The 72,089-nt window shown below is 43.4% G+C and overlaps 2 protein-coding genes across 6 annotated transcripts in view; both read right to left on the bottom strand.

Moving 5' to 3' along the window:
• The window catches only part of SLC1A2 (solute carrier family 1 member 2), an 89,852-nt gene extending 81,646 nt beyond the window's left edge, over nucleotides 1-8,206 (bottom strand). Inside the window, exons 1-2 of one of the 4 annotated variants that reach the window (XM_083750822.1) lie at nucleotides 8,087-8,206; nucleotides 6,848-7,143 (exon numbers count right to left, since the gene is read on the bottom strand). In XM_083750822.1, coding sequence (XP_083606948.1) covers nucleotides 6,848-6,864 — 17 coding nt within the window. In that variant the 5' untranslated portion in view covers nucleotides 6,865-7,143; nucleotides 8,087-8,206. Of the gene's footprint in view, nucleotides 1-6,847; nucleotides 7,625-7,816; nucleotides 7,978-8,086 lie in introns of those variants that run through there. The other 3 variants (XM_083750821.1, XM_083750820.1, XM_083750823.1) reach the window with 3 other exon arrangements.
• A 7,818-nt stretch (nucleotides 8,207-16,024) lies between these two features.
• Nucleotides 16,025-60,531, bottom strand: PAMR1 (peptidase domain containing associated with muscle regeneration 1). Of its 2 annotated transcripts, none has more exons than XM_083750258.1 (12): nucleotides 60,123-60,531; nucleotides 49,406-49,582; nucleotides 47,524-47,652; nucleotides 42,152-42,266; nucleotides 40,829-41,046; nucleotides 37,930-38,037; nucleotides 25,373-25,543; nucleotides 22,919-23,131; nucleotides 21,123-21,189; nucleotides 20,027-20,259; nucleotides 19,649-19,941; nucleotides 16,025-17,449 (listed from the first exon to the last, which is right to left on the bottom strand). In XM_083750258.1, exons 1-12 carry the CDS (start codon nucleotides 60,196-60,198, stop codon nucleotides 16,913-16,915), a joined length of 2,337 nt encoding a protein of 778 aa, XP_083606384.1. In that variant the 5' UTR covers nucleotides 60,199-60,531; the 3' UTR covers nucleotides 16,025-16,912. The 2 variants fall into 2 exon arrangements, with proteins under 2 accessions (XP_083606384.1, XP_083606385.1); XM_083750259.1 differs by having other exon boundaries at nucleotides 60,118-60,530.
• Nucleotides 60,532-72,089: the final 11,558 nt, after the last annotated feature.

Below are 72,089 nucleotides of genomic sequence, written 5' to 3'. Positions count from 1 at the left end.
GGGGAGGTTTTGCTGGGCAAGTGGAAATCCTTGCATTGATGGAACAAGTTAATTGGATACTGCCATGTGCGTGGTGCTGAAGTAGTCGCTCCTCTGCCTGCAACATTCTCCTGACAACATCTGTTGTTAAGGGCATTGGGTCCCACTTTCTCTTGCAGGGATGCTGAGCAATGGAAGCTGGTGGGCCACCAGCAGACTACCATGTGAACCATTACTGGTGTGGTACTCTAAGTATTACGTGACAGGTTTTGCCAATAGCCAAACAGAGAGAGTTTATTGGTCCACTGTTTATTCATGCCATGGGCTCCATTGCATTGACCAGCTCAAGTACAAAGATTAGAAGGGGGTGGGAAGAAAGAAATCACAGTGGAATCCTGAAACTTCTTTATCCTTATGGCAATTTTATAGTGTTTCAATGTAAATGACTGAGGAGTTACATACTGCTGTTCTTCCCTCCCCTTTTTGGCCCCTTTTATACTTTACAGATCCTGGACTTAAATCCTAAATTTAGTACAGAAGAGTTTGGCTGGTATAAAGAGCTTGTACACAGTATCCAGAGGGAATAAATCAATGAAACCAAGTAGCAAAGCAGTTTGGGTAGAGATGCTTAAGACTTTGGAGACATTCATTGTGTAGTATAAGGATGTGGAGCTTCTATCATCCCTGACTATTAGTCATGCTTGCTGGGGCTAATGAGACTTGGAATTCAACATCAGGTGGAGAATCTCAGGTTCCCCAACAAAAGGTTGTATCCAAGCAAGTCAGTGCATTTATTTGTTTATTTTTAAATACGGAAGTAAAATAAGTAAAATAACTCAGCATGGAGACATTGAAATCGATAGACCTGAGCTGGTCATGTTGATGGATTTCAATGGATCTGTTCCAAGTATGACTTAGACTCAATCCACATACGTAAGATGGCATTTGCAAAGATGCCCTGTTGTTGCCAAAGGTCAGTATCACCGCTCTGTAACAGCAACCTGCTACTTCATGAACCCATGAACTGTGACCCCTGTAAACACAGTCAGTTTAGAAGCTTACTAAGAAGCTAGAAATGGGATACAGACATGACACTGCAATGGGTGTGTAATGACACCTACTCAGTAGACAGTACCCCTCTTCTTCAGACGTTACGCCTTGCTTTCAGAGGATGTGTGGAGGGAGGTGCAGGGCTGTTTAACCTCAGATGTGAACATCTCAGAACTCCACTGCCATACCTTCACATGTTGAGTGCAATGTCTGAAGAGGGAACTTAGCTGAATGTCCACAGGCTCAGCATGCTTTGAAGTGTTGTGTGGTTGGAGGCCCCCATTGCTTGGAGAAACCTGCTCCCATCAGGGTCCAAATAAAAGGGAAGCAGGGCTATTTTATCACCTCTGAAGATATACCAGCTGCCTTTGGACATATCTCAAGAAGCCATTCCACCAGACAACCCATGACAGCTGTTATAAATACTGTTACATTAATAGCTGGTGCCTGAGCTTGCTTTTTTCCCCTTTACCCTTACCCTCTCTTTTTCTTTGTGTGTCATATTGCCTTACTTACATTCATGCCTTACTAATGATTTTTGTATCCCACTCCAGGATTCCTTTGCAGCAGAAGAGCAGGACAAAAATGCTTCAAATAAAAAAATCTGAAAGTGCTTCAGAGTGCTTTCTTATTATCACAGTTGCATCTGCACACAGGAGCTCACCTTCCTGCTTAGCATTTTCAAACATGATTAACATTTTAAGAGAGGGTGTGGATTTGACATTCCACTGAATATTTTATTGTTTACAGCTAGAAGCAACAGCACAGGTAAGTCCAATGCCTCAAATGACCACCCAGAGTGCGGCAAATGATGAAGGCTGTGCAAACAGGTCTCTATTGTACATAGTGGGATTTATGTCTTAAGTAAATATGCACTGGACTATGCTGCACACAGATAAGCAATGCAATGTGTATACTTGAGGACATCAATCTCACTATATGGCATAGTCATTAAGCCATGCACCCTCCCTCTTTTGCGCTCAAGGTCCCATTTCTAACTATCTAAACGTGCTTCTCCATGTATCACAACATTGCTCAAGATCTCCAGTGGATAATCTCACTCTTGTCTCTGTACTAATATCCAAAGCATTTGGATGTTGCCAGTTTTAGATGTCAGTTTATAGAGGTTCAGACTCCCACTTCCCATATCAGGTTTGCTATCATGAGTTAAACTTTGGAATATAGAAAGCTACCTTTCACAAGGTCAGACTTTAGACCAGGGATGTGGGTGGCGTTGTAGTCTAAACCACTGAGCCCTGGGCTTGCCATTCAAAAGGCTGGCGGTTCAAATCCCTGCGACGGGGTGAGCTCCCATTGCTCGGTCCCTGCTTCTGCCCACCTAGCAGTTCGAAAGCACATCAAAGTGCAAGTAGATAAATAGGTACCGCTCCGGCGGGAAGGTAAACGGCATTTCCGTGTGCTGCTCTGTTTTGCCAGAAGCGGCTTAGTCATGCTGGCCACATGACCCAGAAAAACTCTCTGCGGACAAATGTTGGCTCCCTTGGCCAGTAAAGCGAGATGAGCGCCACAACCCCAGAGTCGTTTGCGACTGGACTTCACTGTCAGAGGTCCTTTACCTTTACCTTTTTAGCTCAGTATTGTCTCCAGTGCTCCAGACATTCAGTTTAGACCTTCTACATATAGAGCATGTGCTCAGCCACTGAGAAATAGTCCTTTCCCTTGCTCATGCCAGAAGAACAAATCCAAAACAATGGCTTTCCAGTGCCAAGATGTTCTGTTTTCATCAATACTGCTTTGTGAAGGGGGTCGCTATAATTATTTTACATGCTAAAAGCTTTAAAGTTAGCACAGTCAGTATTTCTTGCACTCTATTTCTCTCTCACTTTACTTGCTAACATTCTCTCTCTTTCTCTTGGTAAAAAGGTAAAGGACCCCTGGATGGTTACGTCCAGTGAAAGGCAACTATGGGGTTGCTGCCCTCATCTCGCTTTTCTGGCCAAGGGAGCCTGTGTTTGTCCACACACAGATGAGCTTTCCGGCTCATCTGGCCAGCATGACTAAACCGCTTCTGGCACAACGGAACACCATGATGGAAACCAGAGTGCATGGAAACACCATTTACCTTCCTGCTGCAGCAGTACCTATTTTTCTACTTGCACTGGTGTGCTTTCAAACTGCTAGATTGGCAGAAGCTGGGACAGAGCAACGGGAGCTCACCCCATCATGCAGATTCAAACCGCTGACCTTCCAATTGGCAAGCCCAAGAGGCTCAGCGATTGAGACCACAGTGCCACCCGCTCCCCCCCCCAACATCAGATATATCATTCCCTGCTTCTAATGAAGTCAACTCTAGCCCATCAACACTTTTGTCAAATCAATGTTACTCTTTGAGCTGCCACAAAACTCGTGGCAGCCAACCTAAACATATGTATTAGGCTGTACACCCCATTATACACAATAATACTTACTGGTACTTCTGGGTAAGCATGCATAGGATGACAATGTGGCTACCACTCTGGAAATTGCTCAAAAAGTATAGATTACAGCTTATGGCACAGAAATATTAATATTTCTTCATCAGTGACTTTAAAGTAATACTAATATTTCCAGAGCAGTACTTATGTTAGTCTGCATTCCAAAGTCACGGACTTTGAATTCCCTTGAATAAGTGAGCTGGTTTACACTTTCGAATCACACCATTTGATGACTGCAGCATCAAATGATGACTTGAAGATGCAAAGAGCCATTACAGATCAAAACACAACAGGTAGAAATTGCATGTCAGCCTCATACCACTTCAAACAGAATGATTTTCAGTTTACATGTTCAACCAAGTCATCAACTATTGAGAACTCCAGGAAGGTTCATTAATGTTTATGTATAAACTGGCCCAATGTCTACATTACTTTTACTATTAAAACAGAATGAACATATGCACGTCTCTGAAGAAACTGAGAAATATAGATGGGGGGGGACAGAAATGAGTACTACATACTATCTATATGCAAGTATGAGTTGATTTGTTGTTGTTTAACCATTTAGTCGTGTCCGACTCTTTGTGACCCCATGGACCAAAGCATGCCAGGCACTCCTGTCTTCCACTGCCTCCCGTAGTTTGGTCAAACTCATGCTGGTAGCTTCGAGAACACTGTCCAACCATCTCATCCTCTGTCGTCCCCTTCTCCTTGTGCCCTCAATCTTTCCCAACATCAGGGTCTTTTCCAGGGAGTCTTCTCTTCTCATGAGGTGGCCAAAGTAAAACCCCAATGGTTGTATTGTAAGGGGTCTCAGGCAAAAGACATGTTAATATATTGGTCGTTCCAGTAGTTTAGGGTTTTAAAAATTGATGTATGTTTATGGTATGACCTGAGGAACGTCTAATCAGAACAGCCAATGGCCAAGGAGGATGGGAACTGTAGCTGACCCAACAGCTGGAGAGTTATAGGTTCACCATCCCTGAATAGTGTTTATGAGCCAGGAGCTAGATAACCTTACTTCAAATGTCAGGTGAGCAATGAAGGGAATTATATTCATGTTCTCCATCCAGTACATACGTGGATGATGATATAACTGTACCTTTACAGAACTGTTATAAGAACTACTGAGATACAGAGATGAAATGCTAGACAAATTGTAGTAAAACAACAACAACAACAACATGTAGCTATTATTATTAAACATTCACTAGAGGAAATGCAAACCTTTGGAAAAGCATTTCACAATGGAAGCAATCTAGCCAACATAAGGCACTCTGAACTAGGATGTCACCCAGTTCAAGAAATGGAAGTTTAGTATATTCATTGGTTAATCAATTTGTTAAATCTGCATACAAAATCAATAGTGTTGAAGAAAATATACATTGTTGGGAGATGATGCGCATATGCTTCACAGTGGACATAATCTTAGGAGAAGCATCACCCCTCACCTTCCTCCTCTCATGCATAGGTGGGCTTTGCTCTTTTAATATGACACTTGCCACCTGCTGTTTGTATAATTAATCTCAGGGGTTAAACGATACAGCCCTACGTTCAGACCTCAAAAGGAAAGAGTTCAGCAGAAGCTTAAATATCTAACTGAAGTCAATGGGTACTATAGCATTTAGTGCTGTAGCCATCCTAAAACAAGAAGTATCTATACTGATAGGTTGCACAGAGCAAACTAGCAAATGGGCAGTTCCTCTTCCGATGAGATCTAGGTCAATGTCCACTTGCATCCCCCAACCACTACCTTTCCTTTAATCCTTCTTCATTTACCTTTGAGCAGGACGGCTGCAAAGAGGAAAATGCCAGCAGTGCTAACACAGGACTGTGCCAACATGAGATTCGTATTCGCTGGAGTTACATCATTAAGTGTGCAATTTAGTGGGGCTTACTTTTGAGTAGACACGAATAGATAGGGTGGCGCTAAAAGAGCTTCACCTTATTAATACTGGGCGGATTTCTCGGTCTGCAGAGATTTCCTATGGACCAGGGTCCCTGCACCCAGAAAAGCAGAGAGCTTGCAGCTGCTGAGTGCTTGCAGTTTTTGAACAAACTCCTGCTGGGTAACCTGTCTTGGTCCAGGTACTGCGCATATATTTTCCTTCCCACCAGGAGGGCGAACAATTGGGTGAGCGCGCGCCTCCCAGCAATGTGCAGCTGAAGCAGCAGCAGGTTGATTTAAATCCCCTTTTCGCGTTGGAAGCGCGCGCACGCCCACACCTGCAACCGACAGAAAGAGAGCTGCTTCTTTTTTACACCCTGTCCTCACAAGGTCCCGTCCAGAGCAGATCACGCTGATCCAAGCTGACAAGCAGCCCCGTGCGGATCAAGAGGAGATCGCCCTCCCCAGACGCCGGAGAACGCGAGACAAACCCGCGGGAGCCCCAGACATTAACTTGCAAACAAACGCGAGCAAGGCGGCCAATCGCCAGCGCCGCCCGCCGCCTGACTTGGGCCCCGGGGAAACGTTTCGCAAGAGGCGCGCTTCCAACAAGATTCCCGCGCGGCAGGAATACTACCCAGAAACTTGTGTTTGCTTGCTTGCTCCACAATGCATAACTCTTGAGTAACCCGCAAAAACCCCTCCAGCGTAATATTCCGGGTTGTTTTCCCTTGTGGGCATTGCAAACGGCATTTGACACGAGTCTCTCTCTCTCTTGCAAAACCCCTTAAGAATTTGGAAGCAGCAGCGTGCTCTTGCTGCTGTTTTACAAATGTTTGGTCGGCAGGAAGTCCCACTCGGTTCAGCGGGACTTGCATCCTGAATATGTTTAGGATTGCAGCCGGGTTCGTGTCTATTCAGAAGTAAGTTTCAAGTGCACCTAGGAGAGCAGCCTCGCAGTGCAATGCCTGCTCAGGAGTAAGTCCCATTAAGTGCAATGGGGCTTACTCTCAGGCAAGCGGATATAGGATTGCAGCCCGATCCTATGATACGCCCACTCTGAACTAAGCCCCGCTGATTTTTAATGAGGTTTATGATGCACACAACTGCAGGCTTGAGTTTATTTATATTATTATTATTAATAATAATAATAATAATAATAATAATAATAAAGCGGTTTGCTAGCGCTCAGCCCTTGCAAGGGTTAAAGCCGGTAGGGAAGAGGAAAAGCTCTTTCCTTCTCCCAAGGGAGACTCATATTTGAAATGCCATTCTCCAGCCTTGAGCTGCAGCTGGATGCTTCTTTCATCCTGTAGAGTCGGCAGGAAGGACGCGGAGAATCCCGCCGCCTGATAAGCCCACACGCAACAACGGAACGGAACAGCCACGCGCGAGCAAAGCAACCCACTCGAGACCCAGCCCGATCTTCTCACCCCACCCCTGCCGGCAAACCAAGGAAGGGGGGAAAGAACAGAAAAGCCGGTTTCCTCCTCACCCTTCTGTCGATGCCATGGTCCCGCGGAAGCCCCCCTGTCTTGCCTTCCCAAGAAATCCAAGGGTTTAAACCACGCGCGGCCGCTTTCCGGGTGGGGAAACTTCTTCTTCTTCTTTTATCTTTGGGTGTCGCAGAACCCCTTTAGTTCCTGCCCTGTATAATCCTCCCGGCTCCGAAAGGCGATCATCCAAGAAGCTTGGCTGGTCTCGAGATCTAAGCCCCGCCGCCGCCACCTCCTCTTGCTCCTGCTACTCGGAGGGAGGTTTCTCAATGTCTCCTTCCAGAGGCTTGAATGTCTTCAGGAGAGAAGGGTAGTAGTAGAAAGAGAGAGAGAGAGAGAGAAGATGAAATAGGGGAAGGAGGGAGGGGGGCGAAAAGAGAAGATGGTCAATGGCAAACGATAGGCAAGGGCTCCGAGGCTGTGTGCTGGTGGGCACCTGCGCTACGATCCTTTGCTTTCTGCGCTTATTCGGAGGGCTGCCTGGCGAGGGAGTGCGGTGTGTGTTTGTTTGTTTGTTTGTGTGTGTGAGAGAGAGCGAGCGAGGGAGGGAGGCAGGCAGGCGACGGGGGTTGTGTGTATGTGGAAGAGGCGGTGGGTGACTTCACATTGCCATGGTGTTTGTTGGCTGAGGCTGGATTGGAAGGCTTTAACGGTGGATTTGCAGTCTATCCCTCTCTATTTTAGGCGAGAGCTGACATCACCCGGTGTGGTTGCAAATCCCCCTCCCCGAGTCTCTTTATAAAGGGAGGGGGCAGCCCTGGGGGGGGGGAGACGCGTGGATCTATAGGAATGAAGGCGATCCCGGGCTGAGATCGGCAGCTGGGGAACTCCGAGGCCGAGCACAACTCTACGCCCCCTCCCTCGCTCCCTCCTCATGCTCGCTCGCTTGCATTGCTATTATTATTTCGACGCTTTTCCTCGATGGCTTGGATTAGCTGACGGGGAGGGAGGCGTCTCCACTGTCTCACCAGCCTGCACAGACGATCGATTCCTTTTGTGCTCGTTGTCTGATCCCAGTGGCAACAGCAGCAGCAGCAGCAGCAGCAAGCCTCTGTCGGTTCCCCCACCACCCTGCTAACGAGGGAATATATTGCCCCCTCGTCCCTATTAGCAGCTCCGCGCCGGGCTTGCAATGCGTGTGTGGCTCTCTCCTCTCCCTCCCACACCCTTTCCGCCGTTTACCGTGGAGGTGCGGGGCCACATGGCGCGCGCGCACCCCTCCCCACCCGGCCACTCACTCGCTATCAGCTCCGGAGCCTCCCGGCGGCCTGGAAGAGCTAATTGGGAAGTCGGACTAATTAGTAGTGCAAGCGCTCGCATTGCTGGAATTCTGTCGGCAAGTGACGCTTGTGATCATATGTGTAGAAAGAGCACACAGATAGAGAGCATCCTCTGGGCCGGCAGAGAAGGAGTTAACCTCCCCCCCCCCCGCTCCGCACTCCAACGCTGTCACATTTATTGTCCTTTAAAACCTGCCTGGATATCCGATTGGAACTCGCGCGGGAGGGGGCGGGGCTACTGTACACTAATGAATTAATACTCGCGACACGAGACAAAGGGCGGCTTTACCGAACGCTGCGCAGACAGAGGAGGACAGGAAGCCAAATAAGCTTCTCAGCCAGTCAGACCGCTCTCTTTCTCTAAGTTGCCTTATAGAATTAACATGGCTCGATACGATTCCCTATCGTTGAGGGCTGCTCTTAACCGCTAGCGTTAGGGAGATTTCCAAAGAACCAGGGAGGTTTCTGGAAACTCCAAACGGGGAGAAACTATGGGACTCTGATGCAATCCTATCATTTCTTTAAAAAGAAATCCTTCTGGAGAGATGAGGGTGATTTGTGTGGGATGGATGTTGGGTAATATAAGCTTTTGGGAGAAGGGCAATGACAGGCCTAGACAGCATCTTGAGAAGTAGAGACATCACCTTGCCAACAAAGGTTCGTATAGTTAAAGCTATGGTTTTCCCAGTAGTGATGTATGGAAGTGAGAGCTGGACCATAAAGAAGGCTGATCGCCGAAGAATTGATGCTTTTGAATTATGGTGCTGGAGGAGACTCTTGAGAGTCCCATGGACTGCAAGAAGATCCAACCTCTCCATTCTGAAGGAAATCAGCCCTGAGTGCTCACTGGAAGGACAGATCGTGAAGCTGAGGCTCCAGTACTTTGGCCACCTCATGAGAAGAGAAGACTCCCTGGAGAAGACCCTCATGTTGGGAAAGATGGAGGGCACAAGGAGAAGGGGACGGCAGAGGACGAGATGGTTGGATAGTGTTTTCGAGGTTACCAGCATGAGTTTGACCAAACTGCGGGAGGCAGTGGAGGACAGAGGTGCCTGGCGTTCTCTGGTCCATGGGGTCACGAAGAGTCGGACACGACTAAACGACTAAACAACAACAACAACAAATATAAGCTTGCCTGCTTTCTTCAGTGGCTGAGCCATTATTTCTTCTTTCCACTACCACATATCTGTTGGAAAGTCCCAAGAGGCATCTTTGGCCTGCAGCTCAATACCTCCTTACCTGGGAGTAAGCCTAAATGGACTCAATGAAACTTACTTCTCAGTAGTTATGTGTTGGGTTGCACATGTTCCTGCAGGCAGTTCTATGAAAGTGTTGGTGTAAGCAAGGAAGGAGAACAGACCAACTCTATTTCCCATCTCCCTGTAGTTTTTCCTAGAGAAAAGGAAAGGCAGCAGTATAATTCTACTGTATTTTGTATTTAAGGGATGCAATAGTAGCAAACTTGACACCTCTTATTGGGTCTAATGTCCAATTTATATGTATGCAATCTTTTGAGGAACGGAATGATGAAATGAACAAAAGAAGGCAGGCTCACTAGATAGGATGAGATCCAACCACCACTACCTCAACAAATCCCCCCACCTGTACCCTTGGCAACTAAACTTCTGTAAATCTCATTTACTCCCAGAAACCAGCTATGAAGATACACCATGTGTTAGCATCGTTTTAGCCCATTAAGAAATATGAGCGGCTTCTCTGCATCTATAAACTTCAATGACTGATAAAGAGTCGGTCCTCCAAGGCTCTGCTGACCTCTGTTGGAGATGTGGTAAATCAGTGCTACTTGAAAAAGGCAGGGGAAAGAGCTGGGGAAGAGAGGGCTTTCCTGGGAAATTGAGAGCATTTTGTGAACTTGCTTTTCTCTTCCTCAAAACAATTTCTTCTTAGTTGGCATCCTTAGTAGTCAGTAGATTTTAACTTCCTTAGAAGACAGCAAAGGAGAATATAAACTGGTATTTTTCTGAAGTGGAACACTGGCTGCTGGAGTACTCGGAATCATTGTTGTAGGGCAGGGTTGTCCAACTCCCAGTAGACTGCAATCTACTCACAGTATAAAAAAACTGCAATGATCTACCCATTGTTGTTGAGCTTCGTTAGGAAAGGCAGAGTTATTGAGCTTTTTTTTAGGAAGCCACTGTTGTTGTTTTCACCCTTTTTTGGGGGGGGGGAGATCACCGAGGGGCAAGAGATCTACCAGGAACTCCCTGCGATCTACCAGTAGACCACGATCTACCTGTTGGACATGCCTGTTCTAGGGGAATAGTCAAGTTGCAGTTGTACATTTGCTTTCCTTGCAGGATGAAAAGAGACGGCTGTGCTGTAATTCAAGGAAGGAGTGCAGAAGCAAAGAAGCAGTTTGGCAATATTGACCTCCTCTGTTGCTTGCTAGTGAAATGCCTCCTTTATCTCTAGCGACTTCATCTTTGCAGACTGGGTTATTTGACAAATAGTACTTAACCTAGGAATATGCAAACAGCATGTGCTGTGTGGACCCAGGTCAACTCTTACCAACATTACTGCAGTGATCTCCTTCTTCTCTTTACTTCCTGTTTTTCTGTCCTCTCCACATCACACATGTCTAAACAGAGGTGGGAATTTGGGGGTCCTGCAGATGTTGCTGGACATACCATCATCTCTGACTCTTGGCTTTGCTGGTTGGTGCTGTTGAGAGATGCCTCCAGCCAGCTTCCTCGCCTCTTATCGTTCCTAAGCCACTTCCTGACTCTAAATATTTTTGCAGGCTTCATCTGATTCCTTATCAAACAGAACCTTTCCCCTTAATCTTTTCCCTTAGTTCTAAGCTTCTAATCATGAGAGGACTCCTGCACCTTCTAGACAGGAAAATTCCACTAGCTGTGGTTTCTCAACGTTTTGTAATAAAAAAAGGCACACAGGCGAAAATATTTCTCCTTCTGATCAACTCTTAAAGGTACAGAATGTCAAGCAATTTTATTTCTGTCCAGCCTGTTACATATGTGTGTGTATGCAGTCTTCAAAAACAGGAGCATCAAAGTAATGCTAACACAATCAAACAACAGAAAATACTTCATTTGAGCCAGTCCACGTGTTCAGTTCCCAGAATTCCAGTCCAGGAATCAGGTAAAAGCATGGGTGGATCATGCACTCAGTGGAGTGTCCCTTCAGTATCTTCAAAGGATGCAATCATATGGAGAACATTTCACATCAGTTCTCATGGACAAGTTACTTTGGAAAGGTGTGCTATGGTTGTAGAAATTACTGCAGAGAAGTGATAGCTGTATCTCTAGACCTCCACGTTTTTGAGATATTTTCTTACTGGGAAGGGTAGCAATGATACAAGGGTGACCATATAAATGAGCCAGTATATGGAGGTGTGACCTGACCTTTAGGTTTTAAGCTCTCCAAAGGCCCTTCATCCCTTCTGTACAATGTTTAGGTCCCAAGATGCAATATAAATATTATGTTCTAGGACTAATGATCAACATAGTCCTAAGGGGTGGTCAGAATATATAAATCTGTTGTTGGCAATACATAAAGTTGCTGTTGCAGCTGGGTGAGATGAAGGCCTCTGGTTGTGCTGCTGCAGATGCACCAAGGCATTTCTTCTCTCTGAGCTCCTCCCAGCGGTCATCCCTCCTCTGGCCACTGCTATGGATGCACAACCTGTCTCCAGGCATTATGGTTGTCTGCAAGGAATGATCACATGGCAGGGTTGATGTTGCCAACCTTCATGTCATGTTTGCAGACAACTTTATAATGCAGAATACCTGAAGCCAGCTCCCTGTTGAGCATGTCCCTGGGGACCCTGCCATCTTCTATTCTGTGGACATGACCAACTCCGTGTAGACAGAAATGGTCCTTATTTTTAGCCTTGGTCATGGTACTGGCCACAAAATTTAACCAGTCATCAGTGCACTTACACGAAAATATCAGTTTTATCTTTCATTTACATGTGCTATTCTATGCATGTCCTCTCAAAATATATGGTGCTCACCTATACTAAGGTTAAGGAGGCATAAGGTTGCAGTCTTGATATTTTCATTAGGAAGTGCTGCAGCTCATCAATCTCCAAAAAAGGAAGTGTGAAACAAGATCAAATAGAGAGATCCAAGTGTTAGTTTTAGATGTTTGGGAGCTGTGCATTCATTCAGTGATAAAGAAATGGCACTCTGCTCTTGCTCAGAAGCATCACTTTGTTATGACTTCTGCTGTCTCAGGGCGAGAATTACCAGTTCACAGATTCTATTCAGAGTGACTATAACTATAAACAATCGAGCCTGGGAACATATGAAGGTGCTTATGGCTTATTCTGAGTCAGACTGTTGGTCTATGTATCTCAATACTATCCCATTCTAAAGCAAATCTTCTTAAATTTTACAGGGTTTTTCCTTTTAGTTTAACATAAATGCAAGATGGGACCTTTCAGCTTTTCTCAGAACCGTATTGTATAGCTTGCATAGCAAGCTGAAATTGCATCTTCTACCCAACTATTAAAGATACAGGAGTCATGTCGTCTTTTCTACTGAGCCAGCCCTCCTCACCCTTCCTCTGGCAGAGGCCAACTTAAGAAAACCCTGAAAACTTTTTTTAAAAAAATGAGCAGGAACTCGGAGAGGGGACACAATTTGGAATGGACAAGGGAGCTTTTGGAAATTTATTGATGGAAACACAGTTTGGGAAATAATTTAGAGTAGGACAGCTGTACATAGAGAAGAGATGAAGCGTCTCATTTCTCTACTCCAAGCCATGCTCCTCTTGAAACCTCCCAAATTTTTATAATGACAATTTAGATTCTGTTTCATTCATATTTGTATAACAGAGAATCATAGAATTGTAGAGATGGGAGGGACCCCAAAGGTTATCTAGTAGTAAGGCCCCAAGTCCTATCTTAAAAGGTACGGTTAAATGTAAGATATAGATATAGACACACACACACACACACACACACACACACACACACAAATGAATAGTGAGGTGCTAGATTTGCAGCAGGAATAACCTTAGCATGCCTTTTAGACACTTCAGGTGCACTCTCTGTGGAATACTAGGTTCTACACCAAAGCCTGCTTTCATTGAAAGATTTTGTTTTATGAGCCAGCAAAAGACTCTCAAGAATCAAATCAAATTGTGCAGATCAGCAAAGGGTATGAAGCTGCTCTCTCTACACTTTCTTCAAATGGCACAATTCTTTTTCCCTTGTCAAACGCCGTTATCAATCTCAGCACTTCTCTTAAGAGGATCTAGACTTCTATCAGGGTTTTTGTAATACAAACTGGCTTTTCCCTTGCTTTGGGTTTAACTTGAACCCTGTGTCGAAATACACCCTGACCCAGCACTAAGTTAATCAGGTGCATTTGACACAGCCCCTGTACTGCTAACAGCTGCATGGCAGCTTACATTGCAATTATTGAAGATAATTAAATCCTATTCTCTTTTTTCAGGGTTGGGTAATCTGTGAGCCTCTAGTTATTGTTGCTGGACTCTGACTCCCATCAGCCCCAGCCAGCATGGCCAGTGGTCAAGCATGATGAGACTTGTAGCCCAACATCTGGTGAAATGCCCATGCACTTCAGTTTCCATTGAACAAGATGAGAGGTGGGAAACTCACGAAAGGAGCCTTAAGTTAGGTGACTACGGTAATTCATCTACAATGAACAGCAAATCATCTAATCCATTAGTCCATCTACCCAGGATAGCCGCCATAATTCAAGGACTCAGGGAGGGCTGGAGTTTGCCTGTGCCTGCTCTAAGCAATATTATCTAGTCTTTACTTTCATGAGTTGGGTTATTATACTAGTACAGTAGAGTATTTGACATAGCCATCAAGGAGATTGTTCAGCACTAAACTGTGTTAAGTAAGCGAGAGTTTCTCATCTGCTTGAAGACATACGTGCAAGTGATGCTATTTCTTTTGCAATATATATACTTTTGGAATATATATACATATTTGCACATTATTTATGATTGGGATAACACTCCTCTGTTTCTTGTGCCCTCTGTATCAGCCTGCCCACCTCCCAGTCCACTGATATGCCTTAAAATAAAAGTGATTCCTACAGAAAGCAGTCCATTTTTATTGCTTGATAATTGCTGTAATAATGACAAGTGACAGCAAAATAAAACAATAACTCACTAACACCCTTTTAAAGGGGAAACCAGGAAGAGGGAAAGGAAACATACTACCAGATTCTGTACAATTTTACTTGTCAGTAAGTCCCACAAGTTCAATAGGACTTTCTCCCAAGTAAGTGCACATGGGATTGCTGGCCAAAGTTTCAACACTGAACATGCTTATTTGGACACAATTCCTATTGAAACCAATGAGACTTGCTTTTGAGTAAACATAGAGCAAATGAGGCCATCAGAATGCAGTGGACCATTTAGAATCACTTGAGAGGTAGATTTCTTCGGGTACTGGAAAGAACCTATTCTGTGCAGAAGCCTTGCCACGTTATTATTATTATTTATTGAATTTATACAGCAAAGGTCATCTGTCTCTCAGTTTTTCCTCTTGGGGAGTCACTTGCTTGAAGGCAATACAATCACTATGGTGAAAAGTATGTGAAGGAGACAAAGACATATCCCCCCCCTTTATTTTATAAATGGAGGAGACTCCTGGATAAGCAAAGGAGTGCCATAGCAAACAATTAAATTCCTTTCTCAAGCTGCTCTTCACTTCTGTGCCACTAAGGACCCACAAACACATTCTGATGAATTTCAAACGTCTAAAAAATCATGTAAATGTAATATCTAACTAGAAAAGAGAACTTCTGATGTTCACTAGCAGTTAATTCCTAGCATATATGTTCTTTTTAAATTGTCAATAAGAACATTTTTCAGGAGTAATTTTCTGTTTGAAAGTGCAGTAAATTGAAATATGAACAACATGTAATTGATGAGGGGAAATTAAGTAATTAAAAGCTAAAAATGGTCATGATTCTGAAAATGCTTTTGTCTATGGAAATTGAAGAAAATGCTATTTATTTATCTATCTATTTGTGTGTTTGATTTATTTAAAAAGACTTATATGCTACCCTGAAACTAATATCTTCAGATACTCCCACTACTAATTTCCTTTCACAAGTGTAAGTTTCAGACCATGTTCAGATAAGAAACACTTTAAAAATAGGATTTCCAAACATGTGTTTTGTTTTCTATCAACCAGGATTGCGCAGTCTTATAGTATTGGGTAACCTGCTTGGGTCTCCTGAGAACCAGTGCAAAATGATGTTCATGAGCAGTTTCTAAGACTGGAAGAGGAAATGTCAATCCAATAATGAAAATAAGATATCCAAGTACAAGCACAGGCAAGGGTTAGTCCTCAGGAGCTAGTAAGGCACTAAATACCTGAAACAGAGTCTATTTTAGAGGCACAGAACAGTGAACCCTGGTGTTTGTTGGCATATATTATTATTTCGATGATATGGACCAATCTCTTAGAATGCTGAGTTTGGAGGACCATAATTCAGTGGATTAGATCAAAGGTTTTCAAAATGCACTCTTGCTTGGAGGTTCTCAGGGGTTCACTGCTGAGAACATTACCAAGAGCAGGGAAACTTGCCTGAAAGATACTTTGCCCACCCCTAATGACCACTCCTTGCAATGTGCAACCTCAAAGTGTGCTCAAGGAATCAGTCTCAGTGTTTGTGGGACAATGGCCAATCCTCCTTATGAACTGACTAGGGGTCCTGGAACTTTTGCCAGAATCCTCTTCTATCTGTAGTTGTTCAACTGTAGACACATTAAACAAGTCAATGAGGAAGGGGATCCATCAAGACAGAACGTTTGAAAAATGATAGAATTCAGTGGTCTACATTTTTCTGGTTCTACCTTTCCAAAGAGAGAAAAACTATTTTTGATCGATCAGACTCGGAGGAATAAATGGTAAAGTGTTGGTTTTCAGGTTTAAAAGAAACCTTTGTTTATTTGAATGTGTAATGTACTCAGGAGGGCAAATAATACAACATAAAATACGGCAATATAGATAGCTTCTAAGTGACCATAACAAATTCATCCAACCTCCTAATTATCTCTTTCCAGCCTCATCTCTGTCTCAGACTCGGATGAAAATAATTCTAATTGTTTCATTCAGGTGATCATTAAATATAGATTGAAGACCGCTACTTCTGGTTGTTGTGTTTTTTGGTACAACAACCCACCATCCATGCACACCCTACTCCCACCAGGAGAAAAGGGAGGGGACTTGCCACCCCATCTGCTGTGTGCAGAGCCTCCGGCACAGATGAAGTGGTCTGGCTTGATAGCAAAAGGTAAAGGTAAAGGGACCCCTGACCATTAGGTCCAGTCATGGCCGACTCTGGGGTTGCGGTGCTCATCTCACTTTATTGATCAAAGGAGCCAGCATACAGCTTCCGGGTCATGTGGCCAGCATGACTAAGCTGCTTCTGGCGAACCAGAGCAGTGCACAGAAACACCGTTTACCTTCCCACCAGAGCGGTACCTATTTATCTACTTGCACTGGTGTGCTTTCAAACTGCCAGGTTGGCAGGAGCAGGGACCAAGCAACGGGAGCTCACCCCGTCGTGGGGATTCGAACCACCAACCTTCTGATTGGCAAGTCCTAGGCTCTGTGGTTTAACCCACAGCGCCACCCACATCCCTCTTGATAGCTAGCCTGTATCAAATTGCTGAGACCCCTGCTTCGCCTTTATTCCACAGGTGTTCCATCCATGGGGTGACAAATCTAAAGTATCAGAGACTGTGTGAGAAATGAATATATTTAACATTTAAAAAAAAAATGGAGGGGAGAGTGGGGGGAGTGTTTCATTTCATGTTCTTCTCAATCCAGTCTTTGAAAGGGATGGCTCGGGTATAGCCGGCATAGAGTTCTAGGCTGCATGTTTTATCATAGCCCCAGCTCACTAACCCCATGAGATGCCAGGTTAACTCCGGAGATGATTTTCCTGGCAAAGCTATAGCTGCAATGCCTCCAGTCTCAGCAGGGCAGATGTTGGAAAAGGCTGTGGGGTGCTGCTTGGCGCAAAACATGCTCTCGGTGACGCTGACCTGGATGCCATTTTCCTCATACTGCTGCTCACACAACAAGGAGTCTACCATCTGAACAGTCCCCATGCGCAGGGTGTCGTTCTTGTAGCTCGGATCGGCGACATCTGTCAGGATCTTCCAGCCAGTGATCATTATCTGCAAGTCATCTGCGGGTGGATCGATATCGCGTATGGATGCCAAGCATATGGGTTGGACACGGCTGCTGATTTTCCCTTTGTCCAGGAGTTTAATGAGAGCAATGTCGGAGTCGAGCAAGATAGGGTCATAGTTAGGGTGAACTATGATGGCTGAAATCTAGGAAAGAGCCCAGAAATAGTCAAGAAATTATAACGGCTTCATTTTCAGTTCACCATTTACTTGAAATAATAATAATAATAATAATAATAATAATAATAATAATAATAATAATAAATTATACTTTTCCCCTGAAAGGGACTCAAGGAGGCTAAAATAGAAAGAGCTAAAAAAAAAAAAAACGGGGAAAGCTATCATTAAAAATAAATGCAGTGGTACCTCGGGTTAAGTACTTAATTCGTTCCGGAGGTCCGTTCTTAACCTGAAACTTTTCTTAACCTTAACCTGAAGCACCACTTTAGCTAATGGGGCCTCCCGCTGCTGCCATGCCGGTGCCACACTATTTCTGTTCTCATCCTGAAGCAAAGTTCTTAACCTGAGGTACTATTTCTGGGTTAGTGGAGTCTGTAACCCGAGGTACCACTGTATTAATAGAATACTGTGTGCGATCTGTTAAAACATACATAAAAACACTGCAGCACCAAGCCAGTTAAAACAGTCAGTTCCCAAAAATGTGTTGGAACATAATATATACAACTGGGAAATTCTGAGGTGTCTCTAGTCATTGTAAAGTGGTCTCATTGCTGCTGGTGACTCATTGTCATTATTTAGAAAGATCTTATGGTAGATTACACTATTGAATAGGAAATCAAATGGCCCACATGTTTTCATTTAAACTGTAATATCTGTAGCAAGTATTTTGCAGCAGTATTTTGTAGCAAGGTCATTTATACTGGACAGATCTGCATACATTTCACAGCTGAATGGCAGAATCCTTTGCAAACATACTGTGAGGTGCTTCTCAGAGACTGGCAGGGGAAGGAGGTATCACAGTATTGGAAGTGCAAACATTCTGCATCTGCAATGACCAGGGCCAGGGGGAAGGAGAGGGAATACTCTGTAGTGCAGTACTCCTGAGTGTCTGGTCTGGGTAACTAGAACAGAATGCGTAGAGCCTTCAGACTTTTTAAAAAAGTTATTGATGCCAACTAGAAAATTTCTTTAAAACATTGGCAAATGAAGATGAAGATTTTGCAATACCAGGCAATCCTAACAAGTAGAGCGATCATAGCAGTGTATAGGTCTTCTGACTACAAATGGGTTTCATGGTAACAAATAACTGGCTAGGAAATTGCCTGAGATGTTATATAATACTTCAAGTTGGTAAACCTACTTGATCCAAATGACAGCCGAATAAACCTTCCAGCAGAGCAGAGCTGACCAGGGACAACAAATTTACAAGTTCAGCTTTAAGCTTTCAGATTTTCACTGTTTTCCAAAATGCAGTCAGCAAATGAAATGATGCACACAGCCAAGAGTATACGGGATGCCAGCCTTACTAAATATATTTTCTAATTAGCACTGGAATTAGCTGGCACTTTTTAAAAAAAGCAGTCTCATCTAAGATGCCAAACATTTAATGAGGAAACTGAAATATAATCACATTGTGAGAGATTATAGAGTAGAATAGAAATATATCCCATTATATTATATCATATCATATCATATATCATAATTATTATATTATATTATATTATATTATTATATTATATTATATTATATTATATTATATTATATTATATTATATTATATTATATTATATTTATATTTATATTTATTATATTATATTATATTATATTATATTATATTATATTATTATATTATATTATATTATTACAAACACACACAATGGAACACAATCATACAGCTTTTGTTGGTAAATTTGATTTAGACATTATTATTTTAAAAATACAAGGGATGTGCTAATCATAGTCATGTACTTAAAACATTTTTTTTATTTTTTGTGATTTTAGTGGGATCTACCGCCATGTAAGTACAGTCGTACCTTGGTTCTCAAACGTAATCCATTCTGGAAGTCCGCTCAACTCTCGAAACTATTCGAAAACCAAGGTGCAGCTTCCCATTGGCTGTAGGAGCTTCCTGCACTCAAGTGGAAGCCACGCTGGACGTTCGGCTTCTGAAAAATGTTCGGAAACTCGAACACTTCTGGGTTTTGAGTGTTCGGGAGCCAAACACCAAGGCGTTTGAGAACCAAGGTATGACTGTACTTACATTTTCAGTCTCCAAATGGTCTCTCTGTTTCAACACGGAGCCCTGAATGTGCAGCAGTCCCTTTCTGTAGGCCTTTACACCTGTTTGCACATGCACAGTGTCATGGCGCCTCAAAGCCTTACTCACCCGCAAGTTCTGTATGGTCTTTTCGTCTCTATCATCATCTCTGTAGAACTTGCCAAGAACGACTTTGATGTCTGCTGCTTTGAGAACAGTGACCTTCCCCAGATTGGTGACGCAGTGGGCTGCCACCACGACTGTGCGCTCGTTTAGAAGGGCCCCGCTGCAAATCAATATCCAGGCCCCTTTTCTGTGACTGGGAACCTTCACCCCATTGGGCCTCCTATAGATGGCTGCTTGCCACGGCCATCTGCTTGAGGATGTTTTTGGAACGGTGGTGTTTTCTGCCTTTCCACAGACTGTCAGAAAAGAGAGATAAAATTATTATTGCTGCTGTTGTCTTGGTTTTTCTCTAAGGTATTATATGTTTCAGAGGCTTCTTACTTGGGATGCATGAAGGAGCTCTCCCGCTCCACTTCCCTGTTTTCAGACAGGTTCTCCGGCTGCTTCCCAAACGACGATAGAAAGGAGAAATGCAATCATACTGAAGCTGTGTGTGAAGATGCTGGAATCCTGGAGGTAGTTCTCCAAATGGTAGTAATGGTTTTTTGGTTGGGTATACGTCCAGCTTCTGCTTGTTAAATGTCGACGAATAGAGCCGATGCAAAGGGGTTTCCCTGTTTCGATGCATAAAGAACATAGGAATATCACCCCAAACCTGTCATCACAGTGTTTTATGGCACATATAAACAAATGTTTAATGCAGGCATAGCCAAACGTGGCCATCCAGCTGTTTTGGGACTACCGTCATCCCTGACCACTGGTCCTGTTAGCTAGGGATGATGGGAGTTGTAGTCCCAAAACAGCTGGAGGGGCAAGTTTGGCCATGCCTGGTTTAATGGGTACAATTCAGATAAACTGTGCATGTGCTTAAACTCTACCGAAGTGATTTAATTGCGTTCTTGTAGCCAATAGATTTCATTGCTCAGAATCCAGCTCAGAGCTGGATGTGCAGTGGGTTTAATCATGCCTAACTGGGCTAGATTGTGGCAAGTGGATCTAAAATTATTTGGAATGTGTCCAGAAGGGATCACCAACTTTTTGGGGTGAGTGGGCACATTTGGAATTTTGAGAAAGTTGCATGGACTCCAAAATGGCTGCTCAATCTAAAAGTGCAGAAAAAGAAACAGGACCACAAAATGTATGGCCATGCCCCCACTGGCGGGGTGGGGACAGACATTCAAGTGCTGGGAGTTGTGTGTGAGGATCCTTTATAAGCTTACAGCTGTGAGATGGTCCTGAGCAGACATCCTCAACCTCGGCCCTCCAGATGTTTTGAGACTACCTACAGTTTGTGTTGTCTTGTGGGTAACTTCATCAGCTTGGATGTCTATACCCAGTGTACCCCTATTCATTATTTCTAGAACATCAGTGTTGTTTATGCAAAGCGTTTGGTAGGATGTCCAAACAAGCTAGGACACATAGGAAAAAGGTATAAATATTGCTTGTTAACACTGTAGTTAAGACACTGCGATCTCACCTTGACTGAACCTGCATAGGGAGTACTTTCTGTCTCACCAGGTCAGAGATCTTTGGCTCTTTGCAAGCTAGGGGGGAAAAAATACAATGTTCCACAATGCTTTTCCATAGTTGAAAGTTATGTTTCATATACCTGTCCATCCTTTCCTTTTCCTAATAGCAATGCCTCAAGATGAGAGGCAATCAGTATACAAAATAGCGGCACCTGAATTTTCTTTTCAAAGCAGCTACCGTATTTTTCCGTCTATAAGACGGAAGCTCTAATATAAGACGAACTCTATTTTTTGAGCCCAAAATTAAGAAATAAATATTTTAAACATTCCATGTATAAGACGACCCCCAATTTCAAACTTTAAAAAATTGGGGAAAAGCATAGTCTTATACATGGAAAAATATGGTATTTTCAGAGAGAAGCTTAGCTGTGCATTTTAAATGTATGTACATGTTAAAATACTGTAAACTAGCATGAGTTCTAGATCCGGGAAGGAGAACTGGTGGCCTCCCAGATGTTACTCGACTACAACTTCCATCTGCCACAGTCAGCATGGCAAATTGTCAAGGATGATGGGAGCTGTAGTCCAATAGCAATTGGGCGGGCCACAGGTACCTCCCTTTATTTGGATAACTATATGTTAGAAATGACACATTTGATTTTTATTTATACTTTTCAAGTTTATACATTTCATTAGTTTCACAATCAATTTAACTTTTCAAAGTTTGACTTCCTTCCCCCTCTTTCTGCGGTTCTTTAATTTTTTTTATCTTCTGCATATCCAAATTCATTTAATTATCTACTTTAAATATATACACTTATGAAACTGCAGGTTGTTGTAATAATTCTACCAGTGTTCTTATCCGTAAATATTCAATCAACAATTTCCATTCTTTTATAAAAAGTTTGTTATCTTGATTTCTTATTCTTCTGGTAAGTTTTGCCATTTCTGCATATTCCATAAGTTTTTGTATCCATTTTTCTTTTGCTTCTTTCCACTTTGGGGCGAGTAGCATTCCAAATGACACATTTGGATCCAGACTAATTGTGAAATATACTGAATGCTTACTGAGAAGTAAATCCCGCTGAGCTCTATGGACCTTACTCCCTGGTAAGTGCATATAGGATTGCAGCCTAGTTACATTCAGTTCCCATTGAAATAAATGGGATTTAAATATGACTTCCTTCCAAGCACATATAATGAAGATCACACTGATAAAGAGATGGCAGGCTGGAAAGCAAGAGGCATGAGCCTGGAGGGAAGTCTGGCAGGCAAGTGAAACTTCGGCACAAGAGTCAATGCCAGAAGGCAGACAAATACAGTAAATGCCAACAGTTGTCTAGACAATGGTCAAGGTTGATCTGGAAGACACTACAACCCTACCAGTCAGTGGAAGCAAATGTTGGTGGGGTCACCGGAGAATGAGAAGATAACTGAGCCATGGAACCTCCTTACCTGCAGCCCCCCATGGCTGACCACTGAAAACCATCAAGTACAAACCAAAAGTACCCTTTCTTTAGGTTCCGGTGCAAACATTTTGCAGAAAATGAGTTTTTGTCATTTCTTGTGCATATGTGCACTTTAAAAACCTAGAAATACACATCTGCTGGAGTAGATTCTAACTTCACTGAGAGCAGTGGAGGATGATTGGCAAAAACTGTCTGCCTCTGCAATGGGTGCCAACCCATCCTTGTATTGATATTTGCCATGAAGCAGCTTGTATCTCATTATGTCTCAGCTATAAAACTAAGCCAATGTAAAAAACAACAAATTGTTAGTTGTCATAAAAGGGATTGTAAATTACCTTTAATGCAAATTGGCTGTTTTCCTGACCATTCTCCATTATCTTGGCAGGTCCTTTGCTCATTGCCACTGAGAACATAGGAGTTATTGCAAAAGAATGTAATAACTGCTCCAATTTTTGCATACCGGCCGTTCATCAATGCAGTACCATCCATCATTTTCTTGTACCCATTGAGTGGAGCAGCAGGATCAGAGCAGTTTCTATCTTCTGTGACTAACAGCAAGGGGATACATTTTATTTTTCCATGCAGAAAGTATTAATCCTGACCATCAGATCATTCCACAGTTTATACACCTATTGTACACTGCCATGCATATTATTAACTTTCCTTTTATGAGCATTAAAGAAGTAGTAATTGCAACTGCAAAATAACACTACAGATATAAACAGTTTGATTTGATAAAATCTAATTCCATTGAGAATTGCAATGAAGTTACTTCAAGCTTTAGCCAAGCTAGGTGTGCTTTCCAGATGTTTCAGACTTCAACTCCCATATCCCCAGCCAGCACAGCTGTGTTGGGGCTGATGGGAGTTGTAGTTCAAACATTTCAAGGACACCAGGTTGGCAAAGGTTGTTCCATTGGACCATTGCATTCCATAGTTGCATCCAGCAAGTGGTGAACCAAAAGTCAAACTGCAAAAACTAAGGATAGAAGTTGTCTTTCCACAGTTCATCCACAAAATTGCACAGTTTGCAACAACACTACCGTTTGATTTATTACTGCTTGACTAGCCATAATAATAGCAGATTAATGTGGAAACAGATCAGACTTGTGAATGAACTCATGCAAAATTGACACTGGGTAGTAATTCATCCATTTTTAGAGGAGTGCTCACCATCTGATCAAGAAACCTGTTTTTTATGCACATGAATATACTGGAGCTCTTTCTGGCCTTAGCATGTGGCGTGTTCATTATCACCTGTCTCTGCTCCCCAATTACTATCTCAGTGGGGCTCTCATTTCTCCAGGTTGGCACTCAAGCCCAGAGCCCCAGAGCTTCAGCGACTCCTGAAATGTCAAAGGCAGTGCTGCATACACTGGCTGCAGCTTCGCATAAAGAGAGATTTGGAAAGGAAAGAAGAAGTAAATTGCTCTTTTTATTGCACACAGGCAACTTGGGATGTGCCACATAACTGCTGGTGGCCTTGGAGGAAAGTGCTTTAAAAGCAATGGGAGACTTACTAGAGTTTGAGGAAGGTGGTGGCTGATGGAGAGGAGGCAGGATAATGGCATATTCTGCTGAGCATGGAGAAACAGGGATTCACCTACACACAATATGGTCAGTGTATGCATTTTCCATCATGAAACTTAAATGGAATATTGGAAGAATCTTGAAAATGGCCTGCCAGATGTGCGGCTCAGATTTGTATCCAACTATTCAAAATGGCACTTCAGCTGTTTTCCAGCCATTTCCAAGGAATGCAGACAGTTCTGACTTCAGAATTCCAAGTTAGCAAATAAGGGCTGTGCACCTGTACATTTGGACTGGTGTATTTGTTAGGCTTTTAAAGAAGTGCCACAAGCACAAAAGTCTCTTTGGCATCCAGAGTACAGCTGTCCGTGGCGGCAGCGACCCAGTCCAGTTTAAGCCTTGTCCCAAGCTTGAAGAAGAGACCTCACAATACCCTTACCCTTACCCAGAATCCCTTGCCAAAAAGAGCAAGGAAGTAGTTGGATGGAATGTTTTCATTTTTGTTTCTGGCAAATGCCAATTTTGCCCTCAGTGGGGAAGGAGAAAAGCATCAGCCACAACATACAAAAATTTGAAAATGGTTTCCTTGTACCTCTACCAAGGGCAAGTCCTTCCTTTAAGGAAGAGCAGCCGATGCCAAGTGGAGCAAGATGTTTTAGGAGCACAGGCAAAAGCTTGCCAGGAGCAGGCACTCATACTTGCTGTAATAATTGGAAGTCACTGTCGACATACAGAGGGCCAGGAGGCCAGTTGGCAAGCCTCCATCCATCAGCCTGTGCTCCGATGTAAATAAGCGACCTGGACTTCAAAAGCCAGGGCACGCTATTAGCAGAGTGTAATGCGCACACAGAATAGGCATGAGGCTTGTGAAGTCATTCTACAACTACAGATTTATTAAACATAAATCAGGACAAAGAAACATGTCATCTCTCTCTCATGTCGTCTCAGAGAGAGCAGCTAAAGCAAAAGCTATACACAAACGGAAGTTCCCAGCATACTGTGCTGGAATGTAAACAGACATGTGAGATGTAACAATCCCATGCCTGTTCCTTAAGGTGGAATGGAATTCTCAACAGTCACTACAAGCACATTGAGGCTTCTGAAGAGGTGGCCTCTTATTAAGAGGGACCATGTGAAAGAATGTCACACTAATAATTCGTCAACCTCAAAACAGTGTTGACTTTGCTGTTAATTAGTCTTAAAGGAAAATAATAATGGAATAATGGTTGAAACTTGATAAAAAATGTAAAGCATCCTTACCACATTCAGAATGATGTTTTGACCAGCTCCCATCCAGCTGACAGTCGGCAACACGGTTGCCTTTCAATGTGTAACCTGCGTTGCATTTGAAGTAAACCTGGGACCCGTATTTAAAGTCATCTCCTTCCACAAAACCATGAGCAGGAGCACCTGGAGTCCTACACATCACCACTGACAGTTCAGATATTTCAAAAAAATCCACTTTATTACAAAAACAGGGCTGTGTTAAGTTGATTCTTTACTTAGAATGTAATAAAAATATTAAGAAGGAAGAGATACAGAGACAAAAAAAATCAAAATATTGAGACTGCTATACATAATTCTTTTTTATATAAAAAAGCACACACTTCATTCCAATCTACCAAATTCCTGATGTATCTTTCATCTTCAATACTACCACCTAAGTAATCCAATTAGTTACTTGACTTAAAGCATGAGTATACAAGTACTTGCAGCACTAGGCCCTTAGGTTTTCTGTGACCAGGTTCGCACGACACACTAAGCAAGACCATGGGTTAGTGTGATACCACTGGCTCCCAAGGAAATCACAGAAATTTTGCTCCATCCCAGGCTCTTTAAGTCACTGAGGTGTGGCAGCTAAGCCATGGTTTTGGCTTAGTGTGTTGTCCAAACCCAGAACCACGGTCAAGGACTCTCCTTAACCATGACTGCAACAATAGGACAAACCTTGGAAAAACTATGGCTTAGTTGCCATGTTATACTGATGTAAAAAGCCTACTTGTAACAATGCTACATAGGGCCACTGCTCCAGTGAAGAGGAACAAGGTACCTGCCCCAGTTGGTGGGTCACCATCAAAGGGCAGCAAATGCCAGCCATTTCATATGTTTATTAGCAACAGCCGTAAAGGCCATCACATGCCAGAAGTTCCTGGACTAGCCCTGTATGCTTTATGACTTTGCTACCATCAGAGTTTTCAGGTTCGTATTGGCTGCCTTGTCATTCTGCCTGATGAAAAAGCAAACGCATTCAGGACCTTTTCACCCAGTAAAATGGGGGCAACACATGCTGTCTTGTAACCCCTTCCTTCTCTAGAGCGTTTCCTGAAGTTTCTCTGCAGCTTGATCCTTTTTCTGTCTCATTCCTGCTTTGTGCAAGAAAAGCTCTGAAGCTGGTTTTGAAATGAGTGCTGCTACCTTGTGTGTTTTATAGGAAAGTTTTCTTTCATTGTGTGAATGGTTGCCTGTCGGGTACATGAACCTGATTGATTTCCCCCCTCTTCAGATTCCACTGTGCATTCAATAGAGTTTTAGCCAAGGACAGAATCCTTTATAAGATATATTTTTAAAATGCCTTTTAAGTGTGTCCCCCGCCTTCAAGGCCAATTTAACCTTTGCAGCTGCCTCTGTGACTCTAGCTGGAAAGAGGTTTCAGAGAGAGAATGGAATAGTGGAACATTCAGTACATATCTCCACTTGTAATGACCATATTCTGCTGGGGTCTGATCCAAATGGGAGAAGTCACACTCAAATCCCTTTAGAAGCACCACCAAACGCTAAGTGTTGGGTTGTCAACAATGAAAGAGTGACCTGGATGGCTGACATCTTATCCCATGCCACAAAAAAGTTACAACTGTATAATCATTTTTTCAAAAAAGAATGGAAATAATTCTGTCCAAAAGGATGGTCCTAGCCAACCACTACCAAGCACATTTAGGTCCCATTAATTCCAAAGGGAAAATATTGAGGGCATGCTTAACTGCCACATTAAAATAATGGGACTTATTTTAATGCTTTCTAGCATATAAGTCCCAGGAAGCAATAAAAGTGATACTATGTGTCACTGGTGCAGTCAGTTAAATTTTGCAGAACATTTAACTATACAAGACCTTCCTCACCAGAGTCCTTCATTATTTCTAAATATTCAGCACAGGTAGGAAGTTTCCTGTGTAATACAGATTAAAAGACAAGTTTTCAGTGCTGCAGGAGAATGAAAAGGCAACAAAAGTAAACCCAATTAGGTGAAGTTCAGGCAGCAGCTTCGTACAGAACCACCATTAAGTACAAACGAAGGCATTATTAATGTAAATGAAGAACATTCTGGCCAATGTCGATTTTTATATTTTCACTACATGGCATAGGAACATAAGGAAGGTGCCTTTTCCTAGGCTATTAGACCGTTTATCCATCTAGACCTCCATGGTCCTCTCTGATTGGCAGTGGATCCTACACAGGCCACATTCATGCCATACATTTAAAGTGCTATGATAACACTTTAAACAGTCATAACTTCTCCCAAAGAATTCTGGGAGCTGTAGTTTGTTAAGGGTGCTGGGAGTTGTTAGGAGACCCCTATTGTCCTCAACAATTCCCAACCCTCTTCCCAGGGAACACGGTAAGACATGTGGAACCAAACTGTATCTCTCAGGCCCCATGTCATGAACATTTTGTGCTCACAAGGGGTTAGGGACTGGGCCAAAAGAGTTGTTTTGGTCAGTCCATACAGCCCTCTTCCTGATTGATGGAGGAGTGCCAAGGCAGAAAATGTGGGGGTCTCAAAACTGTACAAGTCAACGAGTGTGTGATAAGATTTAATACCATCCTTGCCTTTTTTCCTACAGATATTCATTGATTTCTTTTTCTTACAATGAAGTATATTTAATGTTCTATGTTATATTTATGTTCTGTGGGTATTTCTAGAACTCAAAGACAGTCTAGAATAAATGAAGACAGAGTATCTGAATTTTTAAGTTAAGTATTCTGCGTTATTAATAACCAAGAGAATAATTTCATTCCTTTCTTCCTCAATTACTTATGGGCAACATTCCTCAACTTTGAATTATTTGCCATTTAGAAATAGCTTATATACTCAATTTGTTACAGAAAAATTAGATTACCTATTTTAAACCACTTTCTTCTTCTGCTGAACATTCCCCTATTAATCCTTTCTAAATCCTGACTGTTCTTTACCCATGTTCCATTACTTCTCTGCATAAATAAAGCCTACTTTTCTTTTTCTGGTCTCTTTCCCCTCCATTATTCATTGCTAAATAATACATAGGTTAATCTCATCCACCCACATCTCATCCATAATATATCCCATAGCTAGATAATAATTATTTGTCTTCAGTATGACCACAGGTATTGACATTTGCCACCTATACCACTGAAATATGGCCCACAAGAGACTATAAAGAATCTGATTTTTGTGAAGTCCAGTGTGAATTGACCTGAACTAAGCCTATCAGATTGGAATGCGGATTGGAATGTAGCGATCTGTGGGATTTTACACTTCTCCAAATGTTGTAGCACTGCTCTCGGCTCAAAAATTTCCTCATAAGACAATTTCAAATGTGTATTTTGAGAGAAAGTGTGTTTAAAACCATGCACTTGTATATGAATTCTAATGCAAGTTTTTTTCTTATAAATATTCACAGAGAAAACAGAAATGGTATAGAATGTACAGAATGGGTGAACGCATGGAAAAGTGACTTGCATTAAAAACAGAGAGTGATCTGTCTGTCCCAAATAAAATTGCTTTCATGTTTTTAGGGGCAGACCTTGGTCTTTCAAATTTCAGTGGTGCACTGTGCAAGGCCAAAATTTTGCAACCCCGCCTCTTGCCTCCCATTCTACTCAATTCACTATGTCATAGCTGTGACGCTCTGTGGCGCCCCCTTGTGGCGACCCAGTCTGACAGAACCGGGCACTCTGCTCTAAATCCACCTGATATTTTCAAGGTATTAATATGATCTTTTAAAACATAGAATTGATTCTAGAGAAAGTTGATCTGATCACTCTGTGACTGCAGCAAAGGATAAATACTGTACACCCAGGTAGGAATTTCCAATCACAGGAAATTTTGCGATAGTCTGTCTCTCTAGAACAGGCATAGGCAAACTTGGCCCTCCAGATGTTTTGGGACTACAATTCCCATCATCCCTGAACACTGGTCTTGTTAGCTAGGGATCATGGGAGTTGTAGTCCCAAAACATCTGGAGGGCTGAGTTTGCCTATGCCTGCTCTAGAACAAGCATAGGGCAAGGCTGCCTAGAAAACAAATGCTTCCACATGTGGCAAATGTGTGTTCGAGGCACTTCCACCACACTTTTGAATGTCTGTCTTCACGCACACTTGGACAGTATTCCTCACTCATGCCTCGTACATAACATGGAAGGGAATCTTGTAGTGATCACCGAGCCTCACAGTATATTTTCATCCATGGATTTAGAGTTCTGGTTTGAGCAAAACATCCTTTTCTGCAGTTATCCCGACAGCCAGGAATCACCAGAATAAAGCAATGATGTAATCCCAGCAGCAATGAAAATCTTTTCATGCCCTTCCAGCGAAGTGGACCCCCCCCCCCCAATGTCTTCCAGTTCCATGCGTCTGTGAATGAGACAGTAACCATGTGAAAGTATGCTTGGGTCAGCCACTGGGGTGTATTCATCCGGAGGCAATTTGGAGGCTGTTGCTTACAACTAGCCACTTGATCTTTATCAGCATTGTTCGAATCCCTTAGAAATCTGTGTCTTTGGATACAACCTTTCCGGTTATTTGGTTAACCCATTTAATTATAGAACTGAACTGGTTTGCATATAAGACTGGGCTGAATGAAAACTAGAAACGTCCCCATCAAACTTCACCTTCTCGCTCTATGCTTCTATCATTAATATTGTGAACAGGTTCCAGAAGGTATCTCTTGGTAAGCACATAGGGAACACCACAATAAATAGCTGCTTAAAAGGAAGATTGTGGGGCTGAATAAAGGATGGTATTTTCTTTAAATAATAATAAAATAACAATAAACCAAATCTGTATCCTGCCCTTTTCCCACTTAGCTCAGGATAGCTTGGCTGAGACATTACTGGACTGTGGTTTTTTTTTGTTGGGGAGGGGGGTGCCTTCACTACCCCCCCAAATTGTTTTGGTACATCTACAAATATCAGGCTTTCCGCAAGCCTGCCAATCACTCCCAATCACAGCTAATCAATATTTTGTTGTTATGGAGTAAGGTTGCATGTGATTAGGAAGTATCCTGGCAATGCTATGAGTTATTATGACTTTATTGAATTGTATTCATTGTTTTGATGAAGTTGTTGTTTGCTTCAAATGCTATTGTGTTTGATATTATAAGTGACTGCAATGTGTGTGCGTTTTAAAGCTCTTGTGGTTATTGTAAGCTGCTTTGAGCTCAACATCTGCTGTTGGGAAAGCAGAATACAAGTATAAAATCAAATCAACCTTCTGAGATGCACAGGTGGTGTCATTTTGGTTGTACAACGATCCACATTTCCAGAATGCATTTGTCATTAGTATAAAGGATTTAGGGTGGGGGGAGTGATTAGGAGAGGGGAGCAACATCCCTAGCTGAAATAACCCTGAGGTGACATTACTGAAACACCCCATACTAGACAGATCGCAGTTTGGCTGCTTTGTCTGGAAGCAACAGACACTTCTGAAGACATGAGCCCCTTACAACAATCTAATCAGGACATAACCTGAATAACCACGGCCAGATCCAGTTCCTTGGTTGGGGCATCAACAGAATTGCTACAAGTATGTACCTTTTCCTACCAATAATATTTAAGCCAACAGCTGAAGTTCATTAAGAATCACAGCAACAATAGAAATAATGCAAATATGTGGAGGGAAGGCACCATATGCCTTAATTCAAGGTGACATGGTGAGTCAGTAGCAGAGCTGTGAAAGCTGAATTTTCCCCTCTGCATTGTTCTGCAATTCAAAATACAGAATTGGAGCCTAACCTTCCTGACCGCCAACACACACACACGTGCGCGCGCGCGCACACACACACACACACACACATGCACTCACTCACACACACACACACAGAGTTTGCCTAATGACATTTCCATCAGCCTGCATGATTTGCCACAGTTTCAGTAATTCTGCCCTGCTTTCCTTTTCAACAAATTCATCTCCCAGATTGCAATGTGATATATTAAGCAATATACCTTATGCTGCATTTTGCAATGCCAAGAGGTCATCAAATTTTATTTCACTCTGAAGGTTTCAGGAGCAACCTTGGCTGTCATTTTCAGAGTCCACGCATCCTTGTTCTCAGCTCATGGATGAGAAGCTCAAAAGGAAAGGGATTAAGTAGGACCTCCATTACACGTTGCTTGGTCTTTGAGGTACTGGTCTCAGGGTAGCAGTCAGGACATAGGAAGTTGTCATATACTGTACTGAGTCAAGTCAAACCACTGGCCAATCTAACTCAGTATCAGGAGTGCCAGCTTGGCCCCATGACTGTGGATGCACAGGGTCATGGGTGCCATGTAGTGCATGGCACTGCCACCAAAATTTGTGGATGCCCGGCCCCTTCAAGGGGAATTTTGTGGGTGCTTGGGCACCCAGGGCCCCAGGGAGCTGGCACCTATGCTCAGTATTGTCAGCAATGACTGACAATGGGTCTCCAGAGTTTCAGACAGGAGTCACTACAGAGGAGGATTTGGTGCAACCAGAGAGGGCCCTTTCTCAGACCCCAGTAGGCTTGTCCAGCTTTGGGAAGGAGGTGTGAGGGCTCTGACAGGGTCCTAGAGTCCTCCTTCCTCCTTCCCAAAGCCGGGCAAGCACCCCTCAGCCACAACTTAATGCTCCCTACTTCTCAATCCTGTTTGTAGATAAAGGGAAAGGGATCCCTGACCATTAGGTCCAGTCGTGGCTGACTCTGGGGTTGTGGCACTCATCTCGCTTTATTGGCCGAGGGAGCCAGCGTACAGCTTCCAGGTCATGTGGCCAGCAGACTAAGCCGCTTCTGGCGACCAGAGCAGCGCACGGAAACACTGTTTACCTTCCCGCCGGAGCAGTACCTATTTACCGTATTTTTTTGCACCATAACACTCACTTTTTTCCTCCTAGAAAGTAAGGGGAAATGTCTGTGCGTGTTATGGAGCGAATGCCAACGGGTGGCGGGGTGGATCTGCTGCAGTTGTGAGCAGAGGATCCATGGTTCCCCTTCCTTCCCTCCTCCGTGGCTCGCTTTGAAACAGCAAAGCGGGAGAAGAGCCGCGGAGTGGGGAGGAGAGAGGGACAGAGAGCCTGCTTCTTTAAAGGAGCAAAGCGGGAGGGGAGAGGAGCCGCTTACACAAGTGTAAGCGGCTCCTGTCCGGTTGGCTCCTTTAAAGCAAGCAGGCTCTCTGTCCCTCTCTCCTCCCCACTCAGCTCGCTAAATAGCATTATTAGCAGCATCCTTCTCCACACACCCCATGCGTGCTCCTTGTCCCTTGAGTGCTTTTCCTTCCCTCCCCACTTAAAACGTGGTTACAAAGCACGGATCCACATGGATCCTCGGTATTTTTGCACTGGGTCACCCCAAATTCACCATCAGATCACATAGCATGTCCATGGCTACATTTTGCACCAAAAAAATCACGCACCCACTGTTGCCTGGGGTCGCAGTGGTGCAAAAACGTGGTTACAAAGCATGGATCCACATGGATCCTCAGGATCTTTGCATTGGGCTGCTCCAAACTCACTGTCAGATCACATGTCTGTGGCCACAGCATGAACCACAAAAATCATACATCCACTGTTTCATTTAGAATATTTTTTTTCTTGTTTTCCTCCTCTAAAAACTACGTGCGTGTTATGGTCTGGTGCGTGTTATAGAGTGAAAAATATGGTATCTACTTGCACTTTGACGTACCTTTGAACTGCTAGGTTGGCAGGAGCAGGGACTGAGCAATGGGAGCTCACCCCGTCACGGGGATTCGAACCGCCGACCTTCTTATCGGGAAGTCCTAGGCTCTGTGGTTTAACCCACAGCACCACATTTCTGCTCAGGTGAGTCCCATTGAGGTTTACATTCAGGTAAGTCTTGCAGTCTAATCCTATATACGTCTTTTCAGAAGTAAACCCCATTGCTTTCAATAGGGCTTGTTCCCAAGTGTGTATAGGATTTCAGCCTTATTCATTTTTTAAAACAAACAAACAAAAAGATTTTCCTCTGTCCAATATTAGGAAGGAATGTTGAATATTGGCACTCAGTCATTTCAGGTAATCACATGAACATCTCCCCTTTATCAGTGCAGCAACATCATAGCAGTAGTCTCACAATACTGGCTGTAAAGATTAATTTCTCTCTTTAAAACAAACAAACCAAAAACAACAACCATGTTCAATACCCTACAGAGAGCAGCTGTTTCTACTTCTCCTGCTGCCAGAGGCTGAGAGGGTGTCCCTTTTAAACACATGAGTCAGTCGGCAAAGACAAGGAAGCCCTGAAGAACCGTCTTTCTGAAAACCTTGTGTGTGGCTGAGCAATGGCAGTGGGCAAGAGTCAAGCACAGGAGAAGGACCAAGAGAGCACTTTCACAGGCCTATCCTGGAAAAAAGGGGGTGATGCTGGAACGATCGAGGAGCTGCTAGTGATAGCACAGTATGCCACAGTTTAGCTCAATGGAGCACCCTTCATTAGGATGCGGGAGAAGTGTCAAACGGCTGGCAAGGGAGACTGGGAAGCCATAAAGAAATGGAAGTTGGATCTAAGCAATGAATTCCCCATTCAATACAAGATCCCAGCATTTACTCAAGGACTTGAGCTTGCTGGGCTTTGTTTCAGACAAAGGTGACAGGAAGTCTCAGAGCAAAAAGGGGTCAGAGTCCCTCGCTTAGAAGGCCAGCAATTCCCTGGGAGGCCCACTGAGCCAGAATGCTCTGCACCCCCTGAGAGGAACACAGTACACAACTTGAAAGGGGGGAGGGGAGGGGAGGGGGAAAAACCATTTCTAGCCTGGTCAAAGAGAGGCTGAGCAAGGATAGGACTGTATTCCACATATACATAACAGGGGTTAATAAAGCACTGGGGTGGGGTGGGGGAAGAGAGCATTTATGCTAAAGTTTTCCAAAACTTTGGCTACTTATAGCCTAAGTGTCCAATCCGACTGTGGGTGGAGTTTGTTAAATTGCTACAAAAATAATTTGGGTTGGATTCAGACTTCGGCTGCATACACACAGCTACTTTTCCAATGTTAGAAAAAGGCACTTCCGGAAATATACCAGAATATAGTGGAAATGTAGCTCTCATTTCCGTGTTATTTGCTTCCAGAAAAAAAATATCCATTCGTAAATAACTTTGAAATGAAAGCTAAACCTCCACTATATTTCCAGAAGCGGCTTTTATGTCAAGTGAAATCTAAAAGACAATTAAGAGTTAGGAAAACAGGAAAATGGAATAAACTACCGTGTGAATGCACACGTTGTCATACTTAAACACACCAAAATCAATGGGACTAACTTAGATCTGGAGTCAACTTTTGCTTGAGAGCCTGGCAGGTGGGTTCGTGTTAATAGTCACAGTGCAGCTGATATATCTGTGGGTGGAGGGGTCCTAATGGTCAGTTTGGCAAACAGTCCTGTACTCTACTCTTATCCTTCCTCAGGCTGTCCAGCAGGGGTTCAAGCAAAGAGCAGAACAACACAGGCCTTGTCCACACACACATTTAATGTGCATTTGCAGCTCCTTCCCCACTGCAAAGAATTTGGACCTCATCCACCTGATGCTCCCCTTCACCAGTCCCCTTACCACTTCTTCCAATTTATACTTAGAACTGTTTTGAATTTGCAGCTGCTCAATCCACATACGGTTGCACTAGCCAACTGTGCCAGCAACTTTCCATCTTGTTGCAGCCCTTTAAGCACCAGTTTAGTGCACTTTAGTTATAAATTACAAAGCCCATTGCCTGGCTTTGTATGATAATGTAATGATAATGGAGACAGACGAGATCTAGCTGCAGCTTCTAATAGTTTTCTTTTACATCTAGGGATTGAGGCTGGTGGGCTAATTAGGATGAAAATTAGCCCATCCAATTTGCTCTATTAATAAAGGACTGTGCATCACTTGAATAAGGGGGTGGGGAGAATTCATTGAGATCCGTCCCTAACGCTAACTATTCATGCAATTTAATTTGACAGAAGTTTAGTAAGCACAGAGAAAAATCAGGGGAAACCAGTGCTTTTTTCTGGAGGGGTACGCATACCCCTAAACATTTTGTGAATCTAAGAGGAGAAGAAATTATTTTTAAAAATGTTTAGCTTCTTCTCTAGCACGGTGAATCATCAGTTCTGTCACTACCGCTGATGGCACCCTCAGTTCCTGTCACGGTGTTTCCTGAGTCTCAGACGGAAGTGAGTGTTTAATGTGTGAAGCAGTGTGGAATGTGTGGTGTTTTACTTATGAAAGTTTGGCCTCATTGAGGGGTAGTATTGCAATATGAGTAATGCATGTTCTTTGTACTTTTGTCCATTTGCTGTATTTATTTCCCCGATTTGAACTATAACATGGGGGTTTACTTGAGTCAAAATGAGAGTACCCCTAAACATTTTTTAAGAAAAAGCACTGGGTGAACCAATATTGCATATGCATTACAAGAGGATGGAGATAACACCTAAAAGTGGTGGGAAGATAGACAATTCCCTGATTCCTCAAATCCACAACCAGGATGATAGCACTGGAAAATTAACAATTCAAAGTAAAGCCATTTCAGTTGTATGATCTCTAGGAGAACTCTTCCATTTAGGGTGATATTGTAAAGGTGTCCTATGCATTCTGAAGCCCTATCTGCTGAGGTAATGCAAATACCTATGAAGCAGGACCCAATCCACCTACTGCAACTCAACCACTTTGCTTGAAGGGACAGCATCCCAGAAGGCTTCCCTTGCAGTCATTGTCCTACTGCCCTTCACCCCAGCTGAAGTTCGTAGGTGGGGAAATTCCTGGGTCAAATATGGGGCTGGTGTAATGTTGTGCCATCAATAGGGTGTGTAATACTTGACTGAAGGCATATAATATCCAACATATGTATGACCTCCTCTGTGTTGCCTCTGTCCTCCTCATGTCCGTGCCCTATTTCAGTCCTCTAACTGGCAGAGGATTCCGCCAGCATATCCTGGGCCATTCTGTCAGCATGTCTGCCAGGACAGCAGTTCAGCTAGCACAGTGAGCTTCATGCAAACCCTATAGCCCCTCAGCCAATGGATCGTCAGTATATAAGATTCTGCCCTCAATTTTCTCATTCCAAAAGCACTTCTTTTTGTCTGTGAGGAAACAGTCTCTCATATCAGCAGGGTCTGCCTAGAGAAAAGCTACAGTATATCCTCTTCTTTCAAAGACATGGAATAAAAATGTTGCTGGCTTAGTTTTGAAAGCATTAAGGCAGACAGAAATAATTTTAGGTTCATGATTCTCCTCTATGTATCAAAATAAAGTTGGGACTGTTTACCCATGTACTACCCAGGAAAAAAATGTTCAGGCTTTGTTTGGTAATACCGAAGGAAATTTTAAAAATGTGTGCCAGGAGTGAATTTTAACAAAAACTGCTATAATTCTAAGACATGGGTAGGCAAAGTAAAGCCCGGGGGCCGGATCCGGCCCAATCGCCTTCTAAATCCAGCCCGCGGACAGTCTGAGAATCAGCGTGTTTTTACATGAGTAGAATGTGTCCTTTTATTTAAAATGTATCTCTTGGTTATTTGTGGGGCCTGCCTGGTGTTTTTACATGAGTAGAAAGTGTGTTTTTATTTAAAATGCATCTCTGGGTTATCTGTGGGGCATAGGAATTTGTTCATTCTCCCCCTCAAAAAAAATGTAGTCTGGCCCCCCACAAGGTCTGAGGGACAGTGGACCGGCCCCCTGCTGAAAAAGTTTGCTGACCCCTGTTCTAAGATCTTTAGAATTTAGATAGCTGGGGGGCACACCTCAAGTCTTTTAGCATCTTATAGAACAGGATGATCAATATATTACCCTCCCCCCCCATGTTCTTTTGTATAAGTCATGAGGTATTCATGTTCTTCATTAAAAATGCACTCCTTTATAGAGAATGGTATTATTTAAAATAATACATAGCTATACCCTGTTTCAAGGGTTTCAACCTTTTCGGCCTGTTGGCACAACTGGAATTTTGAGAAGGTGTCATAGGTCCCATTCACAAAATGGCTGGACAATGACAGTCACATCTAAAAGCAGAAAAGCAGATAAGAGCACAAAATGATGGTCCCAGTCGCCTGACAAATTGGCCTGCAGGTGGCGGGGGTGTGGGGAACTGGCCTACCAGGTAGAAAAGCTTCCCCACCCCAACTTAGCATTATGTATGAACCCTGCCCAGCAGTTTGCAAACTTTGGTTTGTTTTAATCAAGCACTCTTGCTTAAGCATGGTTTGTTGGGCAACCCCATCTCAATTGTTCGCCACAGTACAAAGGTACAAGGCAAGGGCAGTTAGAAAACAAGGCAAACTTTGGAGAAGCAAGCCATCTGTGGGACAACTCATGCTTAAATTGAGGTTTGCTAAGTAAACCATGGCTTAGTTTTATGTGTGGACCAGGCTATTCTTTCTTCAGCACCTTCCAAAGTATTATTCTTGTTATTGTTATTATCATTATTAGCCATTGTGTGCCAGTTATCAGACTTCATCAGCCTGCTGGCCTGTGTTCCTTTGGGAAGAAGAGCAGGATATAAATTTTAAACAAACAAACAAAATATTCTGTATAGCAATGCTAAGCATTAAGTGAAAACACAATAATTCAAATCAAGCTCACGTACATTCACATTCACAGGCATAGGGATGTATGTACTCACAGCTTTCACAGCGGTTCCCAGTATAGCCAGCAAGGCAAGCACATTTGTAGCCACCAATTTTATCTAGGATGCAGGTTCCGTCATTCAGGCATGGAGAGGAAGAACAAGCTGGAAAAAAGTATAAGGAGGACCATAAAACAGCTTCCTTCACCTCTTTCATCTCTTATATGCACAGCCATCCCGGTGTGAAAAACTTTTGTAAGAGAACGTATTTTCAGTGAATGTTCCTGTTTTTAAGTGGTAATATAGACCTGTGCTGTGAAGAAAATCATTTTAAAAGTTCTTCCATTTACCAGAACTTCTGACCTGACTAAGCCTTATTCTTCATGGTGAACAATATTTTTCTCAAAGACAGGGCATAGGCAGAGTGGCCTTATCTTCGCAAATTATCTAAACCTGGAACTAAAAAAGCGCAATAGACACCCCTGTGGTTTTCATATAGATCACCTGAACTTCCTTTGCCACCTGGACCCCAAGGAAATTAGGACACAGCCAAGACTTGACCCATTATGATTTCAGAAGCCTAGAAATAAATGGGCAGGAAAGAAGCCATGGAAAAGGAAAACTGTACAACCCACAGAGTTGCAATTACAGCAGAAGACCCTGCAGAGACCAAAGGATTATGAAATGTCAGTGAAGAGATCTACATGGGCAGCGAGAGATCTGAGCAGGGGTTTAATGAAGCTGATGTAAGCAGGCAGTTCCCAGCAACAGAAGTGCCAAAAGTTGAAAAACAAATCTCCCCAAATGAAACTATATAACAGCATACTTTATAGTTTCTACAATGATTAATAAAACCACCCCTTTTTATTTTCCTTAGTTGCAAAGACCCTCAGGCAGCCTGATCCTAAACATGAACCCTCATATGTTAGCTCCATTCACTTCAATGGGACTCCTGGTAAGAATGCTTAGGATTGTGGTCCTAGCCAAGGATATCACCTGATCCCTTCTGGGCCACTGCACAGTCTTTAAGTGCTACAACCTGTTCTTAGCAATAAACAGGAGGACAGCCAAGGAAACTCTGTTCATCTTGTTACACTGATCTCGGCTACCCCTTGAGGTTTTTGTCCAGAGAAGGATTTCACACTGCTATATCTTGTTAAATTTGTGCTGCCAGAGGTCTCCATCCCACAGTCCCCCCCCCCAAGCCTCTTCACTCCCCATGCAAATCACATTCTTTCCCATAAACAGTGTCAGCGGCCTTGCAAAAGAGAGCGTTTTAAAAGCTTTTCATTTCAGCTGCACATTAGGCCAGGACAGACTCACAATAAGGCACACAATAAAGCTTCCTTCTAAAAACTGTAAGCCCTCCATATCCCACTCTGCATAGATTACCACTGTAGCAACCACCCAATCTCTAAATAATTGCTGCTAAAAATGGGGCGGAAAGAAAAGTAGATGGCAGCAGCAGAATACTAAAAGGCTCCCGCTGAGCGGAGGAAACAAGATCCATTCATTCTGCCCCGTATGGAATACGTTAGTCCCATGAGTGTGGGAGGCCTTGCTGCAACATACCCCACACCAAGTTCAATTTCACAGAGCCGACTCTTGTTTTTCCTTTTTCCTTTTTTTTAATAGGCTGCTTAATTAACACAGTGCTACTTATAGCAACTCCTGTGATGGTACTCTTTGCACTTCATGCAATAACGAAAAGAGAAATCATGATACAGAAGATCAACCAGTAAGTAAGGTGTCCAGTCTGAAGTGATAACCCCCAGTGGACTGAGAGTCAGACTTGGGAAGGTAGAAGCCCATGGTGAAAGCCATATGCAACATTCCAACTCTACAGTTCTATGATCCTTACCAAGAACTTAGTCTCTGGGCTCTTCAAGATGACCTGTTTATTGAACATTCATCCTGATTTGCTCACATAATGCTTATATGGAAGCTAGACTATGTCTGGTCCTTATTGAGCATCCTTTTTGATTGGTTTATGAGGTAGTTATCCTATTTGCTTGTGGGATATTTTGGTGTCTCCCCATTAATCATCCATACCTTAAAGTGCATTTCCCCATCACTTTCCTAACTGCAGAAAGTCTGTTATTTTTAAGTGGATTTCTTCTGCCAAGGCAACAGAGCACTTTGTTCCACTGTAATGCTGCCAACCTAAATTTCCGGCACGTGCTTGAATCCCTTGCACAAAGCCTGGACACGCCCTTTGACAAGTAGCTATTCCTCAGGCTCAATTTCCCTCCAACCTACCCTTCCCCTCCATGAAATGAAATGGTCAGGCAAGCAGACCCACAAACCTTAGAGCTGGAAGGGGAAAAAAAGAGGACAGGGACTTGGAACAGCCTGGCATAGCTTTATGCACCATATATAGAGGGGAGAAATCTCAGAGGCAATCAGAATAATCTAATCCCCCCTTTGTTAATTCACTGTTTTATGGCCCCATAGCAGTAAGGTTCTAACTCCTGAGATCAATTTTCAAAGGATTCTACAGCTACATACATATGGAGAGCTAAGGATTCAGAAAGGGCTTATCCACACTTACTTTTGCTCCACATTTCTAGACACAGGTCTGGGCTTTCCAGGTCCATGTCTGCATGCTTTTTCTTTTGCTCCGAATTGCCATTTACTCCGATTCAACAGTAAATATTGGGTTTTCCTAGGGAAAGCAGCAGGGCAAAATAAAAAGCACAGACCTGTGCCTAGAAAGCACAGGGCAAAAGGTAACCGTGGATGAGCCCTAAATTAGTCACATGAACAGCAAGGGGCAATCTTGCGAGTAGAATGAAACAGGACCATATTTCACACTCGTTGGATTTTTTCCCTTCTAAATCATGTGGCTAAACCACTGCAAGGGATATAGTCACACGATTACTTCAATAACTCAAGACTTTTCTTTTCACCCAGGTAGCTGTTGGGCATGCATTTTATACTTTTTCATCCTACTTACCTGTAATTTCTTCAAAGACGGCATGAAACCCATCAAAGTTCTTGGAACCATCTGAATGGAAGAGAACATGGAGAGAAGGCCCTGTGCTTCGGATTGGGAGAGGCCTGTCATTCCCACAGAAACGCTTAATTATCCTGCTATCAATGCTGTCCCCATCTCGGATCTCCACATAATCATACTGGCACATGTAGTCAAACTCCAGACTCAGCATAGCAAACCTTGGACACAAAAGGAGTGGAGTTTTTTTTTTACAAATTCAGATGCCAAAATTTGTCTGTATTTCTAAATTACTTCTGTGCTCCTAAATGAGAGAAACAAGCCTCCCACCAAAGCGCTTCCTTTACACCTTCAGTTTCACAAGATAGCCTTCATAGATAGCCTTTGCTACTGGCAAAGGCTTCCCACATGACTTAGGCAAGTAAGCAGACACTCCTCTGGGTGGGCTGAGTTTGTAACCAATCCTGTGGCCCCAACGCTATGCCACTGCCCTGTCCTATCCCCATCCAAGCAATGCCAGTGTTGGGAGGGTGGCTGCACCCCATCAACCACACCACTACAGTTGAAAACCCCTGCACTGCTGCAGTAAGGTTTCCCACTTACTCTGCCCCATGCCCCTGTGTGGGACCCTTTAAAGGTCAAGATAAATTGTGATGCTTTGAGGATTCAATCAGGAATGCTCATAAACTCCAGTGCTCCTGGTGGGACGCATAACAGCAGGATCAAGGTGGACACAATCTTCCATGCAACCTGACCCTGACCTCATGCATCCCACACAAGTGATATAGCATCACATTCCTGCTGGAGATGTGGAGACTTGAATCCCCAGTCTATTCCTCAGTGGGGAAAGGATTCTGAGAGGACGCACAGTTGCTGCCTCCCTCTTTGCTTCTTCACAGGTAAGTTTTCTTGGGGCCAGACACAGGGAATCACTTATCTCCTTAAAGAGGAGATAACACCATATGCAAACAGCATGCTCACTGCATCATTTCTGACACAGAAAAAGAAATACAGCCAGGGTTTTATTTATCCAGCCGGAACTAGCTGGAATTCAGTTCCGGCACCTCTCAGGTAGTCACCATTGCCATTCTAAAAGAATGAGGGAAGCATTCCAACACCTACTTTTCTAGAAAAATAGCACTGAATACAGCCATTTTTAGTCCATTAATTATGATTAATGTTAATGTTTGGGGGAGCAGAAAAACTCCACTGGAAATCCCTCTAGGTTCCAGGGTTGAAATACTAGCCTGATGGCTGAACACGCCTTAAATATGTACATAAACTTGAAAAGAAGGATCTGTAGGCTGAAATGCATCTCCCACCTACCTTAACTCAACAACAAAACCAGGTTTAGCATGAATAGTCCACTCACAGCGGGCATTCAGTGGATAACTCTCCAACAAGATCTGACCCTTGGAAGCCTGCAGAACCTGACCACATCCTGAAGGGCAGGGAAAGAAGAAGGTTTATATTAGGCTCTGTGAGGGAACACAGACTCAGAAATAGCTCAGAGCTAAATGGACCAGTGGTGCAACTCAAGATAAGGCAGCTTCATATGCTCATATGTCCTAATCTGTGAGACTGAGGTGTGTTCAAACCAAGATCTGAAACTACAGCTTGTTGAGCTGACTGAGTTAAAAGCAGCTTCCTATGTCCACCTGGACAGCCACAATATATAGATGGTGAGCCTTCTGCTCAATGTGATGGGTCAGAAGCGGTGTCTGCACCACCTCCTAACTTATAAGAAACTACACTGGGAAATCAAAAACGATTGCCCAAGCTAGAATTTAAATCTATTATTTTAGCACTGGTTGGTAATAGAATACAGTTGTGCTCTTCCACAGCTCCTGGTTATTTCAGCTTCCTGGGCAGATTGTCCTCATTGGTAAATAGTGGGATTCATTGCCATTTTGACTTTATGTCTAGGTATCAGGTATCAAAGTCATATTACTAGCCTCTACAACATCTTCCATGTTGCTGCTGGAGAAACATTTGGCATGCACCCAAGTATTAGGACTGATGTGTGGCAAGACAATCTCACAACTGTATCCCCATAGGTTCAGACTCAGGTAAACTATCAGTACACATTAGATTTGTTCAGAACTTCTCATCTGTGTGTTCCCTGGATGAACAGAAGGAGAGGGTTTGTTCAGTCGCCCCATTTCCATACCCTCTATGTCAGCAAACGTTTTGAGCAAGGGGGCCGGTCCACTGTCCCTCAGACCTTATGGGGGACAGGACTATATTTTTTGGGGGTGGATGAACGAATTCCTATGCCCCACAAATAACCCAGAGATGCATTTTTTAAAAAAGGACACATTCTACTCATGTAAAAACATGCTGATTCCCGGACCATCCATGGGCTGGATTTAGAAGGCGACTAGGCTGGATCCTGCCCCTGGGCCTTAGTTTCCCTACCCATGTTCTATGTGTTCAGAGAAGATATTGCAAGGGAGATCTGAACAAACCACAGTTTTTAGGGTTGTAGGCAGGCTCACTATATTTCCCATGTGTGCGGGAGATGAGCAGTGGCCTGAAAAAGCTCAGCCCATGAATGGTCCAGCTTTGTCACATCCAGCAACATGCCATGTGCCATAGCATGATATTTCCTCTTTCCTGCAAGACTCTACAGTGTTAAGACTTGCCCGTTCTAATAAAAGAAAAAAATCTCCTTTTGTCAGTTTACCCTCAATTACCCTCAATTAAGTGCACTCTGATGAAACGGAAAACAAGCTCGGAAGGGTTCATCATAAGTGTTTCGTTCCACACCAGGGCTTGTTGGTTCCTGATGTGAAAGCCTGGAGAATTAATTACTTTGCCCCCATGGCTGTCATTAAGATGCTATTGGGATATGCCAGGATCTGCCGCAACGTACATGATAATGCAGCTTCCCACAGTGGAGAGAGGAAACCTTGCCCTGTTGCTGGCTCCTACCTCAAAACAACCTGAAACAAAGCTGCAGGAAACCTTCTTCAGAAGGATTGACAAGGTCCTTGAATCACCTCAGAGAACATTCCCCTTTCGTTACAAGGGGGCTTTTGAGTTGCCTTTGTTGCTCTTGCCTTTTGACGAGAAAGAACTGGTGCAAAGAGATGTTGGCGTGCCGGGAATACTGAGTGCACCTTTCTCGGGAGAACATTATGGTCTGAACTTGCAGAAATTCCTGCCAAGGAAATAGGACTGGCCAACAAAGCAGGTGGTCCAGAGGCTAAAGAGAGAGCCATTCAAAGAGTGCCCCCAAAGAAACAGGCTCATATTTGCCACAAACTTTTGCATGAAGCATAGCTGTGGTGAGATGTGGATCTTCCATTTCCCTCCGCCATCTCAAGCTCTCTCAGGAGAGGTTTATGTAATGCCCTGCCACCTCTCTCTCAACAAACGATTGAGCAGCCAGCTCCACCATTTCCACTCAAAGGGATCTTTTCTCTCTTGCCGAAGCCTGAAGAAGAGAAAGACCTGGAAAGTTCTCAAGAATAATTTACACCCACAATGGCAAATCCTGGCAAATACTTCCTTGCTTCTGAGGAGTGGAGAGGGAGGGAAGAGTGAGAAAAGAATCCATTTTGGAAGACTGTCAGCACCACTGTGCCATCTGAAAAGGAGGGGAAACTGTTTTCTGGGACACACAAAAATTCTTGCTTGAGGCAAGAGAGAGAGAGAGAGAGAGAGAGAGAGAGAGAGAGAGAGAGAGAGAGAATGATTGTTTATTCCTTTCAATAATTGTAATTTACATTCTATGTTTATTTAAGGTCACCTGAGAAAATTCATGGGCAGATAGATATCAATAGGGGTGGTGGGTATTATTACTTCACACAATCCATAAATAATTTATGGGGTCCACTGCCTCAAAATGACTTTGGTGACTTAAAAAAACCAACCCTATCAATGTGTATTATTCTCTACGGCTATATGGGAACTCTTGTTAAGAGGTAAATATGCCTTATTTTCCACTATGTCCACTAGGACTTTGCTCTTCCACCAGACCATATGCATCTGATTCATTTGTATAGTCTTACATAGAATATGTAAGCCAATCACACTGCCCATGGTTTTCTCCCACTTTTGATGGGTCCAGAGCCAAGTCTCACCCAGTCTATTGCCTGGCGTCATTCAGGGTGCCCCTATGCATACTTAAAGAATGGAATCAGAGTTGGAAGGGACGCCACATATCATCTAGTTTAACCCCCTGCAATGCAGGAATCTCAACTAAAGCATCCATGACAGATGGCCATTCAACCTCTGCTTAAAAACCACCAAGGAAGGAGAGTCCACAACCTCCTTAGGGAGTTTGTTCGAACAGCCCTTACCGTAAAAAAGTTCTTCTTGATGTTTAATTAGAATCTGACATGCTCTCTACACTGTTGTGAGGAACATAAAATGCTGCCTTACGCAGACTGCTGATCCAGCTGTAGACACTGTCTTGCCTGCAATGACTAGCACTGGCTCTCTGGCGTTTCAGACAGAAAACCTTTCCCAGCCCTGCCTGCAGATGCTGGGGATTAAACTGCAAAGCAGATACTCTATCACTGAGCTACAGCCCTTCTAGATAGTGCTGAACTACAACTCCCATCTGTGACCACTGGCCCAGAGCTGAGGCCCAACCACCCATGCTCCCTAAATATCCCTAAATCTGTTCTGGGAGGTTGGAGGGAACCCACAGAAGAGATTTACCTGCCCTGAGGCCTGTGGGTGTAGGGCAGCATATAAATTCAATGAAATAATAATAATAATAATAATAATAATAATAATAATAATAATAATAATATAATAGGTGCACAGAAGTAGGAGCAGGGAAAGTCCTGTTGCACAAGCAGACCTTGTTTCCTGTGCACTCATATTTCTAAGAACTCTGCTTCTCTCTCCCCCTGTCCTCGTTTCAGCCATAGCCACTACAGTGGTACCTCGGGTTACAGACGCTTCAGGTTACAGACTCCGCTAACCCAGAAATAGTACCTCGGGTTAAGAACTTTGCTTCAGGATGAGAATAGAAATCGGGCAGCGGCAGTGCGGTGGCAGCAGCTAAAGTGGAGCTTCAGGTTATGAACAGTTTCAGGTTAAGAACGGACCTCCAGAATAAATTAAGTTCTTAACCCGAGGTACCACTGTATTAACCAACACAGACTGCTATGTCCGCAAAAGCAGGATATCCATTAATGTGGTGTGAACTACACTCAGGCTGTGAAACTCATAAAAAACTGCAGCAAAGCACACATCACAAACAAATACTGGTGGAAGAAGAAGGAGGAGGAGGAGGAGGAGAAGAAACCCATACACACACCCACACCCCTGGCTGGGTTTCCCCAGCCACTCTGGGCGGCTCCCAACAGAATATTAAAAACACGATAAAACACCAAACATTAAAAACTTCCCTAAACAGGGCTGCCTTCAGATGTCTTCTAACAGTCAGGTAGTTTATTCCCTTGAAATCTGATGGGAGGGCGTTCCACAGAGCGGGTGCCACTACCGAGAAGGCCCTCTGCCTGGTTCCCTGTAACCTCTCTTCTTGCAGGGAGGGAACTGCCAGAAGGCCCTCAGCGCTGGACCTCAGTGTCCGGGATGAACGATGGGGGTGGAGACGCTCCTTCAGGTATACTGGGCCGAGGCTGTTTAGGGCTTTAAAGGTCAGCATCAAAACTTTGAATTGTGTTCAGAAATTTACTGGAAGCCAATGTAGGTATTTCAGGACTGGTGTTATGTTGTCTCGGTGGCCGCTCCCAGTCACCAGTCTAGCTGCCGCATTATGAGCTTGGCACATAGTTGATGGCCATCACTGCCTCTTGTGGCAGCAAACCCCCACAGTTTAGCTATGCGCTGTGTGAAGAAGGGCTTTCTATTGCTTGTTCAGAGTCTTCCAATATTCAACTTCATGAGAACTCCATGAGTTCTGGTGTTACGGGAGGCAGGGAGAAAAACTTTTCTCCACTGCATGCATAATATTATACTCTTCTATCATGTCACCTCTTGCTCACCTTTTCTCTAAATTAAAAAAACAAACACTGTCATGTTTTGTTTCCTCATACATTTAGCTTAATGATGAGTTTCCCCATTAATCCATAATACTGAATATGCCTGGGTGGAAAGGAATCACTCTTTTTATATATTAATAATGCCTTTTTCATGGAAGAGCTTCTGAGCACCACCTTCTGGATAGATTGAGGTACTACAGTAATTTGTACACTGGAAGTCCTTTTTTAAAAAGCAAGGTTACCTAGTCTCCCCTATAGCCTTGAAGATATTTAAAGAACTTGACCCCTCACAACCTCTATTCCACATTGTGTCATTTCCTGCAAATATGATACAAACTTACTTGTTTGTACTGCCAGGCAGTGACTACTGGTTTTTGACACATGATTGCAATGGAATGTTTATTGCATTTGCCATTAACTGTTTTATATTGATGGCTTGCTTTGCTGTGACCTTAAATGTTGCAATATTCATATAACTAAACTGGATTATTTGTTGAATTGTTGCAGGTGGGATTCAACTAAATCGTTGCATCACCCATTCATGGCTCCCACCTTATCCAATATTCTGAACTGTGTCGGCCATGGCAAGGATCTGCATCCTGTCCTGGATAAGTAGCTCTTTGGACCTAGCCATGCATCTCCTTGATTTCCACTGTATTCAGTCTTCCCTCCGCCATATTTGAAGCAGTACCCTTTCCCCTATTGGGGAACATGTCTCTTAACAATACTCACTCATGCAATCTCCTCCATACCAGCCTGCTCTGCATTCTGCGCAGTAGATGCCCTTGATGTAGAAGTTGTCTAGCGTTCCTCCCCAGGATCCATTGCGACAGGACTTACAGTTTTCAAAAATCATGCAGCCTAAAAAGAAGAGAAAAACCATCTGGTGGGTGGAAGGCTATGTTCAGTTTTTTTCTGGATGGGGAATGACATTCAGAGAACATTTCTGGTCTGATTGAACAGACCTTGGTTTGGAAAGTGCTCTGAACCACATATATGTGATTTGTTTGTGTCCCCCTGAACCCTCCTAAACCGGTTCTGGTCTTATCCCCAAGCCTTCAGTGTGGATTATGGGACACAGCAGGATGCATGTGGGGAAAGGAGAGGGAAATCCCTTTATTCTAGCACAAGAATTAATTGAATACTGCCCAATATCTCTGAACATTTAGCACTGTGTTTGAACATTCATAATCTGTATCTCAGTCTCACAGGACAGTTGGAATCTCACAAACACACCTGGCTTTTATATCAAAAATACAACACTGCACAAATTTCAAACAAATTTCAAATTTAGACCTAGTACGAATTGAAACTGCTGGGCATGTACATTGGGCTACAAAGGAGCAAATGAAAGTGGATGGCAGAGATAATACACGACAGCATACAAGCTGTCACATCCTGTGTTTGCTCTGGACAGCCAGAACAAGTGATAAAAAAGACTGGCAGCCTGGTTAGATTGTAGCTGGAAATGTATAATATATCTAAATCTACTTATAGTTCCTTGGCTTCAAGACAGAGGAGCTGGAGGATTGGGCAAAGCTGTTGGCCTATATAGTACTTCCTTTACTAAACACTATCTAGGGAATTTGACTATTTCCTTGGGATAATGTCAAGTAGCAGGAACTATATGGTTATATGGTGCTCTAAGAAAAGACAAAATTTGCCCTCCCCCAAATATTTCTTATTTTCACAATAATTTCTTTTGGTACAGTTGCATTTTAATGGATCTTCTCAGTAGGTACCCATATAGACAGTGCTTTTTTCTAAAATAAAAAATGTTTAGGGGTATTCTCATTTTCCTACTCGTATTGAAATACTGCCACTCAAAGAGGCCAAACTTAGATTCACAAAATGTTTAGGGGTATGCGTACCCCTCTGTATGCCCAGAAAAAGCACTACATATAAATATAGGTTTTATTATTGGTACTATAGCATTAGTAATAGTGTTATTTTGTGCCCCCTCAGCTCAGCGCCCTGTGTGAGGGAAACACCTGCACTGCCCTAATCTGGTGTTGCAAGTAGACTAATGACCCAGGGTAAACAATTTGGATCAATTCCTAATAGAACTATTATCTTCTTGGTTCTACTGGCTGTTGCTTCCTTATCCCTTTGTCTTTATTGTTTTCTTATTCCTTTTGCGGAGTCTGAGCTCAGCAACTCTGTTCCTATCTTTTTAAGTAAGGCAATGTGCAAGCCAGGCCTGGGAGACTCAGGAATTAAAAATCTTCATCTGGTGCTGAAGCCAACAATGACTTTACTCTCTGGAGGGCTTCCAGGCATACACGGTGAAATCCTGGAAACTTTCGACTCTGAGCGTGAGTTTAAATTATTAGAAAAGGGGACATACTAACAGCAATATGCTAAATGCATTAACTTTCATCAACTCAATAAACCATTTGTATTGGCACCCATCCATCTCTGAAGAGAGAGAGAGAGAGAGAGAGAGAGAGAGAGAGAGAGAGAGAGAGAGAACCTATTCATCATCAATGTCTGGCAGACAAAACAGGCTGCACGCTCCACCTAGCTACAAACAGGGTCATTGAATAAAGATTTATGTCTGGTGAGAACACCCAAAAGGTGAGGGGGTTCAGATAAGGGCAATAAATCAACATACCTGGGTGGATTAGACAGGAGTCACACTCGTTGTCCTCATTCCTGCAGCACGGAATAGTGTAACCTACCACTTCTTTTCGCCCGGGGCACACACACTTTATCTGATCGTACTCACAACACTCCCGACACATGATATTCCATTCGGCTCCTGGACAATTTTCATTGATCACCGTATACCCTGCAGAAAAGCAAAGGGAAGGGGTGTGTGGGAGGGAATAATTCATTACTGGAAGAATGTCATCCATTCCGTTACAGCCAAACAACATATCAGGCAGGAGATCTGTGGTTTGATGTCCTGACTCGAAGGACTGTCATTTTGCTGCTATTCCTTGTTGTGGGAGACTCAGCAAAATGTATCTTGACTATCACAGAATCCAGGAATGAAAAGAGAGCACCTCAACCCCATTTCTGCATAATGCCATCAACAGGGTGCTAGAGATATTAAGAGGCAAACCATAGGCTTAACCTGACTTCTGCTTTATGCAACATTGTTCCCTCAGCTTGGAGTATCTAATCTAAGAAGAGGGTTCCAATTCACATTTCCTTCCAGCTTATGGTGTTTTCCGGAGAAAATAGCTGCTGCGATGCATTTGTTTCATATGACATACATTATTGTTGTCAGATGACAGATTGGGAAATTGTATAAACACTGAATTATATTTTTGCTGTTGCATCCTTATCTTTTTAATGGTTTACCTGTTTAGAACTGTAGCTGAAATAGAATGCTATTACTGTTGCTACTACCTATCTGAGTATTGCAGAATATTTGTATAACCATTATTTTTTAAACAGTACCGAAGGTTTTCAACTTGGCAGGCGCTGCCAACCCCTCTTTAAGAAATGCCAGACTGAAACTGCAAAAATTGTGACTGTTGGCTAAGAAAGTAATTCTGCAGATTCCATCTTCCTTCCATTGGCATGCTGTCTGCATCCAGCAAATTGAAATTTAATGAGCTGACAATTCTATCAGGGTGTCCCTCAACCAAAAGACAGACCTGAGGGCTGTTACTGTGGAGCCTGGAGATAAGAGGAGGTTGCAGAGATGAATAGAGGAAGGAATGTAACAAGACCGTCCTTCATTTTTGTCAGCAGCAGAGCCTTAAATTTCCTGTTTTATGTTCATTTCAACAAAACTGCTTCAATCTGGATTACGCCTTCCACACACAAAGTGATTTAGAAAAAAAGTACAAGTTTCTGGCAAAATTAGGCACACTGAAGTCACTATGAATAAAAACATAGGAAGCTGCTATATACTGAATCGGACCATTGGTCCATCTAGGCCAGTATCATCGACACTGACTGGCAACAGCTCTCCATAGTTTCAGACAAGGAATCTTACCTTGAAATACTGAGGGTTGAATCTGGGACCTTCCCCATGCAAAACAGATGCTCTACCACTGAGCACTATTTTTCTAGAAAAAGAGGTGCCAGTGCTTACCATGAATTTCTCTCTTGTTCTCTTAAAATGGCAATGGTGCCCATCTGAGAGGTGCTGGAGCTAAGCTCCTGCATCTGAATAAAGCCCTTGGTAGGATTCTTCCCTAAATACAATCAGATACATGTCTAATTAGAAGTAAGCCCCATTGAGTTCAGTGGGACTTCCTTCCAAGTAAATGTCCATTGTGCTTTTATGAGCTAACTGATTCCCATGGAATCTTCATACATTATTATTATTATTATTATTATTAGTAGTAGTAGTAGTAGTAGTAGTAGAATTTACCCATCCTAAGGCATAACCTCCAAGTGTACCTATTTTCCAGGGACAGTCCTGGAATTACAAAAGCCATTCTACCTTCTGATTTGATCCCATAATGTCTCCATTTCCCCTACCAGGGCCGCCACTGAGCTCTGGGAAGGGGATGAGCCAGCATTATGCAGCTGTTCTATAATGCTGTATAATAAACTCTACACAAAGGATATGTTGGTATTCATGGAGACAGATAGTCAGAATGTATGGGCTGTTTATTACACCAATGGCTATTAAAAGTTAGATTGGAATTTTAGACCCATCCTGGTTTATAAGTCAGGTGGGTCCATTTTTATTAATAACGGCTATAAAATCTGGGTGACAGGCTGAGCCCTGTGATGTGGCTTGCAACAACTAATTGGAGGGTTTATTCATAGTATGGATCACAAATATGAACCAGGTGAGGCTTTGTGATACAGAATCGGTTTGGATGCAGTCTTCCAATTATGAATGAACACTAGAGGGCTGCTAAAGCAGAGCCTCTTTAAACAAAGCAAAGAAATAATGCAGAGCTTGTTTTTTGCACTGGATGTCTTGGCCTCAGAATTCTATTGAGGAAAAATCCCATGGCAGCTTGAACTCTGGTGAAAGTACAGAGGGGGAAAAAACATACCACAAAGGGTTTCAGAACGTCATAAAGTACACAACTGACTTCAAGCTATAATGCTTCCTTTCTTCATAGGAAATTGTTTCATTTTATCCGAACACACAAGTTTCACATTCATTCCCAGAAATCTTTTTATTTGCAGCAAACAGCACTTTCAGAGGGAAATAGACACTCTGGAGGGCAGTATTTGGCCAGAAAACAAGACAAAGAGGGAAAATAAGAAGAAGAAGAAGAGGAGTTTGGATTTGATATCCCGCCTTTCACTTCCCTTTAAGGAGTCTCAAAGCGGCTAACATTCTCCTTTCCCTTCCTCCCCCACAACAAACACTCTGTGAGGTGAGTGGGGCTGAGAGACTTCAAAGAAGTGTGACTGGCCCAAGGTCACCCAGCAGCTGCATGTGGAGGAGCGGAGACTCGAACCCGGTTCCCCAGATTATGAGACTTCCGCTCTTAACCACTACACCACACTGGCTCTCCAATAATAACCCCTTCGCAGACTGCAATCCCAATTGGTATCGCAGGCCCCAGGCTTGTTCCCCTCTATTCCAAAGAAAAAACCATGGCCAGTTCTAAGCACAATAGCAAAAAACACCTCAGTGAAACATGGAACATTTAGTGCTATTAAGAACAACCCTATTGGATAATGCCAAAGGCCCATCTAGTCCAGCATCCTATTCTAACTCTGGTGGACCACATGTAAGCAGGACCTGGACGCAATAGCCCTCTGCCCTCACTTGTGATTCCAGGCAACTGCCACCCTGAGGGATCCTGCCTTCAACAGTCAAGGTAGAAGCTAGCTGTCATGAAGTACACATTTGTTGGAAGAGAAGAACAACAGAAAGGACTCGCTGACAGATTTATTGTGTTTATACTCAGCATAATTCTCTCAACTACGTGGAAAGGTATTTGCTGAGCGGAGGTGGGGAGGAATGCATGTTTTCTTCTGGCTCCATGGTTTAATTATCCTAAAAAATGATTAAAAGTCTAGATGAAGTGCCAGCTTCCTTAATATTAATCTCAATCTTATTACACCAGTAAGGTAAGAAGGAGCGACTAGCTAATTTATTGGGATGGAACAAAGGGAGAAATGGCATTAAGTGCTGACATAAACATTTGCAAATTCAGTGAGCCAGGAAATAGCCATGTCCTTAATATGTGTGTGAGAGAAGCGATTCGATTTCCCATTGCTAGGCTCAGGCATTCTTAAACAGATAGGCACCCTTGTCTGTATATCACTGGCTTGAATCAGACTCAGCTATGATTTTTTCATTGAGAGAGACGGAGAAAGAGAGAGATGACTTGAGGAGAGGATAGAGGTTTGTAACATTATTCATAGAATGGAGAAAGTGGATAGGAAGACACACATCTTTTCTCTTAACACTACAGCCACTCAGTGAAGTTTATGGGCAGTAGATTCAGCACCACCAGCAAGAGGAACCTTTTCACACAGAGGATAAACAACTTGTGGGATTCACCAGCAAAAGATGTGGTGATGGTCACTATCTTAGATGGTTTTAAAGAAGGGCCTAAACAAATCTACAAAGTTGCTGTAAACCACAGCAGGGGAGCGGGCTTTTGTGCTCATGTCTTGTTTGTGGGTTTCCCACAGGCATCTGGTTGATCATTGTGAGGACAAGATGCAGGATTAGACTGGCCCATGGCCTGATCTAGCAGGCTCTTCTTATGTTCCTAAGACCTGTGTGATGTGAATTCCTATTACATATGAACTGGTTTTATGCCTCTGAATATCAGAGACCTTCCAGAAGCTCCCTCTTTTTTTTATTGAGCATTCATCATGATTTAACCTCATGATGTCACCAGGATGGTCACACATGATCATGCATTCAATAACATTTCTACCTGCAAATGTTTTTGGGTGGTCATACGGCTTCACTGCCAGTTGGTGCATCTCCTGTAGTTTCCTACTAAAATCCTGTAACATTTCATACCACAAATATTCCGTGTGCATGTCCCTCTTTCTTTGCACCATAGTATAAGAGTGCCCTCTCACGGCAATAATGTTTATAACACTAGGGAAGTATCACAGAACAACTAATAAAATGGAATGATGTGTATAAATTTACCACTATTGTACAATTATTGCATCAATGACATGTTGTACAATGCACCCCCCCACAAAAGACTAGTTTGGAGGGGACCATAATGTCTGGAAACCCACAGCAGATCCTTTTCACTCTGTCTGTGGGATCCAGTCTAGCCACTGGCTAAAAGTCTAGCCCTCCCTCTCCTCCTCTTGTACACCCTGACATCCATGCCACCCCCTCAATCTGCTCCAGGGGGTTGGGGGAAGCCCCAGAGCAGATTTTTTGATGGGGCCAACAAACTTACACAATGCTTTCATTGGATACAGTCTAAAACACGGGAGAACCTCTGCCAGCCAGTAGATAATGCTCGTTTGGACGTAACACTAAACCACAGTAACTCTGGTAAGATACAAATGTGCCATGTTTTTTTGTGAAATACTTCTTCCCTGGTTCTAGTATGTTTACCACAAACCCTCATATTTCCCTTTTAGCTATTTGAGGTGTTTGTTTCTTCTAATGGAGCAAAGCATTTAGGTTAGTAAATGTAGTATGTCATAAATGAACTGGAACCATTGGTAATGTTTCCATCAGTCTTATTTGACAGAAAAGTGTCTGTTTTTCTCATCATGGTCTGGGCACATGTAATGACTTCACCCACTGTTCCCTGTGCCAAACCACCAATGCAACTCTATGCCAAACTGCAGGCTCATGGAGCATGTGGCCATAGAATAGGTCCTCACAAAATGCTTTTTACAGCAATTTAAAGAAGTTAGGAACCAGTGGCTTTGAACAAACACTGTATCTCCCAGCCATAGCTGTCAACTTTTCCCTTTTCTTGCGAGGAATCCTATTTGGAATAAGGGAATTTCCCTCTAAAAAGGGGAAACGTTGACAGCTATGCTCACAGCTCTGACAATGCAAGTGTTCCAGTGTCTAGATTTGCATCTCAGTGCTTTTCAGCTGCTGTGCTAGAAGCCCTCTGCTGTATATGTTCTTATAAGGACCAAACTAGTTGTGCAAATATGATTACTGTAATGTGAACAAGCTTTGTTATGTAAACAGCATCACAGGGAAGCCTGGCACCTATGGGAATTTCCCTTGAAATGCAAAAAGCAGCTTTGGAGAGGCAGTTTTTGCTGGGACTGTAGCAGGGAGAAAAAGAGTTAATGACACAGCTTTCCAGTCCTGAGGTTGCTCAGGCTTCTCTGTGCCTGGTAATTACACACACACACACACACACACACACACCCCAAGTCTTATGGTGCTTTCTGGTTAAGTAAGAGCAGTTAAGTAAGAGCTTCAAAAGACACAAATATTCTCATCACTATGCTCCCTCCTATGGCTTCAATAAAAACATAGGAGGGTTTTTTAATTATGGCCATATAGGGAACATGAAGGTTTTTCTTGGCAGATAGAAGATGTGACATAAACTGTTACAGGGTTTTGTGTTTTGCTTTTTTTTACACATGACACAGCTTTTTGACCTCTGAACAAATCAGTTTGCAAGAGATTTTTCATGAGTTTGGTGGGTGGCCAATGTGTGGAATGTGATCCCTTAATCGTTGGTGCATTATTTTTCTACCTGATATATTTATATATATACATACATACATATATCACTGATTTTTGACACCCCCCCCAAAAAAAAATAATTCAGGCCCTTATGAAGAACTTATGTAATACATTTCCTGCATTGGAAGACCTGACCATTGTGTTCTGCTTTGTGAGTGTGACTCATTTTCAGGGGATGGGGGGGATGGACAGGATTGGCAGGAATATTGCACATACACAGATAATGCTTGACCCCATGGTACAAAACTATTTGTTTGGAATGCATCCTGGTGAATCATCTTTCCAAACCTCCCAAGAATCCCCAAGCAAGCTGAGCACATAAGGGTGTGATCAACATGCAGAGAATTTGTTTACTTCTGATGGAACTTTCCTTATATTAAATAGTCTGCACGCTCATGGAAGACAAGGGTAGCAAAGGCTTCTAACTACAATAGCTATGTTTCACCTCCACTGTTAGAGGTGTTGCACTTCTGAATACCAGTTGCAGGTGGGCAGAGTGTGACTGCACTCATGTCCAGTTTGTAGGCTTCTCGGGGACATCTGGTTGGCCACTGTGAGAACAGCATGCTGGACTAGGTGGGCCATTGGCTTGATCCAGCAGGCTGATCTTATGTTCTTATGTTGCATGCATGCAGACATGCTATTGAGACTGCATCTGCTTCTAAAAAGTGAACCTGTACTCCCTTCAGTTCTGTTAACTAGTTGTCACCATACGTAGGCAAGGGTCACACCCTGCCATGTAGCTTTACATACATTCCAAAGGGAACCTTGGCTTTTGGGAGGCTATATATACGGGTAAAATAATAGCATAGAACAGAAATGAGGAGCTTGTGGCTTTCCGTGTCTTAGAATCATAGAATTGTAGTGTTGGAAGAGACCACGAGGGTCATCTAATCCAAACCCCTGCAATGCGGGAATCACTTTGCTTCATGTGGGCTCGAACCCACGATCCTGAGATTAAGAGTCTTGTGCTCTACCAACTGAGCTATCCCTCCCATCATCCCTGAGCATCGGCCATGCTTGCTGGGGCTTATAGGAGTCTGGAGGGCCATGACTTCACCATCCCTGGCACAGAAGGTGTCAACCCTATATCACTGAAAGGCATGTTTTGAAGAAGGAAGATGAAGGAATCTTGTCGCCCACAGTGCTCCCTGCCCCTGCTGTTCTGCAGCGGCCCTTTTCAGACATTTTATCTAAGGTGATGCAGGCCAGCAGCACAGCCTGCAGCTGTGATCCTATCCCCACTCCACCCCCACCCCCAATTCTACATAGATCAATTTTTTTTAATCTCCCTGGGTCAGAAAAGCATCAGTCACTCTCTTCAGAAGTGCCGCTTGCTTACATCATGTTTGCCTCAAACTCCCTTTGATGCCTTTGATTCGATCAAAGAATTCTGCTGCACCTGCCAATCTTCTCTCTCCTGGCTCTAGGGAGATAAAATGGGACTGCCTCTGTGTTTTTTGCCATCTCCCTGCCACCCACTCTGCCTCAAGTAAGTCAAAGGCGTCCCATGTATTCTCATAAGTAAGTGTGGGATGGACGTCTCAGGGGTCTCCACACCTTTTTTCTACAGGATAAACTGGCTCTGGGATGTGGGTGTGTGCTGTGGGTTAAACCACAGAGCCTAGGACTTGCTGATCAGAAGGTCGGCGGTTCGAATCCCCGCGACGGGGTGAGCTCCTGTTGCTTGGGCCCAGCTCCTTCCAACCTAGCAGTTCAAAAGCACGTCAAAGTGCAAGTAGATAAATAGGTACCACTCCGGCGGGAAGGTAAACGGCATTTCCGTGCACTGCTCTGGTCCGCCAGAAGCGGCTTAGTCATGCTGGCCACATGACCCGGAAGCTGTATGCCAGCTCCCTTGGCCAATAAAGCGAGATGAGCGCCGCAACCCCAGAGTCGGTCACGACTGGACCTAATGGTGAGGGGTCCCTTTACCTTTACCTTTAAACTGGCTCTGCTTTGCATCCTCTGTAGTGTTTTTGCCTGGGTGAAATGCCATTGATCTCCGGTAATGGCTCTTGTTTGTCTGGATGGGGAACGGAATGTGTAGCCTATGGTGCAAAGGTAAAACTCACAGCTGTTGCTCTGCTCGCTTTTGCCTCTGTCCCCGCCCACCACTGTGTGGCCCCCAGAAGAGAATGAGGCCCCTGGGCTGAGAATCGTTCTTCAGTGGTGACAGGTGTGGCCTAGAGAGAGGGTGTAGTGGGGAGTCACTAGGGCCAGATGTGGAAGCTTGGAGGGCCACATTTGGTCCCTGGCCCCAAGATTCTTCACTCCTGTCCTAAAGAATTCTGAGAATTATAGATTGGTGAGAGCAAGTGTGCTGGAATAGATTCCTCCCCATTCCTTACAAAACTATGGGGTCCAGGTGAGAAGGAATGACTGTTACATAGTTTGTGACAAAGATGGAGACAAAGACCAGCATTGCAGCATTCTCCTGCCCCTGGCCCATCCCTCAACAGGGCTGAAACTGGACTTTATTTCACCTGGGTCAGGCTCAGTTTGGCACACACACCCATGCACATTTGCATACACACACACATACAGACTGGGAACCTCAATGGCACCCCTCTGGAGGTTTCACCTGGAGCAAAAAACCTGGCTAGCCCCCTGCCCCCGCTACAGCTACAGCTCTGCCCTCAGACATACACATGTAGAGGGGAGAGAAATGAAAACAGGAATGCCCTTACAGATTGAGGCCCCTTTTCTGTTTCTCCACACCTATCCATCACTATCCTGCAGTGTTTACTGTACAGCAATTAGGTAGAATCGGGGAGCAAAAAAATTAAAAGAAGGTAAAGGCAAGGAAGCCACAGTTGAATATCAGAGGAAACATTGACTATCATGCATCATAAAGTGACTCAGCAGGTAAAACTAATTGCTGACTCTGCTAGAGAGTCTGTCACTGTTAGGCTGCAGGGCAGCTTTGGCAATAGGAAATTAACCCAACAGACAAAGCTTATCCTATGGAAGGAATGCGGATTACTATCTGAGGAAATTAAATGCAGGGGTATCCCACAAGAATGTTCTTATCCAGGGATCTTTGCTTTCATCGCTGAGGTGGAAAAAGTTAGGGCTTATCTATGTTCCATGTTCACAGTGCCAGAGTGCTGTTGATGTAGCCTGAATTGCAGTATCTACATTGAAAACATCTGGGAGCTGGTATTAAATACTCCCAGAAGCTGCGTTTTTAAACTGCTTTGAGGAGGGCAAATGTCCCTGCTAAAAGAACAGTAGACCTAATAGCAGAGCAGGAAGTCCCAAGAACAGACCCGTCCTAGTAAGGTATTGGTCTATTTCTCCCTTGCCCCCCATTCCCCAGTCTCCATCATCATCGCCTTTGTCTGCACCAAAAAGTCACTGTGTATTCTCACAACCTTACTTTCTTCCTGGTTCATAGCACACAGCACTGGGGAGGTGGGAGGGGAATACTTTATTGTTCCTTAAATCAACTGTGTAACCAGACAGCTACACTTGTGCTATTATTGGATTGCTTCAGCACTGAAGGCACAAGCTTGGGCAGTAATAAACTGCAGCGTAACTAAGCCCTTAAGAGGGAGCTGCTCAACTACTTTCCGGAGGCAAATACAGAGACTACCTGAATTCTCTTGTATGCTTACCACAACCAGAGCTTCTAGACTTCTGAAAGGCCCCAAAGCAGAATCTGCTGGCCCTGGGGAATTGCCTAGGAAATCCATTTCATTTGACTTTAAATGCATTCAAGTGGAGCGCAAGACCTGATGCATAACTTTACATATGGAGTTATTTATACACACTATGAGCTTCGGTGTTTGGAATGCTGCAATGTTTACTTGGTACATGTGATTTTACCATCATTCTTTTCTTTAATGAGGCAGCAATCGGCAGGCTTCCTTACCCGGAGAATGGATGCTTATGTTCCTTATTTCAAAAGGTCACTGCTTACTCTAAAAGCCTAAGGGTCCCACAGAATGCCACAACGTGCCTTTTTATGCCAACATACTGTCCAAGGGATGTTGCGGATTTCCTCCTTTCAGATTCCAGAGTTTCCTGTTGCCCATTAGTTATTAAAAAGTTGATCTGGCCTTCCCACCCATTGCTCAGAAGGGTAACCTGCGAGGGACTGCAAAGGACTCTGGGAGCAACAAAAGGAATGTGAGAGGTGCCTGGGCTTCCATGGCAAAACAAGGTGGCATGAAAGCAGCGCGCTTTGGAGACAGTTCCGGCAAACATATATTGAAAGAAGAACTATTTTGGCACTATGCATGCCAGCTTGGCAGGCCAACATGCGAACGACAACCATGCAATAAAATAAAATAGCCCCTTTTAACTTCCACACTATTTCCCCTTTGAAGTAAAAAAAAAAAAGTTGAACAGTACTGGCAAAAGTAAAGCACAGGTCGGAACTCAAATCTGGCTTTTGTTTTGCTTGTCTTCCCCTCCTTTCTTCGGAGTCAGGCTGAAAAGGAAAATCTGCCTTTTGGCAAGCTAAACAAATTATACTTTGCTAAAAGAAAAAGGGGTGGTGTTTTTCTTTTCTACTATTTCAGGGAAACCTAGCAAGAAGTAGATTTCCAGCAGTGTGGCTCAGTCAGATCCTATTGTTTTCCTCCAAATTCCCAGGAAACTCGTCCCAGAAGGTTACAGGATTAATCCCACCACACGGTGGGAGACCAAAAATGCGCCGGCCTTTCTAGAAGGGGCGGGTGTCCCGCAGAGACCCGTCCTGTTAAGCATGCCTAGAAAGCGAGTCGCCTACTTACAGTACCTCTTGGCAAGCAGGAAATGAACAGGAGCTGCAAGAGGACTGCGAGTCCCAGGTGGGTCCAGGGTGCTCTCTCCATGCTGCTCAGAGTCAGGCCGCCCAGGGCAAGCGGGTGGCTGCTGCTCAGGGAAAGGCAAGGCAAGGGAGGCAGGCAGGCAGGCGAGCAGCTTTTGCTGGGACCTCTGCAAGTGGTGCTTCTGTGAAGGCTCTCAGATTTCAGACCTCGGCTCGGCTCCCCTCATCATCAGAAGGGGGAACTACCTTCAAGAGACTCCTCAGACGGCCAGAAGCAAGACGACGTCACCCCCCCAAAAAACCTCTCAGCTGCTCCTTTTAACTCTTTCTGCGCGGGAGGGGAGCGAGAGGAAGGGACCCGCTGGACGCCCAGCAACACACGCGTCGCGCTTCTCGAGTGCAAGGGACACGAGGTCATCGCGGAGGGGCGGGGAAACGGGCGGACATTGTGCGTGGGACAGCTCCTTGCGTATCTTGTGAAAGATACCTGGAGCGGGGCTGCATCAGAGCCAGCAGGGATCCCTCGAACCTCTTTTCTGTGCCGAGGTTTAATTCTTGACAGGGCTGTTTTGCATCTGAACATGTGCAGAATTCCAGAGAGACACAGCAGTCAGGAACCTTACTGGGCGCTTCCGGGCTGCTGTTTGATTGAGGTGTGATTCAATCACAATGCGGCAAATTTAAGTTGGAAGTTGAAGCTGATTTGGCGCTTTTGTGCAACAAACTCATCTCCCTCAATCGCTATAAGAAAAGTGACCTGAAAGAGAGGGATGAGCTTTGCATGATGCACCCAGATATAACAGCTAGCAAATCAGAATGAATGCTCAATAAATGCCCGATGTCATCTAACTTCCCCACAAACTTTATGCACACAAATTGGGGTGAATAATCAATAAACACATGGCCTGGAAGCAGCCATTGTCTTTCTTATGCTGGAGCAGAACAGCAACAAGAATCTCCTGACTCCACCCAGCTACAAGTAAGTTCAGCACCAACTAATAACTAAACTATTCAATAGGAACATAAGAAGAGGCTGCTGGATTAGGCCACTTGCCCATCTAGTCCAGCATCCTGCTCTCACAATGGCCAATCAGGTGCCTGCCTATGGGAAACCCAAAAGCAGGACTTTGGTACAACAGCACTTTTCCCTCCTGAAGTTTCCAGCAACTGGCATTCAGAAGCATAACTGCCCCCAAACGTGGAGGAAGAACATTGCCATCATAGCGCCATAAATAATGCATGTCAATCATCTAGTGTACCAGCACTCTGGAACCCTACTGCAACATTTGGCTTCTGGGTTTTTCAAGATACAGTGGTACCTCAGGTTAAGTACTTAATTCGTTCTGGAGGTCTGTACTTAACCTGAAACTGTTCTTAACCTGAAGCACCACTTTAGCTAATGGGGCCTCCTGCTGCCACCGCTCCTCCAGAGCACAATTTCTGTTCTTATCCTGAAGCAAAGTTCTTAACCTGAAGCACTATTTCTGGGTTAGCAGAGTCTGTAACCTGAAGTGTATGTAACCCAAGGTACCACTGTATATATTTATCAGCCCCTTTGGGCCCTGCATTTCATGTGCAGCTTTTATGATTCCACTGCACTCCGTAGATGAGATGCAAGCTTTTTCTTTGAAGTGCTGAATGTAAACAAAGCGTTATGACAGATACCAAGATGAAAGAATTATGGGTTTGGGAGATTCTCAAAAGGTTATGTCATTCAGCTGACACTGAGGCAGGCTTTTCTAATACATTAATTCTTCTAACAACCATTTCTAAAACAAAAAAGAAACTCCACAGCTCTTCTTTTAAAGCTGATCTGATGGGAAGCTAAGATGGCTAGGGATTGAAGGGCAGGATACAAATCTGCTTAAAGAAAGAAATGTGTGAGCTAAATATATGATGTGAGAGTTTTCCCCGCATAGTAATTCCCCCCTCCCATATCCAAACATGCAACACCCACCACTGCCATGTGCTCTCTGAAGTGACATAGAACGGAGAGAATTTTGCTTAAATTAGAAAGTAGTTAAACATAGAACCACAGCTAGTCTCATAAACTGCAACAATGGAAAACCTTCTGGATGATGCAATGCCATATTCTACTCCGATGTAATGAAGTCAATAAAGGGATGCAAAATGATTTCAGAAGATTCTGAGTTTGGTTGATCCTGAAGCTTGCAGAACTCAGTTCCGGCACCTCTCAGGAACGCACCACTGCCATTTTAAGAGAGAGAGAGAAAAATAGTACTACTTTTCTAGGGGGTGAGGGAAGGTGCAGGTACTCACCATGAACACTTCCCTCGTTCTCTTAGAATGGCAATGGTGCCCACCTGAGAGGTGCCAGAACTGAGTTCTGGCAGGTTCTGACTGAAAAAAAGCCCTGTTCCTGCCTCTGTTCATTAAGCTGCTTCTCACTCCCTTTTAAATTCTCCTCTTCCTCAGGATCTTCCTCATCTTTTTCTTTTTAAACCCAAGCCATTCCAGAACCATCTTATTTGCTCCTTTCATGCAATAGGGTATTCCCACAAGCTGTAGAAATGGCTAGTTACTCAAACACAAAAAGAGCCTGATAGACCAGGCCAAAGGACCATGCAAGTCAGCATCCCATTGTCAATGGCCAACCAGATGCCTTTGAGAAACCCCCAGGCAAGACCTGAGCACAAGAGCACTCTCCCTTTGGATGGCTTTTAAAAAGAGCCTTAGACAAATTCATGGAGGATAAGACTATCCATGGCTATTAGTGTGCTGGGAAATTCAAGCTGCTTACATAACAAACCCAGTCCCACCCACCCACCAAGCCCAAATTTTGACTTTTTGTCATAAGGCAAGTGACAGGGAAGTGTTTGGATAACAAGCACTAGAACTAGGATACCAGGGTTCATCTATTCCACTTGAGTACTTAGACAGGACTAGAGAACAGGACAGCAAAACCAGGAGCATCAGGAATGGCCATGGTATTCCCTGCAGGGTGTGGGCCTCACAGATGCCTCGCAATGCCTGTCCCTGATACCAGTCCTTGTCAGAAGCAACACAGCTATGCATACACACTACAGACCCTCCAAGTATCCCTATTTTCCAGGGACGTCCCTGATTTAGAGAAGCCGTCCAGGTTTCTGATTTGATCCCGGAATGTCCCATTTTTCCTTAGGATGTCCTTATTTTCACTGGAGAAATGTTGTGAGGGTATGGAGTTACCTGACACCAAAGCTGTCTGAAGCCAATCATGTATAGGGAAGGGTTTTTTTTAAAATGTTTAATGCTTTGTTGTGTTTTTTTATTTATGTTGGAAGCTGCCCAGAGTGGCTGGGACAACCCAGTAAGATGTGTGGGGTATAAATAGTAAAATTATCATTATGGAATGGGACGTCCCAATTTTCATCAGAGCAAAGTTGGAGGGTGTGACACTATGCATTTAAATCACATACACACACAGAGGATTCGAAGAACTGTAGTTTACCCTTCACAGAGCTAGAGTTCCCTGCACCCTTAACAAATTACACTTCCCAGGTCCTTTGGGGCAAGTAATATGCTTAAAATGCAGACAGTCATAGTCCCACCTGATGAAACCATTTAGAGAGGTGTAGGGTGGGAAATGTAAGCACACTGAGAGCCCGAAGCATATCTGTATCTCTGAACACAAATTAAATTCAAATGGAATGCAACCCCGAGGCTTGAGCAGAAGCAGCAGTTTAATGAAAGATTATCACTAATTTTTATTTCCTCCTTCAGCACATAATTGCTGACTTCAGGCACCCTTTCGGTAAAGAGGTAACAAAACACATGTCTGTAAAATACGGCTTTTAAAGGAAATGCCAGACTACATTGTAGCATCAGATGTGAATATTTTTATAACTTACTTGGAGGACTGAACAATAACTAGAAATGCACTGCCCTTCATGGAAAATCAATGCAAATCAATGCAAATCTGAGGTTCTGCCCCCCCCCAACAAAAGCCTGCCCCCTCTAACAAAAATCCTGGCTATGCCCATGCTGCCCTTTAACTGTAGGTTCAACCACATGGGCAGGCAGTGCAATATCTAGCCCTGTGTTCATATTCCTCCAGGAGCACTTAAAAGCCAGAATAGTGTGCTGGGCTTCTCATGCACTCACCTCTGTGCAGCTGATTTATTCCTTTCCTTTAAAAGGTACACACAATGTGGTCATCATGCAGATACTGCTTTAAATTAATACCCCACAAATGCCTGTGCCTGAGTTTATGTAGCATTATTTGTAGCGTTAATTATGTAGCAAATATTTGTAGTGTTAATTGTGGTTTCCAGCAAGATATTGTTATTGCTAATACAGTGGTACCTCTGGTTAAGAACTTAATTCATTCTGGAGGTCTGTTCTTAACCTGAAACTGTTCTTAACCTGAGGTACCACTTTAGCTAATGGGGCCTCCAGCCACTGCAGCGCAATTTCAGTTCTCACCCTGAAGCAAAGTTCTTAACCCGAGGTACTATTTCTGGGATAGCAGAGTCTGTAACCTGAAGCGTATGTAACCTGAAGCGTCTGTAACCCAAGGTACCACTGTAATAATAATTGTAATGATGGTAATGTTGGTGCTTTATTTGTATTTCTTTGGACAATATGGGAGCTTTCGAACTGCTAGGTTGGGAGGAGCTGGGACCAAGCAACGGGAGCTCACCCCATTGTGGGCATTCAAACCACCGACCTTCCAATTGGCAAGCCCTAGGCTCAGTGGTTTAGATCACAGCGCCACCTGCGTCCCAAACTAAAATTAAGAATACATTTAGGCAATTTATATACCATGCAATAAGTAAGTATCCAAGTCATTTTACAGAGTTACAAAAATAACTATGTAAATACAAGTTGTTGTTTTTTCAATCCACATTTTAAAACAGCAGTGGTTTGTGCAGGCTTGTATTCCCAGATGGTTATTTATTTATGCTGCTTGGCTGTCTAAGAGTTAAATTACAGAGATGGCTTCCTAGAGAGGAGATAATTTTTGGTGGGGGAGGAGGGGCTTGGTCCTCCAGAACAGAGGCACCTTCCCATCCTGCCTTTGGTATATGTTCTACTTGGATGCTTGGTGCCTGGAAGGAGTGAAGAGGCTCCACTCACTTGGAAGTCAAACCACTAGTTAGTCCAGATAAAATTCTACCCATGAAGTCATCCCAAGGACACAACTGTAACATTGTTTTTAAAAATGTGCATCTTGTTAAAATGTAAAGATGTTTAGCATCACATCTACTTTGGCCCTGAGGGATGCAGCCCACGCAGGTGCAAAATAGGCACTTAATATTCTCAGGTTCAATTAGGCTTCCGGAGGCGGCGCCTATTGGTAATGGCGGATTCCCTCTGACAGGAGGGAGAAGCTCCGTGGAAATCGGGTCCACCGCTGCAGCAAAGCGGAGGACCCTCAAAAAACCCGCAGGCGGGAGAAGCCTGGGGCCGTGGGACTCAGTGGGCATGTCGTGCGCCCCCCCGAACTGTCAAAGGAGCTCTGAAAAGAGCTCCGGAGCGGAGCGGGGGTTTGGCGCTGTGCTGGGAGTCGATCGCTACTTCTACGGAGCGAAGCTGCAGAGCGCTGACCTTTTTCCTGTGAAACATCGATCTGAAACATCTACCCGTGAGTAAGATCTGGGAAAATTTGAAAGGATCAGAGAATAAGACCCAATAGAAGTGAACCTGAACTTGACTTTGATACTTTGATCCGGGACTTTGATCTTGAATTTGAACCTGAAATCGGCAGAGTCTAAACAGGAAGCCCGCTTTGCCGATCTGTATACAGTTTGAAAGCAAGGGATAAAGGAGCTTGGAACCAAAGAAATGGACTTTGTTATAAAGAGCTAAATCGCATTGCCTGACAGGAGACCCCCCCTTAAAAGAGAAGGGAGGGGATAGAACCCACCACTCAATCTTTGATCCTGGACTGCCTTAAGTAATTGAATGGCCACCTTGATTGCACCACTTTAGAGATATTGTATGCACTACTGCAGACTTCTGCAAAAGAATAGCTACTCTTTTAAGAGAAACTTTGAGCCTGTAACTGTTGTTTTTTTCTGAGTAACATTGATATGCTAGCAAAGATACTGTTTTAAAACTACTCATCCAGGATACATTTTGCTACTCTGCTCCCCTAGAGGAACTTTTTGTTATAGCTGGGGATTTTCCGTTGCAGCTGTTATTTTTGTTCACTGCTGAGAAATAAACCTGGGAGCTGTGAGAACTGTGTGAGTGACCTTGACTTTTCTGAGACACAGGAATGGATCAAGACAATCCACAAGATAAGCCGCAGGAAAAGGCACAAGAGAAAGAGAAAGAGAAAGTAATAAAATATAAAACCAGACAACAGTCGCAATTGCAGACACAGCAGCAACAACACAATAGAAGAGCATCTGTAACAGGTCTTTCTGCCTCACAAGCCACATATGATAATTGCTGAACTAATTTTAAAATGGAATACATGAAAGGAAAGCGGGTGGAAGCAAGGAAAATAAGATCTGGAAGGTTATTAATTTGAAACAGAGTTTGTTTTTAATTTTGAATTTTCTTTGTTATGTTTTTTTACTGTTGTTTTTTTTGTCTTTTGTTGGTATTTTTTGTTGTATGTGTTTGTTGGTTTTGTGTGATTTGGGTTGTTTTTATTGTTGTTAATTTTTGTGAAATTTAATAAAATATTATTAAAAAAAAAACAACAATTACAAGCAGAAAACCATTTCTAGAGGCCAGGAGGCTCTCCTCAAAATACATCTAGCTCCCCACAGTGGCTGGGGATGGGAGGGGTATAAATAATAAATTACCACCACCACCACCAATACTACTACAAGCTCAGTAAAGTTGTATTGGCCTAACCATTGTTTAGCACAAATGTGTGAGAGGGGATTGTGACTGCTTTTCTCCTCATGGACTGGCTTAGCTTGTCATTCGAACTCTGACTCATAATTGGCTCTCCCAGAGAAACCACAAGAAGCTGTACACCAAGAACAAACCTTGGTTACTGCTTGGGATAGCTTGGAGAGAGTTGAATCACAAGCCCAGGTTTGGAGAACAAACTGGGTCAAACCATGGTTTACCTCAACAAAAAAAACAACCAAGGAGTGAAGTGGTTTCCATGTCCTCCCCAGAATTCACATTGCACCATGGCTTGGCTTAACATGATGTGCGAACCAGACCATTGTGAGCACACTATTTTTGAACTATTTTTGAATTCACACATAACATAGTTCCAGTGTAAACTGGTAAATTATCAGTGGTGAAATAGTTCTGAACTATTGTGTTAAATTGCAAAGTACCTCTAACTCCTGACTAAATCAACAGAGGTTTTCCCCCTTCATTATTTCAGTGTAAAACAAACATTGTCTGCTGAAGATTATTTCAATAAGGTTACATAGTTCACCATGATTTAAAACATGAACATTGGCAGACAATAATCTCATAGCATGATCTAATCATGTTTGGTATTTCAAAGTCAGGGTGCAAGAGGGGAGAGAGCAAGAAAGCTGGCAGAAATATATTGATTTCAAATTTGGCAACCCTGTAGATGTTGTAACTATCTCTATGGAAATATTGTCAGAAAGTTGTTGCTTTTCTTCGAAAGCAGCTTTCCAGATTCCTCCCACCTCCCAAAAATATATTTTAGTAGATAACATTGTTTGACAAACTATGGTAGCTAGATCTAGACCAGCCTTTTCCTTAACCTGGTGTTATCCAGATGTTTTGGAAAACAGTTGCCATCGACACCAGCCAGCAAGGCCAATCGTACTTTTAATGTTCCAGTGCTGTGTGTTGATTCCAAAACAGCTTTAGGCTCCATCTGCACCATAAATTTTAAAACAATATCATACCACTTTAAACAGTCATGGCTTCCCCCAAAGAATCCTGGGAACTATAGTTAGCTGGTAATTGTTAGGAGACCCCCTATTCCCCTCACAGAGCTATCATTCCCAGAGTTCCCTGGGAAGAGTGATTGATTGTTAAACCACTCCAAGAACTGTAGGCCTGCAAAGGAAATATGGGATGGGAGATGGGGAAAATCCTGTTTCACCTTGTTCGGTGCACTAAACAACTTAGATGCCCTTTGTTAAAAAAAAAAATGAGGATCCATAAAGATTCATAGCTTGGATCTGTGTTTTGGAATCATAGCAGTGCTTGAAAGATCCACGATTTTTACAATTCAATCAACTGAGACAGGGAGTGATACTCATTTTAGTTTTACACAGAGTACACCCACTGAAGTTAATGAACATAACATAGGGCTTGTCCACACTTCTGCTTGTCCCATGCCTAGAAAGCATGGGTCTGATTTGTTTCCCGCTTGCCCTGTTCTTTCTAGAAAAGGGTATAAGCTGCTTTCCCCTGGAAAACACGCTCTTTACTGCTGAATTGGAACAAACAGCAATCCACAGAAAACACAATGGCTGTTTGTTCTGGTTCAGTGGTAAAGAGTGGGTTTCCCTGGGGAAAGTGGCAGGGGAAAGGGAGGTGTGGAAGAGCCCTAAGTTAGATACATTAATTCCAGTGGGTCTACTCTTTGTAAAACATAATTAAATACCACCTAAAGGATGTGTGTGTGCATACCATCTCTCCTTCCCTCCTCCTTCTCACCCCTGACTCCTCTGGTTTTCCCCCTCCTAGTCTTCAAGACTGCTCTCTCCTTTCTTTCCTACCATTTTGGTCACTCCATTTTCTGTTCAGCTTATCTGTTAACTTCATCCAAACACAGACTTCAAAATCACTTTGAACTGAAAGAGGAAGTGGGGCACAGTGTCATCCTTCCAGCTATATGTACTTTTGGTGAGGGGAGGGAACCACCATTGCCACCTCCTGATGGAGGGGGCAGTGGGGGGAAAGACTCATTGCGGGTACCTTGGTACACGATTTTATAAGAATGAATGAATGCCACTGTATTACTGCTAAGCGTGGTGTTATTAATAATAACCTTAGAGATCAAGGCCAGAATTGTTCCTTTCCATATACCCAATAGCTTGCATGAAGGCTAGTGTGAAAACATCCAAGTAACTACACATAAATATTGTTACTGTAGAAACACATATTCTTCCCCTCTTCTTCCTTGCCTTCTCTTTCTTCCCCTGCTGCTGTTGTCTCCCTGTGTTGAATTATTGATCATAAGCCCTCTGATCAGAAACCTGTCCTCTTCAGTGGCATCAAATTGTATGGGAAACGGCCTTACTAGAAAAGCTAACCAAAAAACTGAAACTGACACGGGGACAAATAGAAGAGGGTGCCTTCACCCCGGTATGGCTGCCCTTTATCACATACACAGCCCAACAAGACAACAAGAAGAATCCACTGACAGCATAGGAATCAATCTGGCTTACCTGACCCAACAAACCCTCCCTCCCTCACAAATGCAAAGAAACCTCACTGCAGCCAACCACAGACAAGCAACCACACCCTGCCCCCCAATACCTCTCACTACCAAGGAAATGTAATAAATGAAAAGAAAACCTACACAGTTGACACTGACACAAAACCCCACATGTACACTATACGAAAGAATATAAGCCTCCTCCCCCCTCTCTCCCCCCTCTTCTTCCCCAGCCTTAGACTGTACCCAACACTAATGTCTCACAACAAATGTAACTGATTTTAAGAAAGACTGTACAACCTGAAAAAAGAGGCAAGGCGTGTACTTTTGTAAACCAAGAAAATCTTTAATAAAAATAAATTTTAAAAGAAACCAGTGCTATGCACACTGATGGCAGGTTGTTGATGATGGCAATGCCCCTTTGAGTTGGTGGAGCATATTGTGAGGCCCTCTGGACAAGATATCAGCTTCTGCACTATAATATGAATAATCAAAAAGATCAAAAGCAGCTTTTTCACTCGCACAGAAGGCGGCAGGATGCCAGAGCAGACCCAGGAAAAGGAGTGTATCACTGTGAGAAAGCAGTCATCAAAGGCAGTACCACAGAGAGCATCCAGCATTAAGAAAGACATGAATGACCAAAATCAGAAGGAAAAGAAGGGTCACAACTTTCTCATCAAATGAAGTTAGTACAGCTGGTCGTTGCCATGACCTGATTTTTCAGAAGAACTTGGTTCCCATGGATCTATGCAAGAAACTAATTGTGGGCCTTGGAATGGGGTGGGGGAGCAGAATCAGTTAATTTGTGGCAATGATTCATCTTGACCCTCAAACACTGAAATCTCTGTAAGAGCAAACATATGTAGCACATTTTCCATTAATGAAATTTTCAATCTGTAGAAGCCAATGGCTATTGTGTGGATTGAAGGGAACCTATTTCAGATTTTGCAGCTGCTTGGAGGGAAAAAAAGTGTGAAATTACCTGATATATCTCATCAGTGAATTCCAACATACGTCACTTGTTTTTCTGTAACAAGCTGATCAAACAATTAGGGTTCAAGGCCTACTTGCAAATACTAAAACATTGAGTCTTTGGGTGGGACTCAGTGAATAAATGAATCCCACTAGAGGAAGCCTGTGCAAGGATTTCCACTAGCGCAATAGGGCTTTCCCCTCCCTGCAGCTCCCTTGTCCCCTGAAATTGGGTCTGGGAGGGTCAGGAGAATCCCCAAGAATACAGAAGGTGGGGAGAAGAAGACCCTTCCTTCTGACAAGCTGACAACCTTGCACTGATGAAACAATTTTTCATTGCACTACACTGAATTCCTCCCATAATCTCTTTATTGGCATGAATTTGTTCTTCCAGGTCTGTTTCAGCCATATCTAAACCTTCTTATCCCTATTATGACATTATCATGCATACATAGTCATGCTGTTCTCCAGATGGATCCTTGCCAACTCCACCCCCTGCAGCCCATGTTTTGTGGGATCGTGCCTGAAAAGGCTTTCTCCTTCAAAGCTATTTCTTTTCTAGAAGAAGAGGCAGCTTAGAAACTATTTGTTGTTTTCCATTATTTACAGATTTGGACAACTACAAATTGACGCTACCATTCCTTGCTTAACTGATAGCCGTTGTTTATCTTCTCTTGTTACTGTAAGCCATTTTTGATATATTAAAAACCACAAGCATGTGAAAAATGGAGTCATGAAGAATCACAGCTGTGAAGTGAAGCTCCAAAACTCAATGGTTCATGCTCAGTTTGAGGCTGGAGAAGTTCCACTGAAGTCTTAGGCCAATTTTCAAAATTCTTCCCCTTTTGGGGAAGAAAGGAGAGAATTAGCTTGCTTCCATCTACACTGGGGATTCTCATCACTGCATGCCTTCCTTACATACTTTGCCAAGCCCCTTCCTTTCCCCCTAGTTTGCAGATTATGCATGCAACTCCCTCCCCACTTGCAAACTGGTGTTGCCACATCTTAATAAACAGGCAGCCTAAAAGCCAAGAAGAATATACTACTGGAACTTGAAAGCCAAGGCACTTCTTGTTGTTGTTTAGTCGTTTAGTCGTGTCCGACTCTTCGTGACCCCATGGACCAGAGAACGCCAGGCACCTCTGTCCTCCACTGCCTCCCGCAGTGGAGGCACTTCTAGACCTGCCCTTTATGACACATCTGGAGTTCCCCAAGCCCTCATTTTTAGGTGTACCTTCACATAATGTCAAGCTGTATTTGAACATGTCTCGGTTCCCCCCTGCCCTTGGATTATGTAGATTTTTCCTAACTGGAAAAAAAAATCTAATAAGTACAGTAAAAACTAGTATAGGTGTGAAAGGTAGCAGTTCCAAAAAACAGCTGAAAGTGAAATTATTCAGTCTCTGTAGATTGTGCCTTTCTGACATCTTTGATGACGCTTCCTTTTTCCCATTTTGGTACATCCCAGCACACCTGTGCTATTTTGTTTCTAGGAGCAGTCATAGCAAGTTGCTGTTTCCTTTCAAACGACAACAACAATTTTATTATTTGTATGCTGCCATCTGACTGGGCTGCCCCAGCCACTCTGGGCGGCTCCCAACAAATGTTAAAAACACAATAAAACCTCAAACACAAAAAATTCCCTTCAGATGTCTTCTAAAAGTCATACAGTTGTTTATCTGTTTGACATCTGA

The sequence above is a fragment of the Podarcis gaigeae genome (assembly GCF_964106915.1).
Source record: "Podarcis gaigeae genome assembly, chromosome: 1".
Classification (NCBI taxonomy): domain Eukaryota; kingdom Metazoa; phylum Chordata; class Lepidosauria; order Squamata; family Lacertidae; genus Podarcis; species Podarcis gaigeae.
This window is presented reverse-complemented; position numbering and strand designations above follow the sequence as displayed.

Bases quoted from the DNA above. Each gene is read 5' to 3' on its own strand.
- PAMR1 (XM_083750258.1), bottom strand. From the start codon at position 60,198: ATGGAGAGAGCACCCTGGACCCACCTGGGACTCGCAGTCCTCTTGCAG. The intron at 47,653-49,405 runs GTATGTTGATTT...TCTTCTTTTTAG, and splicing joins CTCCTGTCTAATCCACCCAG to GCTGCATGATTTTTGAAAAC. The intron at 20,260-21,122 runs GTGAGATCGCAG...GCATCGAAACAG, and splicing joins CCTATGCAGGTTCAGTCAAG to GGAAACCCCTTTGCATCGGC.